Source organism: Nycticebus coucang, chromosome Y (assembly GCF_027406575.1).
Source record: "Nycticebus coucang isolate mNycCou1 chromosome Y, mNycCou1.pri, whole genome shotgun sequence".
In the NCBI taxonomy this organism is placed as follows: Eukaryota; Metazoa; Chordata; class Mammalia; order Primates; family Lorisidae; genus Nycticebus; species Nycticebus coucang.
Window position 1 is genome coordinate 15,008,702 of NC_069805.1, and position 72,089 is coordinate 15,080,790.

A 72,089-nucleotide genomic window follows, 5' to 3' on the forward strand; every position below is an offset into this window, starting at 1 on the left:
GCAGAATTGGTCCTCAGCTTTGGCTGCCTCTTAAGTCTGTCAAGTTATTGACAGATATGTCAAGTTTTTGACAGATATGCCTCAGATATGCCAACTAGAAAACGGACAAGAGGACCTGAGGGGTTAGTGTTCAGGTGTGAGGTAGTTATGACCTTTGGCAGCTCTAGCCAGCATCTTTCGTGGCCCCAAAGGCTCACACACGATATCCCTTGCCACTTATTCATTGAGCTCCCCACCCGACCTCACTTTTTAGGGAAAACTCTTTCCCTTTGTTCCTATGTTTTCTGCTCAGCCAAATAGAGAAACAATCTCACAGCCACCTTTCCAGTGTGGAAAGAAAGTGCAGGAGGGAGGCTTCCACCTCCGGGGCGACTTCTGGGATGGTGGTGGTTGAAGGGGCTGAGTCCCTTTGGGCCATCTTTCTCTATTGGGTGGAAGCAGTGTGCTAAAGTTCCCTGCTTATTTGTCCTTCCTGTTTCTTCTCTCTCTCTCTCTTCGACCTGCTTTTGGGGTTCCAGTCTCCATGCAGTAAATAGACCCATCATGACCTTCCCATGGTGGGCTCAGCCAGGACCCAGCTCTCCAAGTTCCAGTGTTTGTCTGTGACTGGGTGGTATGTTCACTGAGCTCCACCCAGAGGGCTATGCTGTCATCACTTCAGAGAGGAAGAAGGGAACCTCACTTGAGACTCACATCCCACTGTGTTCTCCAATACATTAATAAAGCTGATTTTAATCCTCTCCTGGCCACTGTGTTTGGTGTCTACTGGTAAAAGGTGTGGTGGTGGTGGGGAGGGGGGAGGATGGTGGTCAATGACAGGTCTCTGTAACCTCCAATGTTGCAAACTTGGAAGGAGTTGAGAAGGATGCTCCTGGCTGAACTTTGGGCATCAGAGGGTGATTACCCAATGACATTAGCCTTGATGGTCCTTACCATTGGGTGAGAGGATTTTGGAGTTGATATTAGTAAAGAATAGAGGTTTGGTTTGAGTCATACATACCTATTCCCTGATACTTACCCGAAATACCTCTTTGAAAATGGAACCAAAGGCCATTTTCCTTGGACTGTAAAGGAAAACATTTAACAGGACAAAGATATGCTTTCCTTGAGTACCAAGTACTGAAACATGACTTGAAAAATTCCAGCAGTGTCTCCCACCAGTATCCTTTGCCTCCATTCCTCCCATCCTACAAAATTATAATTATGATCATTGAATTTCCAAGGGGACCACTCTGCACGGGTGAGGACACACTAACAAACCTAAGTTACTTTCTCCTCTGCTTGGCAGCTACGGTCATCATAAGAAGTTAAAAACCGTAGTGTTCTGGTTGAAGCATCAGTCTCCTAGAATTTCCACCTAGGAGATGAATCACCTCCCTCCCTCCTTAATCAGCCAGAGTTTCCTGACACCCTTGAGCTTCTGGTTCTGCAAAGTTGCAAACCAGACCCCGAGCCCTCATGACCTAATCACCTCTTAAGTGTCCCACCTCTCAACATTGTTGCATTAGGGATTAAGAGAATAAAAAAACAACAGCTAAATTTTATAAACAAAAAGATTGTTCTTTTAAAAGTGCCAATGAAATTGAAAACATTTACTTAGATAGACCAAGATAAAAACAGAGCACTTAATCTGTTAAAACGGAAAACAGAGACTGTCATTATAGGCTTTATAGAAGTAAAAAGGAATGTAAGAAAATTCTATAAATAATTGTATATCTACAATTTAGCTAACCTAGACAAATAAAAGAATTTCTTAAAACACACTAAACAAACTTAAGAAGAAATGGAAAATTGAAAGATTTTCTGTAACATACACATGTAACATATTAAAAGATTGAATTTGTAATAAAAAATAGATCTATAACATAGATATATAACATATTAAAATATTAAATTTGTAATAAAAATGTGTAGGTCCTGATAGCCACACTGCTGAATTCTTCCAAACTTATAAAAAAAAAAAAAAACAAAAAAAAACTACTTTACAAATTCTTCAAAAAAAAAAAAAAAACAGAATGAAGAAAAGTCTCCATTTATTCCGAGGTCAGTATTCACTCTTATATAAAACTAAAGACATTACAAGAAAGATAAAGTGACAACATATTCTATGGGTACAGATGAAAAGATCCTCAAAAATATACAAGTGAACTGTATCCAGCAGCGTATGGAAAAGTATTATACACCAGGATCAGGTGGGATTTATCCCAGAAGTGAAAGGTTATATGAAAATCAATGAAATACACCATATTAGTAGAGTACAAGATAGAAATGGCATGGTCATTTCAATGGATGTAGAGAATGCATTTATCAAACATAAAACTCCTTTACAAAATAACAAAAACAAAACAAAACCCCCCAAAAAAGAGAGAAAGAAAGAAAGAAAGAAAAAGGCTCAGTGCCTGTAGCTCAAGTGGCTAAGGCACCAGCCACATCAACCAGAGCTGGCGGGTTTGAATCCAGCCTGGGCCTGCCAAACAACAATGCCAACTGCAACTAAAAAATAGCTGGGTGTTGTGGCGGGCACCTGTAGTGCAAGGTATTTGGGAGGTTGAGGCAAGAGAATCGCTTAGGCCCCGGAGTTGAAGGGTGCTGTGAACTGTGAAGCCATGGCAGTCTTAACAGGGTGACAGCCTGAGGCTCTGTCTCAAAAAAAAAAAAAAAAAAAAAAATGAAAAAGAGAGAAAAAAACACTTAGTGAACTTGGAATAAAAAAAAAGTTCTCAATCTGATAAAGGCTATGAAAATCCTACAGCTATCATACTTGTTAGGGCTGGAATAAGACAAGGATATCTCTCTTCACCATTTCTATTCAATATTGTACTGCAGGTTGCAGCTAGGGCAATTAAGGAAGAAAAGAAGATAACGGGAATCCAAATTGGAAAGGAATAAATAAAACAATGTCTATTTTCCCCAAAAATAAAATTGTATGTAGAAAACTCAAAGGTATCCACAAGAGTAATTTTAGAAAAAGAAAGAATGAAAATGAAAAAATGAAAAAATGAAAAAAAAAAAGAGAGTAATTTTAGAGCTAACAAACAAGTTTAATAGGGTTGCATGATACAAGATCATGATAGTAATTACATTTTTGTATGCCGGTATGGGACAATTAGAAACTGAAATTAATAATACAATTTCATTTACAACAGTATCAGAAATAATAAAATATTTAGCAATAAATTTAACAAAAGAAGTACAAGACATGTACATTATAAACAACAAAATTGAAAAAATAATTAAAGAAGATCTAAATAAATGGAATCATTCCCATGTTCATGGATTGAAGACATAACATGGAAGCACTCCTTAAATCGACTTGCAGATTCAAGGCAATCCCTATCAAAATCTCTGATTTCTGTTTTGTAGAAATTGCCAAGGTAATTATAAAATTCCTACGGAAATGCAAGAGACTCACAACAGTCAAAGCAGTCTTGAAACTAAAACGTGTGTATGCCAGTAATATTCTGGAACAAAAACCAAAGAACCAGAGAATACACACTTGGTAATTTCAAAACTGAATGCAAAGCTGTAGAAGTTAAGGTGGTGAGGTACAAGCTGGTGGATAGATATGTTGATCCATGGAATAGAATTGTGAGTTCAGAAATTTATGCATATGTGGACAATTGATTTTCAAAAAGGGTGCCAAGAGAAAGAGGGAAAAAACAGTCTTTGCAACAATGGATACATACCTACAAAATAACGAAATTGGATCCATTCCTCACGCCATATGCAAACATTAACTGAAAATGGATCATAGACATTGATTTAAGTGCTAAAATTACAAAATTCTTAGGAGAAACATGGGATTAGGTCTTTGTGACCTTTGATTAGGTAATGGACTCTTAGATATGACAGCAAGGCAAAAGCATTAGTGACAAAAGAAAAGCTGGATAAACTGGATAGTAATAGAGAAAATAAAATCTTTAGTGGTTCAGGGTGGCACCTGTGGCTCAAAGGAGTAGGGTGCCAGCCCCATATAGAGGTGGCAGGTGCAAACCCCACTCCGACCAAACCTCCCCCCAAAAAAAAGCAAAAACAAACAAACAAAAAAAACTTTGGTGGTTCAAAGCCGGTATACCATTCAGAAAGTGAAACAACAAACCACTTAAAGTGTGAAAATATTTGTAAATCATGTATCATCTCATAAGTGATCCATAGTCATATAAAGAATACTTACAACTCAGTAATAAAAAATGCAGATAGATCAATTTTAAAAATGGGCAGAGGATTGCAATAGATATTTCTCCAAAGAAAATATACAAATGGCAAGTGAGTAGGTGAAAAGATGCTCAATATGACTTGTCATTAAAGAAATGAAAATCAAAACCACAATAAGATACCACTTCACACCCATCAGAATGTCTATAATAAAAAAAGACAGATCAATCATAGAAAGTGTTGGTGAGGATGTGGAGAAATTGGAACCCTCACTGGTAGGACTGTGAGATTGTGCAGCTACTTTTGGAAAGCTGCAGTTTCTTAACAAGTTAAACACAAAAGCAACCATACGGGCTAGTAATTTCACTATTAGATGTACACTCACGAAAATAGACAACATGTTCACACAAAAACTGGTACATGATTTTTATAGCAGCACTTCTATAAAAGCATACCAGTGGGAAAAACCCAAATGTCTATCTACTTATAAATTGGACAAACAAATGTGATGTATCCATTCCATAAAAATGAATGAAATACTGAGAACATGATACATCGTGGAGAAACTTCAAAATTATCATGCTACGTGAAAGATATATAAGGCCATAAATGGTATGACTTCATCTGTCTGAAATGTCCAGAACATGCAAGTCTGTAGAGGAAGATAGCAGATTAGTGAAAAATGAGGAGAGACTGTTAATGATACATAGTTTCTTTTCTGGGTAATAAAAAAATTTCCTGGAATTACCTAGCATTGGTGGTTGCCTGACTGTAATTAGATAAAGGTCAGAGACTTGTGCACTTTACAATGAGTAAATGTTTTGGTATGTGAATTATAGCTCAGTCAAGTTATTATGAAACTTTTATTTGTTTATGGTCACTATGTTATTTTTGTAACATATGTTGTGGGAAGTACATGAGTCGAGTGGCTTTGTTATAACAAAAAGTCTTGGGTGGCGCCTGTGGCTCAAGGAGTGGGGTGTCGGTCCCATATGCCAGAGGTGGTGGGTTCAAACCCAGCCCCGGCCAAAAAAAAAAAAAAAAAAAAAAGTCTTTCCATGTCCAGCTGTTTGTTAGCAAGTTCTGTCACCATTTAATGGTAATGAAATGAAAAATTGGTGATACCAACTTAGCTTCAAAGCATAAACAATTCCATTCATTCCATGTGTATGTATTTCTAATTTTGTTTTATGATTAAAAGTTCAACAATCATAAAGTAACTACTACTTTTAATATTTAATAGCTTTTATGAAAGCTATTAAAAACAAAAATTGAATTTTTAAATAAAAGTTAACATCGTGCATCTTCCTTCTTATTAATTAGTGCTTCTGTAAAGATGACAAAAGGCAAGGGTTTGAAAATTTGGCCCAGAAGACACTGATCCAGGTGTCAAGGTGACTGCTGTTGCTGGGGCAGAAAATCAGGGCAGCATCATGGCTGTGCCTGAAGCCACCAGATGGCCCAGGCTCTAATTTCAGCTTCACTGTTCCTACGTGTGACTTTGGGTAGTTCATTTAATGTCTTGAATTCTTGATATTCTTATCTTTAAAATGATGTTTAATTTTAGCATTTACCTCAGAGACGTGGCAAGACTTAAATAAATTAATATTTGCAAATCTCTTAGCAGAGTCCTGGACACATAGTAACCTCTAGCATTGGGAGTTAAGATGCACAGGGTTGCAGCCAGGGCATTATAGACTCAAAGCAGTCATTTTACTTTTTTGATGATATCTTGTTCTACTAAAGTAATATCATCTTGGAGGCAATGATAACAAAACTAGATCTGGAAGTTTCAGAAGATATAAGAAGAACCAGAGTTTGCTTTCCAAATGGAACTGTTTTTCTTCTACATTCATTTATTAATAAAACATCTTATTGCCTACGTAGTGGATATACATCAAAATAGTAAAAAATCAGAAAATACAATATATTAAAACTTTTTAAAGGAGGAAACTGTGTTTGTAAGGAAGAAATACTTGGGTAAGTTCTTTGGGGAGTGCATCGCAATCATGTAGTCAAGTTACAAACGTGAGATCTGATTTCTTTCTCAGCGCAACTTCTTTACTTCTGTCCTGTGCTATTTGTCTTTTAATGAACGTTCCATGTGGAAGTTAATTTACAGAATCTCTGCCAAGAACTCTTGGCCTTTGGCACAACAGCCTCAACTACACACATTCACTTTAAAAGTGAGTTCATTAACAGTTCAGAATCATTGGATCTTGCTTTGAGTCTCCTCTGGTAAGACATATTCCTACGTCTTGGATTAGAAGTGAACAATGATAACATAATGATTGTAAAGATGAAAAAATGGAATTTGAGTTCATGTAATTTCAACATTCAAACTGACCCATTTGTGTTGAAAATTTAAAACATTTGAAAACTGTGAAGTGTAATTTTGTTTCATAAATACATATTTTATTTCATACAATGAAATATTTTAAATATGAATAACATTTTAGATTTACATGTATTGTTCTTGTTAATTACTTAAGACAGTATTTTTCTTAAAATAAGAAAATAAACTTTACATTAGTGAAGTGAAATAAACTTCAAATTGCCTAAACTCTATCTTTTGCAGAGATTTTAGTTTCATCAAAACCCAGGTATTGGGTTATTATTTACATAAATGTTTATATGTCAGACTGTAGCCAAAGTTCAGCTGTATAGGTATATATAAAACCACTAAAAAAAAAAAAAAAAAAATAAGGTTTTCTGTTCTTTAATCTTTTTTTTTTTTTTTGGGGGGGGGGACAGAGCCTGAAACTATCGGCTTGCCATGGTGTCAAAGCTCACAGTAACCTCAAACTCTTGAGCTTAAGCGATTCTCTTTCCTCAGCCTCCCAAGTAGCTGGGACTACAGGCGCCCACCACAATGCCTAGCAATGTTTCTTTCTTTTTTCTTTTTTTTTTTTGCACTTGTCATTGTTGCTTAGCAAGAACAGGACTGGCTCAAACCAGCCAGGCTTGGTGTATGTGGCCAGCATCCTGCTCACTGAGCTATGGGCACCGCCAGTTCTTTACATAATATTTAAAAACTTATATTTTTTATATATTATGTTTAAAATATATTCATTTCATAGAAAAAATTGTCACTACTTAGTTTTTTGATATTATATTTTAGTATATTTAGTAATATTATATTTTTGTGTAAATACGTATATTATACACAATTGTATATAAATATAATATATATAATTGTATATAAAATTTATATAAACATAAATATAATATAAATATATTATATTTTTGTATAAATATGTATATTATACACAATTGTATATAAATATGTATAATACACAATTATATGTTGTGCATTATATGCATCATAAGGATATAATGATCATCATATTCATGATCATTATTGAAATCATCGTATATCGAGGAGTGAAGGGATAAAAAAAAAAAAAAATTCGGTGGCGGGCGCCTGTAGTCCCAGCTACTCGGGAGGCTGAGGCAAGAGAATTGCTTAAGTCCAGGAGTTGGAGGTTGCTGTGAGCTGTGTGATGCCATGCCACTCTGCCGAGGGCCATAAAGTGAAACTCTGTCGCTACCAAAAAAAAAAAAAAAAAAAAAATCTGTGCAGAGTGTTACTTGTATTAAATACTCCACAGGAGCTAATCCTGACATCACAGTGGTTCCTGAAAAGATTTGGAAGCTTGAATTATGGTCAAATGGTGACTCAGTAATTGATAGAACTTGCTATGGGGAGTCAAGTTTGACTTTAAAATGGCTAGTTTAAGGCATCTCTCCAGAAGGAAAAAAAAAATCATTTTATTATAAGAACATTTATATTAGATTGTTTACAGCAGCTCAATTTACAGTCACAATGATGTGGAAACAACCTAAATGCCCATCAATCCAGGAATGGATTCATAAACTGTGGTATAATTATATCATGGATTACATTTTTTATATTAACCTGGATGGAGTTGAAACACATTCTTCTTAGTAAAAAGTATCAGAAGAATAGAAAAGGAAGTAACCAATGTATTCAAATATTAATATGAATCCAGTAGACAATCTAGTAGATGCCATATAAGAGAAAAACTCTATTCAATTTAAGTTGGGGAGAGGAGGAAGGAAGTTGTGCTCTGTTTTTCTGAGTACAGGACACAGCTACAACAGGGACTCAACCTAACAAATGCAAACATGGTAACCCAAATATATTTACCCTCACATAAATGTGAAATTTAAAAAGTATAAGAATGCACTTACTGTACTTTGAACTTCTTAAAAAATAAAATAAAATGCCTAGTTTGGGTGAGCAGGAAAACGTCGTGTCATTACTTAGGCTTGGTTCCAGGAGAACCTGAATTTTATTAATAATTTTTTAATTTTTATTTTTAAAATCTTTTATTTTGGTGAAACAATAATGATTTAGCCTTGGCTCCAGTGAAGCTGAGGTACCTGTGGGACATTTAGGTGGACCAAAACTCGGGTGTGAAGTTGGGGCTGAATTCTACATCTGGATTACAGGCAACTGACATCATTGGCATGGATAGTATCATCTATGGAGAGAATGATTGGGGGAGGAACAAGGACAGGTATTTAAGGATACCATAAGAGAAAGAGATTTCTTTTTTTATTTTATTTTATTTATTTATTAATTTTTTTATTATTATTATTATTTTTTATTTTTTTATTGTTGGGGATTCATTGAGGGTACAATAAGCCAGGTTACACTGATTGCAATTGTTAGGTAAAGTCCCTCCTGCAATCATGTCTTGCCCCCATAAAGTAAGATGACAGAGATGGTCCTTTGAACTCTTGAGTTTCCTGTCTTTATGGCATACTCTACACAAACACAAAGCAATAGTTATTCTGTCTGCAAAACACAGAATCAAGATGGAAGAAGAATAGAGAGATTTCCTTGTGCTGAGATTCTGTTTCCAGAAAGCATTATGACTTTTTAGAACCCCAAGAAAATTCTCTTATGTTTGGGTTTATAATCAAAGAAAGGCTGAATATCTAAAGAGAATGAATTAAATGTTAAGAAAAATGGTAATATAAAAAGTCTGTGCTTTGAGCTGCCTCTTAAGCATTTGCTTTTCTGTTTATTCTGGCTTGTGTGGAAGGCCTGTTTGAACACAACTAAGATGCTTTCTGGAATTTAGGGTGCAGTGAGGTCAGCTAGCCTGGTGTTCCTGCCACGGGGCTCTCCTTTAACTGACAGGCACATCTTTTAGTCTGTACAGCTGGCTCTGTAATAGACAGACTAAAAGTACACATGTCTCGAAAGAAGGAGTTACTGGGCCATCAGCACTGCTGTGTGCAATTGAGTGAGAAGTACAAAAAAATATGAGGATCAAAGATCAGACGCTGGGCAAGGCTCACCCTCTCAGCTGCTAGAAGAAATAGGCCTAGAGCCCGCTGCTTTCATGTGGCTTCAAGGATTAACAAGCAAGTGTTGGGAACTATCTGACACCTCTTAGACTTGAATAAAACTTTTGAATTGTAGGCAGAAACCCATGTTCAAAAAAGTTGATTCCAAAAGTCATTTGTAAGTCAGGCATTTGAACCTAGAAATGCTTTCATTCCTAGGAAAGGCCGTTCAAATCCATTTCCCTCTATGCACATTCATTCATTCTGCAGTCACCAGCATTTAATGAGCACCTACTTTGTGCCCAGGTGGGTGCAATACATATAGCAGTGAACATCCAGTCAAAAATCCTAGCTTTCATGGACCTTAAAAGCTTGGTGGGACAAGACAGATAATAACAGAATGAGAAATACATTGAGGACACATTACATAAGAAAAGTATTAGATAGGGATAAATGCAAAAGTGACAAAACGAGTAAGGGTTGTGAAGAGAGGTGTGGGGCCTGTGTTTGAGGAAAGCCTCACTGAAAAGGGGCCATTCAAGCAAGAACCTCAAGGGTTACAGGAGGTAACTCTGTGGGCACATGGAGGGCTGTCATCCCTCCATGATGGCGTTTTTGGAGAACAGAAGGGGATTGTGTGGCTGGCAGAGTGAGCAGGCAGGAAAGCCCTACTGAGTATAGAGAGATGAAGAGCAGGGTGGACCCAGCACAGAGGCAGGAGGGAGATGGGTGGTACTGGAGAAGCTGCAATAGCCAGATAGGCCTTCCATCCACAGAGGAAGGGACGGGTGGGCAGTGGAGTATGTGGGGGGATTAGAGTAGCCTCTGAGCTCTCCATTTTTCAGATCCATATCTGCTCACACCTTATCTGCTCCAGCCCTTGCACTAAGCGACAGAGCACAGGTAGAGTGAAGGCTACAGCATTTGAAGGAGGAAAGAAGGCCCAAACCAGAGCATCAAGAGAGGACATTCCAGTGGCCACCATTCTCTGGAGCATGTGGTCAGGACTGTTTCTGGAGGGTTGATGCTGGGTCCCAGAGGTTTAGTCATCCATGAGGCCTAGAAAGATCTCCCTGCCCTGAACAAGGAGCTTGGCAAAACAACCTTGGGAAGAAGAAGTGACTTTGAGTAGAAGGGACTATAGAGAAGGCTCTAGAAAGGGGGATGCACCAAAGTGGGGTGTTTTCTGAATATATATATATTATATAAAATATATGTATATTAATATATTATATTACATATAATAGCATATATTTAATTTATGTTTTATATATATATATGTATATATGTATATAATATATATGTAATAAAAAGAAACGAGGTCTGTAGCAGTGACCTTGAAAAAATTACCAAGAATATTGTAAAGATCACCCATAACCCTACAACCCAGAAATAACCAATGCTAACTTTGGATTTCCATTTTTTCATAATTGAACTAGTGCTAAATTCTTTAATGTGGGGCAAAGGGACTAAGCAGAAGGTCTCTCAGAGCATTCTGCTGTGTGAATTCTCACAATAAAAATACACCCATCTGTCTTTATTTTAGGCTTCTGTCTCTACTATCTGCCCACTCCTAACTTTCCCCATGACAGTGTGGGCCTCTTACTATGGGGAGACTCTATTTTCTCTGGCTACACAATTTTCCTCCTTCTACTCTCTTATGTATCCTAGTTGGCTGTGGGCCTTGGATTCTTCTGATGTGCAGCCTTGAAATTCTGCCACTTGTCAGCTGTTGGCCATCCCCAAGGTCCCTTGGCATGGTCCATTTCTTTGATCAGATGACATCAAAAGTCAATTTCTCTTTTCAACTGTTCATTTTTTTTGGCTTCTTTAACTAGCATGGCTATCAGATCTCCAAAACTACAGGGCCTGCCAAAGGATTAAGTTTCCAAAAATTTGGCCTGTCCTGTCCAGATCAAATTTAAGCTGGGTGCAAACTGCTCTCTGTGTGAGCATCCACATAAGCTGCCTCTCCTCTTTCCCAAGCGGCAGATAATCCAAACTTGGCTAAATCCTTTTGAAGGCATGATAATTGTAGCCTGAAGGAAAGATCCTGTTTCCTTCTAGTGGAGAATTCTTTAAACAGTGCCATCATCTGCCATTTTTCCAACAGCATGTGCTCACTCTGTGTCTCTGGTTACATTTTGGTAACTCTGACAATATTTCAAAGTTTTTCATTATTTTTATTTCATGTATACTATGGTGATCTGTGATTGGTGATCGTCAATGTTACTATTTTAATTGTTCTAGGCCGCCATGAACTGCACCTACATAAGATGTTGAACTTAATCCATAAATGTGGTATATTTTGCCGCTCCCGCAACCAGCCATTGCAACAGCTCTCTCCCTCTCCTTGGGCCTCCCTTGTGTCTCTCCTTAAACCCAACAATATCGAAATTAACATAGCTACACCTACAATGGCCTCTAAATGTTCAAGAAAAAGGACTAGCTGTATATCTCTCACTTTAAGCTAAAAGTTAGAAAGAACTCAACTTAGCATGGAGGGCATATGGAAAGATAAGCCAAAGCCAGACCTCTCACCAATTAGCCGAGTTTTAAATGCACAGGAAAGATCTTGAAATAAATTAAAAGTGCAATTCCAGTGAACACACAAGTGGTAAGATCAAAACAAGCTTATTGCTAATATGAGGGAAATTTGAGTGGACTTGATAGAAGATCAAATCAGACACAACATTCCCTTAAGCCAAAACCTAATCCAGAGAAGGCCTGAAGTCTCTCCCATTCTACGAAAGCTGAGAGGGGTGAGAAAACTGCAGAAGAAAAGTTTGAGGGTAGCTGAGGTTGGTTCACAAGGTTTAAGGAAAGAAGCCACCTCCATAACATGAAAGTGCAAGGTGAAGCAGCAAGTGCTGATGTAGAAGCTACAGCAAGTTATACAGAAAATCTAGCTTAGATCATTGATGAATGTGGCTACCTTCCCTACACTATACATTTCCAATGTTGACAGAATAGCCTTCTACTAGAAGCAGATGCCATCTAGGAGTTTCACTGCTAGTGAGGAGAATTCAATGCCTGGCTTCAGAGTTTCAACGGATAGACTGAATCTCTTGTCAGGGACTAATGAAGCTGGTGACTTTTAAGTTAAAGTCAATGCTCATTTACCAGTCTGAAAATCCTAGGGCCCTTAAAAATTATGTTAAATCTATTCTGCTTGTGCTCTATAATGGAATAACAGAGCCTAGATGACAGCATATCTGTTTACAGCATGGTTTTAATCCCCCTGTTGAGATCTACTGCTCAGAAAAAAAGGATTTCATTCAAAATATTATTGCTCATTGACAATGCTTTTGGTCATCCAAAAGCTCTGATGGAGATATACAAGATTAATGTTTTTAAACCTAACACAGTAACTATTTTACAGCCCATGAAACAAGGAGTAATTCTGCCTTGCAAGTCGTATTACTTAAAAAATATATTTTGTAAGGCTATAGCTGCCATATATAGTGATTCCTCTGATGGATCTGGGGAAAGCAAATTGAAAATGTCCTGGAAAGGATTCACTTGTCTAGATGCCATTAAAAATATTGGTGGTTCATGAGAAGGCATCGAAACAGAAATATAAGCAGGAGTTTGGAAGAAGTTGGTTTCCACCCTCATGGATGACTTTGAGAGGTTCAGGTTTTTAATGTAGTAAGAAACTGGAAATAGCAAGAAAATCAGAATTGAAACTGGAGCCTTAATATATGACTGAATAGCTGCAGTCTCATGTTAAAACGTGAACAGATGAGTAGGGGGCTTCTTAAGAATGAGCAAGGAAAGTACATCCTTGAGATAGAATCTGCTGGTGAAGGTGCAGTGAACATTGTTAAAAGGATTATATAAACTTAGTTGATAAAGCAGTGTCAGGATTTGAGAGAATTTTGAAAGAAATTCCACTGTGGGTAAAATACTATCAAGTGTTTTGTAAATGTTTTGTAAAGGGAAAAGTCAACAGATGCAGCAAAATTTATTGTTGTCTGTGGAATTGCCACAGCCACCCCAACCATCAGAAGCTACCACCCCGGTCAGTCAGTCAGTCAGCCATCAACATTGAAGCAGGACTCTCAATCAGCAAAAAGATTATGACCTGCTGAAGGCTCAGATGATTGTTAGTACTTTTCAACAATAAAGGATTTTTAATTAAGGTATGTATGTTGTTTTCTTGGACATAATGCTATTGCACACTGAATAGACTAAACATAGTGTAATATAAACATAGCTTTCATGTGCACTGGGAAACTCACACATTTGTGTGACTTGTTTTCTTGTGATTTGAATTACTGCAATCAGCTGGATCTGAGCCCATAATATGTTTGAGGTATAACCTGTATTTGTAACTCATCTCCTAGCAAAACAAATTTCCCAATTTTTCATGACCATGCATCTTTTGGAAGGATTATCTGCCACCCAACATCAAATCCCAACCCTGAGGGTTTTCTTCTGCTGACTGACTGAATATTAACTACCACCCTATCTTCCCAGTCTTCATTGTTCATTTCTCAGGTGATCACAAAAACAAAATCAATTCTTCTCCCCCAACCCCCACTGCAGTCTCTAATATTGGGCTTGGTTTCTGCAGGGTACTGCACTAAAGAAGATCTTGCTCCAAAAATCAGCTTCGTTACTTCTCAGCTATGAGAGCTTGGATGTGTTATTTGAGAAATTTGTAAGTGTCCATTTCTCTGTCTGTAAAATAGGAATAACCAATATCTGAGAGTGGTTGGGAAGGTGAAATAACTAAAAGAATGCCAAGTATCTGAAACACAAGCAGTGTGTCCTCCCTACTGAATAAATTCTCCTTTGTTTCTGAAGACCACTCCCATCCTCCTCTTGAAGAAGGCAGCCCAAATCTATGTTGTCACATTGAAAAACAAGAAGTGCCCAAAAGCTCTATACTATTGCAGCTTACAGAAACTTCTTGGAGAGGTTTCCGAAGCATGCTCTGCAGAATAGTTGCTCTACAAGTCACTGTAGATAAAAGGTCTCAGAAGAAATAAATGTGAGAATACTGTGCATTGGAGCTTTAACTTGGCGAGTCATCCCACATATTTACTCGCTAAGGTTTCGGAAAAAAAGTCCTGCATTAAAGAAATCCATTTAATGAAGTATTTTATACACTTATTTGATGGTGGGTCCCTTACTTATGTAAGACATTTATTATCTAAAAGACATGTTGTGGTCTGTTCACTTGGTCCCAGTCATCTCAGCTCCCTCCCTTTTAGCAATAATTTGTGATTCAGAAGTTTGAACTGGAGGAAGTATACTTTAGATTAATATAGAACAACCTGCACTTACTTATTACAAGCTGTTCATGAAACAACACAGAAGTCGGACCTATAAACAGGTTGTCAAAATAAGGCATGGTAAATGCAGAAGGCTCTAAAGCAGTGATTTTCAACTGCAAAAATGTTTGAAGATCATTACCTTATTTCCCAAAGAGTTCAAAACACGGTATTTTTTATTTTTTATTTTTTTTATAGACATACTTTAAGTGTGCCGTGGAAGTTGAACAACAGGTTCAAGCGTGCCATGAGATTAAATCAAGCGTGCCATGAGATTAAAAAGGTTGAAAAACATTGCTCTAGAAACTCATAGATTTTCTCATTCTATAGAGCTCAGCCTCCTCTAAACCTCTGAGAGAGGCTGTGCAAATAGCATCAGTCAGAAAGGGCGATACTATGGAACCCCCACTTGTGTAGAAACCAGTGGCATTCCCACTCGTTTGGTGGCACCAGACTGCTTCCAAAGGTATCAGGTGAGGTTTCAGGTTCCTCAGGTCCGGCAGAGCTCAGGTTCTCCGCATCAGTTCTGAAGTCCCGCCTGATTACCCAATCAAGGATGAGGCTCTGGGGGCTGGGAATTCTGTTCTCCAGTGCCTTCCTATTATCCTCAAGCAGCGTAGATTCTCGGTTCTGAGCCCGAAGTGTAAACAAGGAACTGGGGCAAGCAGCCTCTTCCATCTAAAGTCCCAGGCCCTGCTACTGCCCCATTCCTCCCAAGGAGCCATCTTTCTCTGCACCTAAGCTTCGCTTTCTACCCTGTTTCCCCGAAAATAAGACATCCTCCGAAAATAAGACCTACTTACAGGAAAGATAAGACGTACCCTGAAAATAAGACCAAGCACATCTTTGGGAGCACACCTTAAAATAAGACACTGTCTTATTTTCGGGGAAACAGGTAGACGTGCTGGTATAAACTAGGCTGCAGCTGGAATTAGCTAGAATCCACCCTGCTGGCTGCTGCTTTGTGGAAAGAACAGAGCAAAGGACTAGGCCGTCCCCTAGTGGGAAACCCTCAAAGAGCAGCGACGCTTCCAATCAGGGGCCTCCTTTGCAGGAGGGAGCATTTCAAGGAAGCTAAAAGGCTCCTGAGTTTTCTGCTCTGAGGACCCTCTTGAGAACAGCTGGGGAGAAAATTGGGGGTGTGGATTCTTTTACCATTGTGGGGCCGTGGAGGGAGGCGTGTTGAGGGAAAAATGGTCGAACCCAGTGTCTATCAATCTCCCAACCCTATAAATATCCCCGGGTTAAATTCAAATTCCAGGTCCTCTCTTGGAAGATTTTCTTTAGCAAAATTTTAGTGGTTTCTAACCAGCGTGAAGAAAGATCATCCAGAACAATCTGAACATTCTAGGGTGGGACTCGACCCCTGGCAGGGGCGGAGCCCTTGCGGATCCGGGGAACTCGGCAGTCGCTCTCCCGGACTCGCATTTGCTCAGCCCGCAGCCGCTCTCTGGAGCCTCCCGGCTGGTCTGACCCAAGCGGGTCCCCAGCCCCGCGGTTTCCATGGCGACCCAGCGGCAGGGCGTTAGCATCGTACCTGGGTGCCAAGGGCCACCTATATGCCCAGGTACTCACCTGGCCATCTGTAAGGGGGCAGTCTCCAGAAGGTCAGGCTAAGAAGTAACTCTCATTATTTTTATTGTTAGCATTGCTTATTAGTTTAAGTACGTTTTGTGTTGGTCATTAAAGCTAAGTTTTAAGAAGTGTTTTATATTTTGGAGGGGAGGAGAATTTATGTGACATGTCTTTATAGTACTGTTTCCTAATATTTTACTTTCAGATTCAAAGGCTCAGGACAGACTGCCTGAGCCCCCTGGCTGAAAGAGTCTGGAAAGTCTACCTGAGCAGCAGTTTGCCTTTGCACAGTTCTCCTGTGGGGAAGAGGGACCCCAGGCATGTGGCTGATATAAGATTTCCAGACCGTGGACATTCTGGTCCTTTCTTGACGGTCCTGATCTGTCTGCCTCTCCAAAGGCTGCTGCCTCAGCTGAATCCACATGTTGTAGGTTTCCAGGTGGCCCACTGGGAAAGCAAAGGCTGTATTCTCAGAAGCTCTGGGGGTGAGCTGCTGCTCAGGAGCTTAGGAACTATTCTAACCCAACTTCCCCGCGTGAGAGGTACATGGGCTGGCGGTGCTGGTTTTCTGCTTATCAATGTGGCCTGGGGATCCCTTACAAGGTATTTTAGGTAGCTGGGTCAGCATGCTTCAGTTAGTCAGGTTTTACCCTACAGGTCTTTATTTCTGGAATAGGCTGAAGGACTTTCAGGACCCTAGATGACCTCCAGTTCAGGGTGAGTTCTTTCCGGCAGTTTGCAGTTTGTCTATCCGAGCTGGCCAGAGGGTAAATGGAAATCTAGATATCTCATAAAGCCTGTGATGGGGGATGGGGGGGCGGTTCACACAGAGGAGATGAGGGGAATGCCAGGGAAGGGTGTTGCTCTACATTTCACAGTAACCCGAAAAAAAGTATGTCGTTTCCATGTTCTGGACCAGAAAAGGGAGGCACAGAGAATTTCAAAAACTTGCCCCGTTGTGAAGACCAGAGTCCAGTTCACCCAAGGGTCTGGCTTCTAAGGTCACACTTAGAACTTTAAATTTAACTTGACTTTCTTTTGCCCTAACAGGGTTTTTAATTCATCCTCCACCCCTCCCTGTGCCATTAACTTAACCAAATTCATCTATTCATTTATTGATAAGCTATTTCACTTCTGCCCTCTTTCCTTTGACTCTGGTTCCACGGGAACAGAGACAATCACATTTGATTTATGAAGTTCTGTTTCTGGCACATGGTAGCAGTTTGATGAATGAATAAAGAACTAAGAGTGAGTGCTTCTGAGGTTTTGCATTTGTTGTATAAATTAGAATGAGAAGGAAATGTAAGTGACATTTACAATTACCTTTTCTGGGTCAGGTAGCTAAGTATATTTTATCCCCATTTATTTTGTACTAGAAGATAGGAAAGTAATTTAAGTCTCATTCTCCCCACTTTTTTTTTTTTTTTTTTAATGAAGGAAGAAACAGAGATTGTTCCTTGCCTAAAGACACACTGACAGCAGACCTGGGATTTAAATCCAGGATCGTTTGCCTGACTGCAGAATCCATACATTTTCTATCTATCTATCGTTTTCATATTTACACAGAGCACACGCAAAAATACATGCACAAAGACCCCAAAGCATCATCGCAATATGTAACCAAGACAGTCTTCAAATTATTCTTCTCTCCTTACAATTATTAGTAACTGTTTGGCATGTTGATTTGTATTCTTAAAATTTTAATGGACTATTTCCTAGGTAAAGTCAGGTGCTCAGCAAAATTTAGCAGAAAGTATGGGGAGTTTCATATGGCACCTGTCCCCACTCCCTCAAAGCCTTCACACTACTAACATCCCCCACTGGAAAGGCACATCTGGAACAATTGAATACCATACATTGATATGCCATTGTTATCCAAAGTCATAGTTTACATTAAGGCAACAACTTGATGTTGCACATCCATCTGAGTTTGGACACATGTCGTGTATCCACCATTATAGTATCATACAGAGTAGTTTCACTGCTCTAAATATCCCTTGTGCCCTGCCTGTTCTTCCAGACCTTCTTCACAATCCCTGGCAACTACTAATCTTTTCACTGTCTCTAGTTTTATTTTTTCCAGAATATCATATTTTAGCTAGAATAGCATATAGCAATTTCATAGTGGCTTGTTTGTATTTTTAAAATGTTTTTTGCCTAAGCATACATGACTATTTGTTTATTATATATTATATATTCGTTTATAATATCAAACATAGTGTTTAGCAACTTTCCTCCAGTAAAAGTAAGTCTTGACCCTGTTTTCTCAACAGTATGACCAAAGATTAGGGTATCAACCACAATAATCACTAACCAACTTGAACATTTACTGTGCCATGTACTGTTCTACTGTAACTGTTTTCCACATGTAATATGGGCTGAACTGTGTCCTCGTGAAGAGCATATGTTGACGTGCTAACCCTCAGTATGTCAAACTATGACTGTATATAGACATAAGACCTTTAAAGAGGTATTGAAGTTACAATGAGGTCATTAGGGTGAATTCTAATCCAACATGACTGTTGTCCTTAAACAAGGTGGAGATTAGGACATGAACACGCAGACACACACAAAGGAATGATTATGTGAAGAGGGATGAAGAAGACAGCCATATACAAGGCATGCAGAGGGTTTCAGAGGAAGCCAACCCTGTGGTCATGATCTTGAACTTCCAGCCTCCAGAACTCCAGGAAAATACTTGTTCATGCCACGGTCTGTAGTACTTTCTTACGACTTTCTTACAACTAGCAAACTATTACTTTTTCTTTCTTTTTTTTTTTTATTAAATCATAGCTGTGTACATTGATATGATCATGGGGCATCATACACTAGCTTCATAACCTGTTTGACACATTTTTATCACACTGGTTGACATAGACTTCCTGGTGTTTTGTTTTGTTTTCCTTCTAATTCCATCATTTTATTAAAGAATTTACATCAATTTTTTTTTTCTTTTTTTTATTGTTGGGGATTCACGAGGGTACAATAAGCCAGGTTACACTGATTGCAATTGTTAGGTAAAGTCCCTCTTCAATCATGTCTTGCCCCCATAAAGTGCGATACACACCAAGGCCCCACACCCTCCCTCTGTCCCTCTTTCTGCTTCCCCCCCATAACCTTAATTGTCATTAATTGTCCTCATATCAAAATTGAGTACATAGGATTCATGCTTCTTCATTCTTGTGATGCTTTACCAAGAATAGTGTCTTCCACTTCCATCCAGGTTAATACGAAGTTTGTAAAGTCTCCATTTTTTTTTAATAGCTAAATAATATTCCGTGGTATACATATACCCACCGTGTTAATCCATTTCTGGGTTGGTGGGCATTTAGGCTGTTTCCACATTTTGGCGATTGTAAATTGAGCTGCAATAAACAGTCTAGTACAAATGTCCTTATGATAAAAGGATTTGTTTCCTTCTGGGTAGAAGCCTAGTAATGGGATTGCAGCATCAAATGGGAGGTCTAGCTTGAGTGCTTTGAGGTGTCTCCATACTTCCTTCCAGAAAGGTTGCACTAGTTTGCAGTCCCACCAGCAGTGTAAAGTGTTCTCTTCTCTCCACATCCACGCCAGCATCTGCAGTTTTGACATTTTGTGATGTGGGCCATTCTCACTGGAGTTAGATGATATCTCAGCGTGGTTTTGATTTGCATTTCTCTAATATATAGAGAAGATGAACATTTTTTCATGTGTTTGTTAGCCATTCGTCTGTCATCTTTAGAGAAAATTCTATTCATGTCTCTTGCCCATTGATGTATGGGATTATTGGCTTTTTTCATGTAGATTGATTTGAGTTCTCTATAGATCCTAGTTATCAAGCTTTTGTGTGATTCAAAATATGCAAATATCCTTTCCCATTGTGTAGGTTGTCTCTTTGCTTTGGTTATTGTCTTCTTTACTGTACAGAAGCTTTTCAGTTTAATGAAGTCCCATTTGTTTATTTTTGTTATTGTTGCAATTGCCATGGCAGTCTTCTTCATCCCCAGGCCAATAACTTCCAGTGTATTTCCTATGCTTTCTTTGAGTATTTTTATTGTTTCATGCCTTAAATTTAAGTCCTTTATCCATTTTGAATCAATTTTTATGAGTGGGGACAGGTGTGGGTCCATTTTCAGTCTTTTACATGTAGACATCCAGTTCTCCCAACACCATTTATTGAATAGGGAGTCTTTCCCCCAAGGTATGTTCTTGTTTGGTTTATCAAAGATTAGGTGGTTGTAAGATGTTAGTTTCATTTCTTGATTTTCAATTCGATTCCAAGTGTCTATGTCTCTGTTTTTGTTCCATGCTGTCTTGATCACTATGGCTTTGTAGTACAGACTAAAATCTGGTATGCTGATGCCCCCGGCTTCATTTTTATTTCTAAGAACTACCTTGGCTACACGGGGTTATTTTCTGGTTCCATACAAAATGCAGAATCATTTTCTTCAAATCGTGAAAGTACGATGTTGGTATTTTGATACGAATGGCATTGAATAGGTAGATTGCTTTGGGAAGTACAGACATTTTAACAATGTTGATTCTTCCCATCCCTGTGCATGGAATGTTCTTCCATTTGTTAATATCTTCTGCTATTTCCTTTCTGAGGATTTCATACTTTTCTTTATAGAGGTCCTTCACCTCCTTCATTAGGTGTATTCCTAGGTAATTCATTTTCTTTGAAACTATGGTGAAGTGAATTGTGTCTTTAATTAGCTTCTCATCTTGACTGTTATTGGTGGAATAGAAAGGCTACTGACTTGTGGACGTTGCTTTTATATCTTGAAATATTACTGTATTTTTTATAACCTCAAGGAGTCTTGTGTTTGAGTCTTTGGGGTTTTCTAAGTATAAGATCAGGTCATCAGCAAAGAGGGAGAATTTGCCCTCCTCTGCTCCCATTTGGATTCCCTTTATTTCCTCGCCTTGCCTAATTGTATAGGCTAGAACTTCTAGCACTATGTTGAATAGTAAAGGTGACAGAGGACAACCTTGTCTTGTTCCAATTCTAAGAGGAAAAGCTTTCAGTTTTACTCCATTCAGTAAAATATTAGCTGTGGGTTTGTCATACATAGCTTCAATCAGTTTTAGAAATGTGCCACCTATGCCTATACTCTTCAGTGTTCCAATTAGAAAAGGATGCTGGATTTCATCAAATGCTTTTTCTGCATCTATTGAGAGGATCATGTGACCTTTATTTTTGCCTCTGTTACTATGGTGGACAACTTTTATGTACTTGTGTATGTTAAACCAGCCCAGCCTTGCATCCCTAGGAAGAAGCCTACTTGATCATGATGAATGACTTTTTTGATGATAAGCTGTAATCTATTGGCTAGGATTTTGTTGAAAAATTTTGCATCTATATTCATGAGTGAGATTGGTCTGAAATTCTCCTTTTTGGTTTTGTCTTTCCTGGTTTTGGTATCAGGGTGATGTTTGTTCATAGACTGTGTTGGGGAAGATTCCCTCTTCCTCAATTTTTTGGAATAATTTCTGCAGTACAGGAATAAGCTCTTCCTTGAAGGTTTGATAGAATTCTGGTGTGAATCAATCTGGACCAGGGCAGTTTTTGGTTGGAAGATTCTTTATTGTTTCTTTGATCTCAGTGCTTGAAATTGGTCTGTTCAGGAGCTCTATTTCTTCCTGGCTAAGTCTAGGGAGAGGATGTGATTCCAAATATTGATCCATTTCCTTCACATTGTCAAATTTCTGGGCATAGAGTTTCTGGTAGTATTCAGAGATGATCTCTTGTATCTCTGTGGGATCAGTTGTTATTTCCCCTTTATCATTTCTGATTGAGGTTACTAGAGATTTTGTTTTTCTATTCCTCGTTATTGTGGCCAATGGTTTATCTATTTTATTTATTTTTTCAAAAAACCAACTTCTCGTTTCATTAATTTTCTGAATGATTCTTTTGTTTTCAATTTCATTGATCTCTGATTTGATTTTGGATATTTCTTTTCTTCTACTGAGTTTAGGCTTAGATTGTTGTCATTTTTCGAATTCCACAAGAAGACTTGTGAGATTGTTGATGCATGCTCTTTCTGTTTTTTGAATGTAGGCATCTAAAGTGATGAATTTTGCTCTCAAAACTGTTTTTGCATTATTCCACAGGTTTTGGTAGCTTGTGTCTTCATTGTTTTTATGCTAAAGGAAGTTAATGATTTCCTGTTTTATTTCTTCCTGCACCCATCTGTTATTCAACAGAAGACTGTTTAATTTCCATGCCTTTGTGTGGGGTCGAGCATTTTTGTTAGAGTTGAGTTCCAACTTTAGTGCCTTATGGTCTGAGAAGATACAAGGTAAAATTTCAATTCTTTTGATTCTGTTGATATTTGTTTTGTGTCCCAGGATCTGATCAATTTTGGAGAATGTTCCATGGGGTGATAATAAGAATGCATATTCTCTATCTTTGGGATGCAGTGTTCTGTGGTGTCTATGAAGCACAGTTGTTCTAGGGTCTCATTTAAATCTCTTATATCTTTGTTTAATTTCTGTTTAGAGAATCTGTCCAGCTCTGTAAGAGGAGTGTTAAAGTCCCCTGTTATGATGGTATTATCAGATATCATATGGCTCAGCCTGAGTAAGGTCTGTTTCAAGTATCTTGGAGCATTTAAATTGGGTGGATAAATATTTAGAATTAAAACATCTTCATGTTGTATTTTTCCCTTGACCAAAATAAAGTGATCATCTTTGTCTTTTTTGATTTTAGTTGCTTTAAATCCACATGAATCTGAAAATAAGATTGCAACTCCTCTTTTCTTCTGAATTCCATTTGCCTGAAAAATTGTCTTCCAACCCTTGAGTCGGAGCTTTAATTTGTCTTTTGAAGCCAGGTGTGTTTCTTGTAGACATCAAATAGATGGCTTGTGTTTTTTAATCCAGTCAGCCAATCTATGTCTCTTCAGTGGGGAATTCAAGCCATTAACATTTATTGAGATAATTGACAAGTGTGGTAGTATTCTATTTATCTTATTTTGTGAGAGTCCATTGCTTAGTTTTATCTTTTGCATCAGTGTGGAGGTTAGGTTCTGTCCTTTAATTTCTGAGTTCTTACTTTGCTTCTGATCCATTGTGGTGGTCAGTGTGCAGAACAGGTTACAGTATTTCCTGTAGAGCTTCTCTTGTTGTGGCGAATTTCCTCAATGTTTGTATGTCCGTAAATGGTTTGATTTCTCCATTAATTTTTAATCTTAGCTTAGCAGGGTACATAATTCTGGGCTGGAAATTGTTCTGTTTAAGTAGATTAAAGGTAGATGACCTTTGTCTTCTTGCTTGGAAAGTTTCATTAGAGAAGACTGCAGTCACTCTGATGGATTTGCCCCTGTAGGCCAACTGGCACTATCCTGGCACCTTGCAGAATCTTTTCTTTTGTCCTGGCTTGGGACAGGTTCATCACAAGGTGTCTTGGAGAAGCTCAGTTAGAGTTGAGGCGACCTGGTTTCCGATATTCCTCTGAAAGCAGTGTGTCAGAATCTTTGGTAATATTTGGGAAATTTTCTTTTATAATATTCTCTAGTATAGCTTCCATTCTTCTTGGGCATTCTTCTTCCCCTTCTGGGATTCCTATAACTTGTATGTTGGAAAGCTTCATAAAGTCCCATAATTCTGACAGTGAACGTTCGGCTTTCTCTCTCTTCTTTTCTGCCTCTTTTACTATCTGAGTTATCTCAAAAACTTTGTCTTCTACCTCTGAAATTCTTTCTTCTGCATGGTCTAACCTGTTGCTGATACTTTCCATTGCATCTTTACGTTCCCTAATTGACTGTTTCACTTCCTTCAGCTCTGCTATATCCTTTTTATATTCTTTGTATTGTTCATCTCTTATTTGATTCTGTTTTTGAATTTCCGTTTGGTAATTTTCAACTTTATTAGCAGTTCCTTCATTGTTTCCATCATTTCTTTAATTGTTTTCATCATGTGTATTATAAATTCCCTTTCTGTCATTCCTAACATTTCTTTATAGGTGGAATCCTCTGCAGTAGCTACCTTATGGTCCCTTGGTGGGTTGTTCTGGACTGGTTCTTCATGTTGCCTGGAGTTTTCTGCTGATTCTTCCTCATGAGTGATTTCTTTTATCTGTTTCCTTTCCCTTATTTTCCTTTCACTTTCTCTTGCTCTTTAAGTTCTTGTACCTGTGGAAGTTGCGGGCGGGTTTAGACCGATTGAACAAACGCGACCACTTGCGGGTTTTCCTCTGTTTTAGTCCTCCTTTTTGGGTCCACAAGCCTTTCACTGACTCCCTGTATTCTCACAGGAATGATGATAGGCAGATCCCACCAGGCAGAGATGCCTGGAGTCCTATCTCCCCAGACTCACGGAGCCCAGATGCAAGGAAGCTGTCCTTCCTTGTGTATTTTTAGTTATCGTGCTAAGACATTTACATTCTACATTTGCTAAGTTTCACATATATCCTTGTAAGATGCATCTGAGGTGTGATCCTGCCTTCTCCCTTTCTCTACCCACCTCTCCCCTCCCTCCCCTCTCTTTCCCCCTTCCCCCTATTCTTAGGTTGTAACTTTGTTATAGTTTTCATGTGAAAGCCCTAAATTAGTTTCAAAGTAGGGGTGAGTACATTGTGTACTTTTTTCTCCATTCTTATTTATTTATTTATTAAATCATAGCTGTGTACATCAATATGATCATGGGGCACCATACACTTGGTTCATAGATGATTTGACACATTTTCATCACATTAGTTGACATAGCCCTCCTGTCATTTTCTTAGTTACTTTGCTAAGATATTTACTTTCCACATTTACCAAGCCTCACATTTACCCTTGTAAGATGCACCACAGGTGTGATCCTTTCAATGCCCCTCCCTCTACCCACCTCCACCCTCCCTCCCCACCCATTCTTCCTTCCCCCTATTCTTAGGTTGTAACTGGGTTATAGCTTTCATGTAAAAGTTCTAAATTAGTTTCATAGTAGGGGTGACTACATTGGATACTTTTTGTTCCATTCTCGAGAAACTTTACTGAGAAGAATATGTTCCAGCTCCATTCATGTAAACATGAAAGACTTAAAGTCTCCATCTTTCTTTAAGGCTGCATAATATTCCATGGTGTAAATATACCACAATTTATTAATCCAATCATGGATCAATGGGCACCTGTGCTTTTTCCATGACTTAGCAATTATGAATAGGGCTGCAATAACATTCTGGTGCAAATATCTTGTTATGATGTGATTTTTGGTCTTTTGGGTATATGCCTAGTAGAGGAATTACAGGATAGAATGGCAGTTCTATTTTTAGATCTCTAAGTGTTCTCCACAGGCCTTTCTAAAATGAATGTAATAATCTGCATTCTTACCAGCAGTGCAAAAGTGTTCCCTTTTCTATGCATCCACGCCAACATCTCTGGTCTTGGGATTTTGTGATATAGGTTAGATGATATCTCAAAGTAGTTTTGATTTGCATATTTTTTCATATGTCTGAAGGCCGTGCACCTGTCTTCTTCAGAGAAGTTTCTCTTCAAATCCCTTGCCAAGCATGGGATGGGATCCCTGTTCTTTTCTTGCTAATGCATTTTAGTACTCTGTGGATTCTGGTTATTAAAACTTTGTCAGAGACATAACCTGCAAATACCTTCTCCAATTCTGTGGACTGTTTGCTTGCTTTACTTACTGTGTTCTTGGCTGTGCAGAAGCTTTTTAGTTTGATCAAGTCCCAGTAGTGTATTTTTGAAGCTGCTTCAATTGCCCCTGGGGTTCCTGCTCATAAAATTCTCGCCCAGGCCGATGTCTTCAAGGGTTTTCCCTGCACTCTCCTCTAGTATTTTTATTATTTTCCTGTCTTAGGTTTAAATCTTTAATTCAGTGAGAGTCTATCTTAGTTAATGGTGAAAGGTGTGGGTCCACTATTAGTCTTCTCCAGGTTGCCAGCCAGTCCACCAAGCACAATTTGTTAAATAGGGAATCTTTTCCCCACTGAATGTTTTTAATTGGCTTGTCAAAAATTAAATAACCGTAAGTAGTTGGATTCATCTCTTGGTTCTTTATTCTGTTCCAGCCATCTACTTCTCTATTTTTGTGCCAATACCATGCTGTTTTGATCCCTATCGATTTGTAGTATAGTCTGAGGTTGGTAGCGTGATTCCTCCACCTTTGTTTTTATTTCTGAGTAATGTCATGGCTATACGAGGTATTTTCTGATTCCATATCAAACGAAGTATTGTTTTCTCGAGATCATTAAAGTATGACAGTGAAGCTTTAATAGGGATTGCATTGAAATTTTATCTTGCTTTGCGTAGTATGGACATTTACACAATGTTGATTCTTCCCAGACATGAGCATGGTATGTTTTTCCATTTGTTAACATTTTCAGCTATTTCTATTTTTACAGCTTCATAGTTCTCTATTTAGAGATATTTCACGTCCTTTGTTAGATAAATTCCCAAATAGTTCATCTTTTTTGGCACAACTGTGAATGGGATAGAGTCCTTAACTGTTTTTTCAACATGACTATTGTTGGTATACATAAAGGCTAACGATTTATGAATGTCGATTTTGAAACCTAAGACCCTGCTATATTTCTTGATCACTTCTAAGTGTTTTGTAGTAGAGTCCCTAGTGTTTTCCAGATATACAATCATATCATCTGCGAAGAGTGAAAGTTTGATCTCTTCTGACCCTATGTGGATGCTGTTGATCCCCTTTCATTCCCTAATTGCAGTGGCTAAAACTTCCATTACAATGTTAAAAAGCAATGGAGACAATGGGCAGCCTTGTCTGGTTCCTGATCTGAGTGGAAATGATTCTAATTTAACACCATTCAATATGATGTTGGCTGTGGGTTTGCTGTAAATGACATCTATCAGATTAAGAAATGTCCCTTCTATTTTAATTTTCTTAAGTGTTCTGATCATGAAGGGATGCTGGATATTATCAAATGCTTTTTCTGAATTGATTGAGAGAATCATATGGTCTTTGTTTTTTTAATTCGTTTATGTGCTGAATTATATTTGTAGATTTACATATATTGAACCAGCCTTGACACCCTGGTATAGAACCCACTTGGTCATGATGAATAATTTGTTTGATGTGTTCCTGGATTCTGTTTGTTAGGATCTTGTTGAATATTTTTGCAACTATATTTATTAGTGATATTGGTGTATAGTTTTCTTTTCTTGTTGGGTATTTTCCTGGTTTGAGGACCAGGGTGTTGTTTCCTTCACAGAAAATGTTGGGTAGTCTTCTTTCTTTTCCTACCTTTTGGAATAGGTTGAGTAATATAGGTACTAATTCCTCTTTAAAGGTTTGGTAGCATTCTGATCTGAAACCATCTGGTCCCAGGCTTTTCTTTGGAGGAGGTTTTGTATGGTTGATGATATTTCCGAACTTGATATGGGCCTGTTCAATTTTTCCACTTGATTCTGGCTAAGTCTTGGAAGGTGATGTGCTTCTACGTATTGGTCAAATTACTTCAGATTTTCATATTTCTGAGAATAAAGTTTCTTGTAATATTCATTAAGGATTTTTTGGATTTCTGAGGAGTCTGTTGTTATTTAGTCTTTGTCATTTCTGATTGATGAGATTAGAGATTTTACTCTTTTTTTCCTGATTAGGTTGGCCAACAGTTAATCTATTTTATTGACCTTTTCAAAAAGCCAGCTTTTTGATTTATTGATCTGTTGTATTATTCTTCTGTTTTCAATTTCATTTAATTCTGCTCTAATTTTGTTTATTTCTTTTCTTCCACCTGGTTTGGGGTTGGAAAGTTCTTTCTTTTCCAGTTGCTTGAGATGTCCCATTAAGTTGTTAACTTCTTCTCTTTCTGTTCTCTTGAGGAAGGCTTGCAGTGCTATAAGTGTTCCTCTTGGAACTGCCTTTGCAGTGTCCCTGAGGTTCTGATAGTTCATGTGTTCATTGTCGTTTTGTTCCAAAAAATTGGTAATTTCTTTCCTAATCTCATCTCTGACCCAGCAATCATTCAACATAAGGTTATTTAACTTCCATGTTTTTGTGTGAGTTTGCAGATTCCTGTTGTTACTCAGCTCGAGTTTTATTCCATGGTGGTCTGAGAAGATCATGGAATAATTTCTATTCCTTTAAATTTACTGAGGTTAGACTTGTGACTTAACATGTGATCAATTTTGGAGTAATTCCGTGGGTATATGAGAAGTAATGTGTATTCACTTTTGTTGGGATGAAATGTTCTGTAGATATCTGCTAAATCCAAATGTTGGATGGTTAGGTTTAAATCTAAAATTTCTTTGCTCAGCCTTTGTTGGATCGATCCAATACTGCCAAAGGATTGTTGAAATCTCCTACTATTATGGAGCTGGAGGATATCAAGTTCCTCATGTCTGTTAGAGTTTCTCTTATTAATTGAGGTGCATTCTGGTTGGGTGCATAGATATTAATAATTGAAATCTCATCATATTGAGTATTACCCTTAACAAATATAAAGTGAAAATTCTTGTTCTTCTTTACTTTTGTTGGTTTATAGCCTATTGTATCTGCAAATAAGATTGTAGCACCTGCTTTTTTCTGATTACCATTTGCCTGAAATAGGGATGACCATCCTTTCACCTTGAGTCTGTATTTGTCTTTTAAGTTAAGATGTGACTCTTGTATCCAGGAAATATCTGGCCTGAGTTTTTGTATCCAGTCAGCTAACCTACGCCTCTTCAGAGGACAGTTTAAACCATTCACATTAATGGAGAATATTGATAAGTCTGGTGAATTTTTGGGTATCGAGTTTCTTAAAAGTCCAGTCTGCATTTTGAATCCTTTTGCCAGTGTGGAATTTGGAGTTTGATCAGAAGTTTCTGAGTGAGTTTACTTTTGTGATATAGGATTGGGTTGGTCATTATGGAGGTTAGGTCTGAGAATATCCTGAAGAGCTGGTTTGGTTATGGCAAATTTGTTGAACATATGAATGTCATAAAGTTTTTACTTTCTCCATCATAGATGAAACTCAGTTTAGCTGGATACAAGTTCCAAGGTTGGAAGTTATTTTTCTTTAGGAGACTAAAAGTCCATGTCCACTCACTTCTGGCTTGAAAAGGTTCAGCAGAGAAGTCTGCAGTCATTGTAATATTCTTTCCTTTGTGCGTAATAACTTTCTTTCGCCTGGCAGCTTTGAGAACTTTCTCCTTCATATTAAAATTAGTGAAGCTAATTATGATATTCCTGGGGGATGTCTTATTCAGATTGAGTCATTCTGGGGTTCTGAAGCTGTCTGATATCTGTATTTCAGAGTCTCTAGGCATGTTTGGAAAATTCTCTTTCATAATTTCATGCAGAAGGGCCTCTGTGCCAAGCGAGGCCATTACATCGGTTTCAGAAATTTCAATGATTCGAATATTTGCCTTCTCTAAATAATCCCAGAGCTCTCTGAAAGAATGATCCGGTTTTGCTCTCCATTTATCTTCCTCTTTGAGAGTTTGGGAGCATTCATAGGCTTTATCTTCAATGTTGGAAATCCTTTCTTCTGGTTGCTCCATTCTGTTGCTGAGAGATTCTACTGTATTTTTCAGATCTTTGAGGGCTGCAAATTCTTGCTTCAGTGTGTCTAAGTCTTTGGTGGTTTTGTCTTTAAATTTGTTAAATTCTTGAGACAACTTTTGAATTTCTCCTCAAATTCCTAGTGCCATTTTTTAATCTTGTTTTCCATCTAAATTCTGAATTTGATTTCTGACATCTCAGCCAGTTGTTTGTGAATGGGATCTTCAACTACATCTGCCGTATCTTTCCTTGGGTGGGTTGATCTATTCTGGTTATTCACGTTACCAGTGTTTTTCCACTGATTCCACCCCATGATTGTTTTACTCCTTTTGATTTCTCCCCTGGTGCTTTGTCGAGGACCCTTACAGTGCTTTGGCCTGAGAAACTGGGGTCCTGTTGGTGTAGAGGGGCTAAGTTGTTCTGTATTGTTTTCAGCTGGTTCCTATTTGACCATAGTGAAAGTTACTCTGGTTTGAAGTCTCAGCTGTGGAGAAATATTAGCAATTAAGTCACCCCACAAATCACAGGCAGCAAATTGAAAAGGAAAATCAAACTTTCCAACAACCACACACCCATGGCACCACCTAGATAGTACCCAGGTGAGTGGCTGAGTTCAAAAGGTCCAAGTCAATTGTCTCAGTTAGCAGCTGTATTGGGTGGGAGAGTTCAAGAGGTCCCTGGGAACTGGATCGCAGGGGTCTGGTGAGTGCTCTAATATGGCTTGCTCCAGTGCTGTGTTTAGTCAGGAGGAGCCACCCTGTAAATAGATCAGTCTGGGAAAATTGATGCCTCCTTCCCCACCTTGCAGCTCTGTCACACCCAGTCACTGCTACCCCCACAGGGCTGTGACCCAGTCAGTTGTCTGCAGTAAGCAGATACTCCAGAGGTTTGTACCTGCCTAAGTCACAGGGTAGTCTGTGTCTGCTCATCTAGGTCGCTGCGTAGTCTCATCTGGTTGCCCAGGGAGAAAGGAGTAGCGTCTTTGGGATATCTGGGGGTGGGCCTTGTTATTGCTGAAGATGGCCGTTGCTCTGCACCTTCAGGCACCACCGCTACAGTGTGATTTCCTCTTAGCTGACCATCGTCTTCTCGCTCCTGTGCTGCATAATCAGCACTTGCCAGCTGCAGTCCAGGTTCTGTGTACACCTCTCAAGAGTTCACCGAGTATTCTGGACTCCTCGGGGGGCAGGTCTCCAGATCACCGAGTTAGAGTTGAGTAGAGTGCTGGGAGCTCAGAATTGCAGGTCGTAACACCAAGGTCATTGTGACCAAATGAACAAATAAACAGATACAAAGGTTACCACGCACACGGGCCCATAGATAAAGAGACAGACGGAAACACATAGACATACAGACAACACCCATGACAACAGCAATATAAAAACTACTGTAATAAAAATACTGGTAATCGTAAAATAATTGAAAGAAAGAAAAAAAAGAGAGAAAAAAGTGGTGTTAGTAGAAATGTTAAAAGAGAATAAAGAAGAAATCAAAATTAGAAAACATAGAAATAAAAAATATATCTATATAAAAAGTAATAATAAAAAATCATCGAAAGCTGCTCCAAGAAAATAGTGAGGAAAAAACAGAACAAAACAAAACAAGAAAGGCAACAACTACAAAAATATTCTTGCTTGTAGAAATATACCTGTATACATCCATATGTCTGCTGTAGAGATCAACTTTCGTAGGAATATATTCATATTGCAATATACTTTCTGGACACCAGGTGGCACTGTGAGTGGTTCTGAGGCTTATACCTGATTTACAGTTTATAGTGTTACCATGGTAAACACCTTCTATGGCCAATCACCATTTTGGAATTTCTGTAAAAGTTTGTTGCCTAAGAATTGAGTAACCTTGGCTGTTCTTTTCCAGACAGCACTTGCAACCAACCTTCCCACTCAGGGCAGGTGTCCACGCTTCTTAAGTCTTTCCACTCTGTTCCCAGGTTCTCCTGCAAACTGGAAACTACAATTGGCTGTGAGGAGAATGGTGCTGGGTTTGCGCAGTCGCTGGTGGGTTTGTGGCTTTAACGGCTGTAGCTGGTCCCCGTGGCTTTAGCGGCTGAAGCCAGGTCTGTGGCTTCAGCGGCTGTACCGGTTCCTGTGGTTGGATCACTCGGGGACCTTATTCTGAGTTTTATGGTTCAAAGCTTCCCTTTTGGATCAGCACCTGCAAGTTCGCCGTGCAGCCTGAACCACCAGCCCCCTCCAACACCTGAGGGAAAGGTGCCTGCCTTTTGGGTAGTTCAAAATGTCTGTTTCCCGGGCAGGATCCCTTCCCTGCAATTGTCCAACAGGTGGCCCAGCTCCCATGGTTTTAAGTGGCTCTCCTTTTGGATGCCTTCCTCAGTTCAGGAATAAATATTTGTCAATTGTGTTTTGTCAGCATTTACAAGCTGCTGACCTCCATAGTTGAGGGGCATGCTGGCCAGCATGGCCGAACAGGGAAGAATCTCTACAAGAGTCTGTGGTTTTAAATTATCCCTCATATATAGTGATCCACCAGTTTGCTGAGCATCTCCAGCTGTCTGTCCACTCCAATAATCCACACATGAGGAAGGTCCAGACCCCCTTTCCTCTCAACTGATGGCTTGGGAGAGGTGGGCTACATGTCCGTCCTGTCTGCCATCATGCTCCACCTCCAGCAAACTACTACTATGTGTAACATTTATTCTTGCCATAGCCTCAAAAGGTAAGTACTACTGTCTGCTTTTTATAAGAAGAAACCTGAGGCAGAGGGAAGATAAATAACTTGCTCATGATCCACCACAGTGTAATATCTGGCTACCAGTATATGCTCTGCTACCATAAAAATCCCCAAATCTTAGATGGTTAACACAACAAAGGGTTACCGCTCACTGACGTGGACAGGGTATCAAAGGTTGGTGAGAGGTATTTATTCCTAGTTTCTCAGGGACCCAGGCTCATGGGCCCTTCATCCCAACCTTTTCCCCACGTTCCTGAGATCAAGGAAGGGAACGTGGTGAACCTTTGTTGACTCTGAACGTTCTGCCTTCTCATCACTTCCTCTTACATTTCCTATACTAAGGCAAGTCATTAGGGCACATCTGTATTCAAAGGGCTTAAGGAAGGAAGCATAATCTCACCACATGCCCAGAAGGAGTGGAAAACCAGGATGTTTATGGATAGTGTCATGGTAACTACACAGGGCAAGCAAGAGTTAGGGAAGTGAGTGAACTGAATGTACAGAATGTTCTGCAGCCTTGCCAGTGAGATTGTCTAAGTAAAGGTCCCTGGCTTTGCCTTGGTGTAATCAGCCTTTCCTTCCCCCAAGGCAGGTACTTCCCCTAAGAGAAGGCAAAGGGCACCAGGGATGCCACTGCGCTGCTGGTGGTGAATCCAAAGATCTGAAGCGGACTTTCTTCATGTAAATAGAAGGGTAAAAGGCTCTTTCTATTAGGTGCCATGGTCCAGATTTGGAAAAGGTGCTGGGAGACCAGAGTCAAGGGACAAAGGCAACTTGATAGAGGTGAGCCTCCTTCTGACCTGCAGTTGAGGATGAGTACCTGGATTCTTGGATCCTGCATTAATGAGCAATGCAGGGGCTGGAGACACGACAAGCTGTTGAGATGCTCTAACGAAGACACTGCTGCCTGATGGCCCACTCCAGTGGTGGTGGTGTTCTGATGGAAGGTGGCTCCATGTGCAGGTTTCTTGACAGGTGGGCTGGGCACCTTGAAGACCTCACTTGTTGGGATGGGTGTACCCAGCCTTTTCTGACATAGGCTTCCCCCATACCTGGTGGTAGTGCTCGTGGTCCCATTCTGTGCTGCTTTGACGCCAAACTCTTCTGATGTGGATCTAGAGTGTAGGGTAGACATACTGATTCGCAAGGCCCTTCTGCCAACTGGAACTTCTGAGGCCACTAATGTGTAGGAGCAAAGTACTGAGCCACTGGTCCCACTACCGGTGGTTTGGGTTGAAGCTGTCAAGCCAGAGGTGGTGGCTGTGTAGTCTGGCGTACCCTCACTCATCTCAATGTCTTCAATGGCAGATGGGACTGCCAATATCCCCGAGGAGAAAGGACGTGACACTGATCTATGGGGCCCACTACTGGTGGTTTCATTTGTAGCTGCAGAGGCAGGGATGGTGGCTGCAGCAAAGCTGTCACCTGAGGTATCCTCACTCATCTCAACGTCTTCACTGGAAAGTGGGGCTGCTGATGTCCCCAGTGGGAAGAGACTAGACATTGAACTAATGGGGCCTCTGCTGCTGGTTTGGGTTCTGGCTCTAAAGCTGGGAGTGGTGGCTCTAGCAAGAAGGAAAACAGCCACAGTGGTAGCAAAGGCTGGCTGAGTGCCAGCAGGTGTGCCCAAGGCAGAGGCTATGGTTACCAAACCTCCAAAAGCTGAATGTGCAGCAGTGCCAAAATCTGGCTGGTATGGGTTTGGTTTTGGCTTTTTAGCTGGGACCAGCGCTGCAGAGTTTCCATATGCCAGAGTGCTGCCACAGCTTTTGGTAAGGCCTGGCTTGGTAGCCCGGTGTCGTGGCCCATCAGTGGTCTTATATGTGGGCTGGGGACTTGCTCCTGGATATGATGGAAAAGGAGGTTTCTTGATTGAGGCAAAGGGAATTGTCAATGCTGGGATCATTGTATTACTGATGGTCAGTGCTGGCTGGCTTGTGGGGGCTGGGCGTGAGGTAGTCAGGGTGCTGCCCAATCTATGGAAGTTGATGGAGCTGCTGCTGCTGGTTATCTGAACATCATTGGGAGGGGGCTGGCAGAATCCAGAGGTGGTGACTGTGGCTGATGCATGCTTGGGAGTAAACTTGGTAACCTGGACGATGGAGATCTTGGCTGGGATAAAGCTGTCACTGGAGGCAGGGAGTGCCCCAGAGAGAAAGGGCTGTGCAGTGTAAGGGGTGGAGCTCCTCATGCTGCTCCTGGTGCTGCTCACACTGCTCAGGGGAGATGAGTAAGACACAGCAGGTGCTGAAGAAGATGGAGGGTTAGAAAGTTGGGTGCTCAGCATTCCAAACAGAAATCCTTGCATGGCGGTGGCAAATGGGGCAGATAGGGCTTGGGATTTGGTAAACGTCTCTGCTGGAAGAGCTACAGGTGACCTGGTGTCAGTGTCTGGTGGGTCCACCTCCATCATCTTGACTGTGTAATTTGAGTTTGTATTGATGTTTGCAAGGGGCCCTGACTGTAAAAAGCCGGTGCGAGCCAGAAGGCTGAGTGTCATTGCAGACAGATGGTCTTCAGTGGTTCCCAATCTAGCAGATTCTGGGAAGGGTGGGAGGCCTTGGGGATTCTGTCTTTCATTCCAGCTCTCCAACAGTGGGTTAGTGCTTGGGGCTGGGAGGGAGGCCGTGGAGGGCGCAGTCTCTGCAGGACATGAAGTAAAAGGAAATGCAGGCTACATGGTGGCTGGGGTTTCAGGGAGGCAGGTGGAGGCAGCTTCCGTCGTGTCTGCCAAAAGCTTGTTAAACCAATCGAATGAAGGTTTCTTTTCTAAGTCCAGGTCTTCAGCCATGACTGAATAGCCAAGCTCAGGAGGTGGAGGCAAAGTCAGAGGTTCCCCTCGCCTACAACGCAGCAGCTGAAACTTCCGTTTTCGCAGCCAAGAGTTGTGGGATGTAGATGGGGAACTCCAGTTTTGTTCCTTCCGCGTGGTCATTTCTGCCGCCTTATATCACCACCTTGTCTGTGATAGGTGGAGTTGAGGAACTGGAATGATGACCCAGCTCCTCTCCTCTTATCTTATTTGCTGACCGCTGTTGCGTCAGGGAGCAGACAAGTGGGGTGAGCAACTGTGCCCGCTTCTCTTCTGGAGCTCTGAGAAGCCTTGGGTAGAACTGTAGGAACTGGTAATGACATAGCATATGGGGACGGGGATGCCACATGTGTACCTGCTGGCTAAAGAGCTCACAGAAGATGTGCATGATCTCTTATTCAAGGGGTCCTCTGAGCTCTGGGAATTGGGACCTTTCTTTGGAGACTCAGGCTTAGGCACCAAAGGAGCCAAGACTCTTTTGACCACCAGGGACTCAAGGGCTGAATGTCCATCCCCACTGCTGTCATGGCAACTTCTTTTATTTTTCTGGCCAACAGCAAATATTTGGTCTTCTCCCCTCACTGTCTTTTTCATTCTGTCTTTGAGGGCACTCGGGACAGTCTCCTTGGCACTTTGGTTTGGGAAGTCAGGTGATGGTGAGGACAGTGCTGAGCTGATCACCTGCTCTGGTCCTGCAGAAGGAGTCCATTTTCTATTGCTGCTCTTCTTTCTCTGGTTAAGTATTTCTTTCTTTTCTTTCTTTCTTTCTTTCTTTCTTTCTTTCTTTCTTTCTTTCTTTCTTTCTTTCTTTCTTTCTTTCTTTCTTTCTTTCTTTCTTTCTTTCTTTCTTTCTTTCTTTTTTAGACGATGTCTCACTATATTTCTAACTTTACCACTCATTTGCCTGGTAGATGTGCTAAGGGATATGGCTCCTTAGAGAGTTGGTTGGATTTTCTGGTGGTTTGTGAGTACAGGAGTGACTTATTAATACCACTAGAGGCCTGGCTTTAAAAATATATCCAAAGGCTGGTAATTTCTTACTGGCTGTGCTGTTAGTGCTCCTGAGAACTAAGGCTGCAACAACTCTCAGTCCCACCTTTAGGCTGCTCAGTCACTAGATTACTATCTCCCACCTGATCTTTGCTCTGCGACCCTGTGGGCTGAACTTGATGGGGTACTTCTCTCACAATGGCTCCATGTGGCCCATGGATGAACACCATTAGCTCAGTCTGGGGCCCTAGACAATGCTCAAAGTCCTCCACACTCTTTTTCTTTCTTTCTTTCTTTCTTTCTTTCTTTCTTTCTTTCTTTCTTTCTTTCTTTCTTTCTTTCTTTCTTTCTTTCTTTCTTTCTTTCTTTCGAAAAAGTCTCTCTTCCTAGACCTAGGAGAGTGAGGTCAATAATGATCATTGCTGTGTCCTCAGACAAGAAGAAGCACTCAGCTCAAACTAAACACTTGGTTTCTCACTAGATCTCTCTTTCTCTTTCCCACACCCATACTCCTCATGAACAATTAAAATATAAATTGCACAAAACTCATACTCACTTTCATCTTTTCTAAAACATAGCCTATGATGTAGTACTGTTATTCAGAAAAACAAGTACAACTGAGTGAGTGACTGTATAGGTCGGAATAAAGAGTAGAAATTTTTGATGCCCTGGAATTTTCTCAAATAGCCACTTTAAAGGAACTGGGGTTATCTTAGGGATATAGCCTTGAGTTATTAGAAACTATGTTCGCATTTGTTTAAGCCTTTGCAGGCCAAGATTGAGGCCTTGTTAAGACCAAGCTCAGAAGAGCTGGCTAGAGTTAGATCAAGGAGAGAATGTTTGTAAAAAAGTAGGAAAAGCACTTGCCTCTGTCTGCCTTATTTTCCTTATCTATAAAATGGGCATAATAATAATTCTTAAGAAGTTTTGTAGACTTGAAATGCATTCATTTATGTAAAGTGCTTTGAAGAGCTCCTAGCACTCAAAATGTGTGCTGTTATTTTTATTACTGTCGTTATATCTGGGCCATACACTGTGCTGCAGTTTTTAAAATTGCTTTTATAATATGGTTTGTCCTCATTTTTTGTGGACTCTGTATTTGCTACTGTATTAATATACTCCTTAAAATTATTTGTAACCCATAAATATCATCCATGTGGGGCTTTCCTGGTCTGTTGCACATTTGCACAGAGTGGCAAGAAATCCGAGTCACTCCCTGTGCAAAGTCCCTAGGGGAGGTTGCACAGGACCAAGCTCGGCCTCCTGATTTAAGCTCTTGTGCTATAAACAAATGTACTTTTTGTGGGTCTATTTTGTGCCATGTTTCTCACATGTTTTGAGCTTTCTCTTGGTAATTCCACTGTTTGAAATGGCCACTAAACATAGGCTCCCATGCTGTGTGGTTTCCTAAGTACAAGATACCTGCAATGTATTTTCTGGAGAAAACACATGTCAGATCACCTTCTTTCAGCCGTGAGTGACAGTACTGTTGGCAATCTCATCACCATGAGTCTGTTAACGCTATGTACTAAATCAGATATCTTTCAGCAGGAACATAAATTTTAAAAAGATTATATGCATAGGATCAGTTGACACAGATGTGACCAGGGCCTAGCACGATTCTAACTGTGTGTCTTTTTTCTAGAACTAATGGTTTGATATTCACTAAAGCAATTGTTCACATTGACTCTCTAGAACAAAACTATTGTGGATAGTAGAAATTGACTCCATCTTATTTAATCTTGCAACACTGTTTTGCTGAAGGCAGGGTTGGGTAATATATCCCAATTTTACAGGCCATTGAAGATTCAAGTGGAGAAATGTAAAATGTCTTATACTTAGAAGTTAGGAGCCACGAGTTTTTGAGCAGAGAAGTGCCATGAGGAGACAAGGTTTAGGGAATCATTACCTAACTTTGAGCTTTCCCTGGCAATTCCGGGGGAGGGTTGAAGGGCTAAAGTTTAAATTGATCGTCAATAGCCTATGATTTAACCAACCATGCCTAGATAATGAAGACTCCATAAAAACTCAACAGGATGGGTTCCAGAGAGCTTTCAGGTAGCCAAACATGTGGCGGTTCCTGGGGGGTAGCTCCCCCTCCCCCACCCAGTGCAGGGAAGTTCTGTACCCCTCTCCCCAATACCTTGCCATGTCCAACTCTTTGTTTGTAGTCTTTGTGATATCCTTTATCCATAAACGTGTTTTCTTGAGTTCTATGAATTGCTGTTACAAATTAATGATAATTAATGTTATCCAGGAAGGGAATGGTGGGAACCCCAATTTATTGACAGTTGTTCAGCAGTTTTAGAGGCCTGGATTTGGAACTAATATATGAAGCAAAAGTAGTCTTAGGGACAGGACCATTAACCTGTAGGATCTGATGCTATAGCCAGGTAGATGGTGTCAGAATTGATTTGAATTAGGGGATATCCAGCTAGTGGCTGCTGTGGCATTAGTTGACTGGTTGCTGGTAGGAAGAAATCCCCACATAGTTTGGTGACTATAGTCACAGAAGTCTTCACTATTGATTGTTGAATGAAAGAATAGCAAAAGTACTTTGGTTTGGTTTTTCCTTATACCTTCTGATGCATTTTATTTATTTTTTTTTTGAGACAGAGACTCAAGCTGTCACCCTGGGTAGAGTGCCATGGCATCATAATTCACAGCAACCTCCAACTTCAGGTTCAAGTGATCCTCTTGCCTCAGTTTTTCTATTTTTTAGTAGAGACAGATTCTTGCTTTTTCTCAGGCTGGTCTCAAACTCATGAGTGCAAGCAATCTACCTGCCTCCACCTCCCAGAATGCATGTCACAAATGTGAGCCACCACCTCAAACTTCTGATGCATTTTAAAACTAGGGCAAAAATAGGACAATCAAATAGTAGTGATAGCTAAGTAGTCAGAGTATGGAAGGGACGCACTGATGAGAGAGAAAAACTTGTAATTATCAGTATAAAAATGAGAGACTGAAATGTAAAAATTGAGAGCTCTCCTAGTACATAGAAGATTCTGGGCCTAGAACAAAGTCTCCACTCCAAAAGAATCCACTGGAGGGAACAGAGAAAAAGAAATGAAGAGGAAAAGTATAAAATGATAGAAGCAAAGAGAAGAGAGGGTTTTTAAGAAGGAAGGGAAGTGCCTGGGTCTATAATCCCAGCAGTCTGGTAGGCTGAGATGGGAGGATCCTTTGACAAGCCTGAGCAAGTGTGAGTTGAGATCTTGTCTCTACTAAAAACAGAAAAGGTTAGCTGGGGGAAGCACCTGTGGCTCAAAGGAGTAGGCTGCTGGCCCCATATGCTGGAGGTGGCAGGTTCAAACCTAGCCCCGGCCAAAACTGCAAACAAACAAACAAACAAAAACCTTAGCTGGGTATTGTAGTCTGAGCTACTTGGGAGGCTAAAGCAGGAGGGTGACTTGAACTCAGAAATTTGAGGGTACTGTGAGCTAGACTCTGAGCCTAGACAACAGAGTAAGACTTTGTCTTAAAAAAAAAAAAAAAAAAAAAAAGAAGAGGAAGAAGTAGTAAGGGGAGTGGTTAATAGTATTAGATTCTTTGTAAAGGCCAGAGGTAATGCTATAGTATTTGGCAATAGTAGAGCATCAGTAGTACTAAAAAAAGTAATTTTATGGGAACAGAAGGGTCAAAAGGCAGCTGTACCATTCAGGTTAATATTCATTTTCTACTCCATTTGATTTTCTTCAAGATTTATTCTTCAGTAACATTGCTTTTTTTTTTTTTCTTGATTCTTTCTTTTCCTTTTCTTTTTGTGACATTTGAGAATAGTTCGGTGTTAATCTAAGGAAGGTAGTTAGGAAGTGAAAAGCTGGATATGTACTTTACATCCATAGATCATTAAAGGAAAGTAAAACTATACTAGTGTTTTACTTCCTTGCACTATTTGAGTCAATTAAGGGATAGATTGCTTTACAGTATGGTTCAGAACCTTGCCATGAATCTGGCTCAAATAACTGGAGAGAAAATTCCAAACACATGAGAAAGAACAAAAATGGCAGCTTCCCTTGGCTGTTTATTTTCCTATTTTTTAAATTCCTTTTCCCAAATGTTTATTACTTCCCCTATGATTATTCACCAAAGATGATTACTTTAGCCTTCCCATCAACATAGCAGCTACTATGTTAAAGAGTTGGTAAAAGAAGTACAGCCAATCTGTGATTTCACATATCTCTTTTAATCAATGAGGGAATTAGAAGATATTTCTCCTATCCATTCCAAGTCCAAAATATTGAAATTTCTGTAAGTCATTATCTGTTTCATTATTGAAGAAGATCTTATGGTAGATCTGGAATGTCATTGGTTTGTGCCAAAACTTTAGAATGAGAATTTAGAACATGACAAGCAGAGAATCCATAAGCTTTTGTGAAGAGGAGAATTCCTACTTTACATATGTCTAGAGATGTCCAAACTTGTTAGTAATGTCGTCTTAGAATGTAGCAGAACTTGAAACTCTGTGTATACTAGAAAATGAATTACATATCTCTTATTAAAATTCACAAATAAGTTATTACAGTGTTAACATACTTAAGTAGTTTTTTATACTCTAGGCCATGAAAGTATCCTGCTTACATAATAAAAGTTTCATGGATGAGCAAATTAACTTTTCAGCAAGAGCGTTACTTGAGTGTATCTTGGCTTCCTTTTTGACGGTCGTAAACCTACTTGTACAGTATTTTTTTATTTTTCTGGGAATCAGATAATCTTGTGTTTGGAAAACATTTCATTTTTTAATGGAAACTTGTATTTTGTGATATGAAAATGTTCCAACAATTTATAAGAACTAACCATCACCACCCACATATAAGATTATACATGAATGAAAGAATTTTGTCTGCCTTATTGTTGATAATTGTTGAGCCAAAGTGGATGGCAGCCTCTATTACTGATAATGATTTAGGGGCATTTTGAAACAATATTTTAAATACATAATACCTCAGTATTTTGGATACATGAAGAATATATGTTATTTATTGTCAAACTAACTGAAAATAGATCTATTGTCTCTCCATTTATAAGGATGCACCCATTCTATAGGTTCCATACACAATTGTCAAAATAAATGTTTTCTTTTTCTCCTTTTAAAAAGTATTTATCTAAATTTTTAATACAAAAAGTCCTATTGGCCTTTGGGTAAACTGTTGTACAATTACTGAAATGCTGAGAGTCTTTTGGAAAAGTGTAGAAATGTAAAGATAATGAAAAGTGCATTTCTCCATTGTCAAGTCCTTTGAGAATCTGATAAGCCTCCCTCTAGCAGTACCCTGAAGAGATGGAAGATTAAGTTCCAGGCACTGGACACAGGGGAACAGACTCCTAATTTGAGGGCTTTCTGTGGACAACAGAGCACCTGGCAGTCTCCTTGAGATTAAGTCTGCGTTTTGTCAGTGGGTGGGCCCTGCAGATCTTCATTCCACTCAGCCCGGGTTCTGAGAGTAGGATGTTTGCTTAAATGGCTGGAGAATATACTACCTTTTTTTTTTTTTTTCTCTTGATAATGGCTAATATTTATGATGTTAATTTTTTTACAAATCCCAGAACAAAAAGAATATAATCCATATTAGGAATCAGCCCTTACTGAGAAGCAGTGCTCTACAGCACTGACTAGAGAGCTCTACAGAAAACATCTGGGCTGACTTTATGAATTGGAACTCACTGCGAGCCAGCTAGCCCTTGACTGATAGCCAGTCTGAACGATAGCCTGGGTAAGGAAGGTTAGATAAGATTCTTTGAAAACTCTTAACTAAATTCAGAACCCCAAATCCTACACACATTTGGCTACTCTGTAAGAGTGGATGGCCGGCCTTATTTTATAGACCAGTCAGTTAAGGTTTTAGATGAGCTTAATTGCTCCGCTTCCCTGGAATGGAAAGAAAAAGACGATTGTAATTGATTCAGAGCCAGGATTTTATGGTGCAGGTCAAAATAAGCCATAGAGGTAATGAAGATTCTAGCCATTGTTTTATTTTTTCTCTCTGTAGTGGGTGTGTAATGTAAGAAGCAGATAGTTTCTCACCCTTTTCTTCTATGTTCCCTCTAAAAATTATCTGTATTAAAAAGTTCCTTCCATAAAAATTCAGACTTCTGTCTTTGCAGTCTGTTTTATTATCATCTTCATGAATTCTTTGCCTCTGCCACTTTCCTGGCATCCAAGGCTAGCCTTGCTGTATTTATTAAAATTAAAATTTCATTAAATTTTATTAAAATTAAAATTTAAATATTCAGCTCTCAATTTTGTCAGAAGACAAAATTGTCTTCTTATCACTATTTTCTCTGCCATTTCTTACTTCTAGCTCTTATTGTATTTGATATTTGAGAACCTTTGAAACTTATGAAGTATGTCCCTTCCTGGTTTTCTCAACTTTTCTCAAAAATAAATAAAGTATACAACAAATACACACTAAGAAATTGATGGCTTATAAAACCAGATCCAACCCCAAATCCCTCCCCTCTGAACTCATCATGCTTTTGTTTTGGCAGAGTCAGTTTATTAATGATTTTTGGATATTTTAGACCACACAATGCTACTACAAGGCAAGGTGAAATTGTTAATCTTGCAGAAGTTGTAGGATTTCTTCAAGTCAGGGAAGGTGATGGTAGAAAACTTGCATCACATAAATAGTAATTGATTACAACAAAGAACCACCTTTTCATAAAAGATGCCATGATGTTACATATGGCACTGTGTACTTTTGTTAGAAAATTAACACTGAATGTAATTTCAATTCTAAGAATTTGTGTATGCTTGCTATATCTGATAAAATTTGTTTTAAGAAAAAAGAGGAACGTTTTTCCTGTAATTTATTCTGAAATACTAGTATCTGGTATATATGTCAGTCAGGATTTTTTTCAGGAATCAGAAACTATGCTAAGTATATTAAACCAAAGGGTTAATTATGATACATAAAATTAGGCATTTTAAAGGAAAGTTTAAAAAGTTTAAAGGATCTGTTTTTAAGCTAAAGTTTTGCAAAGGAGTCATATATAACTGATCTACCAGGAGAGATTAAAATCTTTGAAGCCACCCTTGGAAATGGAGTGTGGCTATTGGAATGTTACTCAAGAGAATCTCTAAGTTTCAAAAAAATATATATATTTTAATTTTGATAGTTTAGGAGTGCAAAGAGATTTTGTGTACATAGGTGAATTGTATCGAAGTAATGCCTGGATTTTTAGTGTACCCATCACCTGAATAGTGTACATTTTACCAAATAGGTAGTTTTATTTTTTCTATCACCCCTTCACAGCACCCCCCTTTCTAGGTTCCCAGTGTTTATCGTACCACTGTGTATACCCCTGTTAACCTGTAGCTAGCTCCTACTTATGAGTAAAAACATGCAGTGTTTGGTTTTCCATTCCTACATTGCTTCACTTAGGATAACCATCTCCAATTCCATCCAAGTTGCTGCAGAAGGCATTATTTCATACTTTTTGTGGCTCAGTAGTGTTCCATGGTATAGATGTTCTTTATCCACTCGTTGGTTGCTAGGCCCCTAGACTGATTCTGTATCTTTGCAATTGTGAACTATGCTGCCATAAACACATAAAGACAGATACCTTTTTGATATAATTCTTTTTCTATGAGTACATACCTAGCAGTAGGATTGCTGGATTGAATGGTGGATCTACTTTAATTCTTTGAGAAATTTTCATACTGTCTTCCATAGAGGTTGTACTAATTTACATTTTCACCAATATTGTCAAAATGTTCCCTGTTCACTACCTCTGCACCCATCTATTGTTTTTTGACTTTTTTTAAAGAGACAGAGTCTCACTTTGTCACCTTTGGTTGAGGGCTGTGGTGTCACAGCTCACAGCAACCTCCAGCTCTTGGGCTTAGGCTTCTCTTGCCTCAGCCTCCCAAGTAGCTGGGACTATAGGCGCCCACCACAACGCCTGGCTATTTTTTGTTGTTGCAGTTTGGCCGGGGTTGGGTTTGAACCCACCACCCTTGGTATATGGGGCCGGCCGGCACCCTACTCACTGAGCCACAGGTGCTACCCTGTTTTCTGACTTTTAAATAATGATCACCATGACTGGGATAAGGTGGTATCTCATTTTGGTTTTAATTTGCATTTGCCTGATGATTAGTGATGTTTCAGAACCTCTAAGTTTTCATATCTTAATTGGTAACACAGGAACATGGTTATCAAACTTCATTCCACTTACTAAATCTTACATGTGGCTATGTTAATTGGATAGACCTAGCTGCAAGGGAGTCTGTAAATGTAGTTTTCCTTTCTACTTCTATAAATAGGAGCAGGGGTGGGTGGAGGTTGGGAGTGCAAATCCAAAGTAAATGACAAAAAATTCTTAAGTGAATTCCCCTTAGATATTTTTCTGGTACCAATTGTCATGTGTAAGAGAGTCTCCTTTTACCTTTGTCTTCCTGGCTATGTAAATTAGGAAGGTTAAAAACATCCCAGGCATCTTCACAGTCTGTTATCACTAGCTTTAGGTGCTGTGTTGGACTAGCTAATCTATAAATGTGGGGCTGTAAATCCACGTAGGAAGAGGTATAATAGTTGCTACTATTCTAGGCCATATGAATTAAATTCACTTTGTGTGTGTGTGTGTGTGTGTGTGTGTGTGTGTGTCTTGCTAAGTGTCCTTTCATTTTTATGCTGTTTTCATTATATTCAAATCTATGTGGAAAAGGAACTGGCCTAGGTAATAATATTTACAACCTAAGTTTTGAAAAACTCTTCCAGAGTCTACTTCTTACAAGTTGTTCATCAGCTAACCTTTTAATATGATCATCAGTGGAAAATGAAAACTCTAGTTAGGTACTAGGTAGGATAATGTAAAAAAATACTCTTTAATGAATCAACATCACTTTTAAGAGTATGTTGGAAAAATGAAAATAATCTATATATTTTACTAATCTACTATAACATAAGTATTGAATAATTTGTACTTTTATTAGGATAAATTAGGGTGCTGGTTTTTTGCATTTGTTTTTTTCTTGTACTTACTAGTATCATAACTGAGGAGTGAAACGAAGTGGAATGGCTGAATAGCATATTAAAATTGTTTATTATTATTTTTTACCATGGACTACATATATATATATATATATATATATATATATATATTTGACATGATTTTCTAAATTGTGCAATTACAATACTTGAGTCTCTTGTGTAGTTATTGATGAAAAATAGTGATTTAAATGGTGTGTGTATACATATAAATAGATAGATTCTTATATATAAAGTACCTCTCAAAAGTTTGCTTAATAATTTGAAGTATGTTACGTTTCTTTATTATTTGAAAAGTAAATTAGTTTCTTTTTCAGTTTCCTTTCACAGTAGGGTCTACTTGATTTCGTTTTCTTCAGCTCTCGACAAATATCACTTGGTCTTTGGCAAGTGTCATAAAGTGTAAAATAAAGTTTACAGGAGGGAGGAAAAACATGAGTTAGAATTAAAACCATTAAATTTATGTCACCTCTTCCTCCATGGAGTGGAGGGAACTAACTCTGAAGATTTTTTTTTTTTTTTGCAGTTTTTGGCCGGGGCTGGGTTTGAACTCACCGCCTCTGTCATATGGGGCCAGCACCCTACTCCTTAGAGCCACATACACTGCCCCAAATCTGAAGATTTTTATCAAATATATCATGGCATCAAAAATACTTCACTTATAGTAAGTACCTATTTCTGTATTGTCCATCTGCATTTTTTCCACTGTAAATGGGTTGGATGTCTGTTTTACATTTAATAAAGAATAAATAAAATGCTTATTTTTTACTTTGCTAAGACTTTTCTTGGATCCAGAGTTTAATCTTAGCAAGCAGGATAAGAGTTTATTTTTGTATATAGAATCATTTTATATTATCTCTTCATTATTATTTCACAATATGAAAAGTCAGGTTTAGAGTACAAGCTCCTGCCTCCAGGTTGTGAAGATGTGTGTGCACATGGACCTGTGGTTCTTCACTGTGCTGTTTGCTGGGATCATCTTTGAAAAGCCCTTAAGTGCTGTGAAGAAATAATTCTCATCATGAGAACTGTCTGTCTCTCTCTTTGTCTTTCTTTCCAGCCTTGAGTGAGCAAATCTACATCCATGCAGCAATTATCTGACATTGTAGTTTTCACATGGCTGGGGATGGTGATCCCTTCTCTTCTCCCTTTACGTATTCCTGTTCTTCTTCCTTTTTATTTACCCCTTCCTCCTTCTTCTCCTTTTTTATCTTTTATTTGTATATAATTTGCCGATAGGGCTTTCCCCATCTTTCTTTCCAAAACACTTTTTTAAATGATTTCCTAGTTGATTATGTGTCTTGGAAAAGGAAGACACAACTTAGATGTTAGAGTGACCAGTACATTGACACAATTGTCATCAGCTGTCTTTATAAGTCATAGAGGACATCCACTTATTGAATGCCTTGGGTAATATATTAAAATTTTAGGAAACATGACATATATAAATGGTATGGCAAGTGCTTGTAAGTCACAGGCCTGTGTAGATGCCAAAAATATTTCACATATTCTTATTGGAGACTGGGTTCAGTGGTTGGGAACGTCCTAATAGCAAATGTCACTAGGCAGGAAAGAGAGGTGCTTGTCTTATAAATAAACTTGTTCATCACCAAGAATTTTCTTCCCTATTCTCAGTGGTCTACTTGTCCTCAATGAAGTCATTGAAATCCAGGGGAAAGGATGGGACACATGGAAACATTAATAGTGTATTTCTGTGGAGGTATCTTTCTGGAAGTATTGCAACAAACAAATAGGATTTTGCTTAATTTTTTGATATTTGGATATGTCCTTATTGCATGTTTCACTGAGCCTATTTTTGGCTCACCCCCGCCCCCCCAGGAAGTTTCTGATGGGAAGTCTGAGGGGCAGGCAACTGTAATTCAGCAGCTGGAGCAGACCAAATTCAGGACCTGCGGACCAAAATAGCTCAACTAGAGAAGCAGTACCCTGCCACGGACATGGAGGTGGCCAGTGGCCATCAAGATGTTGAGAATGGAGTGACACATTCAGAAGATGTCCATCCTGAAGCTCTCAGGTTAGGAGAAAATGATGTTCAGCATCACAGGATTTTACAGGCAAAATCAATATAGAATTCCCCAATGGAAGAGGGTGGGATATTGACACTACCTTCTGTGAGTGCACTGTGGGATGGTGCTCCCTGCCCACCTAGGGCTGAAAATGGAGAGTCAGCTGTTCTGTCCTCACCTTCTGGACCTCAGACAAAGTTCTGTTCAGAGATTTGATTGTGTCTCCAAGGAGAGTATCAGTCCAGCTCGATGCCCATCAGTCCATACAGAGAATCTCACAGCCTCCAGCACCTTCATCCCTTCTGTTTTCTGATGGTCAAGGACAGCCTGGGTCACAGCCATACCATCCGTCTCTTTGTACTGAGTTTGAAACCAGCCATGAACACTCTGTTTTCTCTTCCTCTGAAAATGGCTGTGACATCCTGTCCGCACCACCACTGCCTTGCAAAGAGTCCTCCAGCTACATGCCTCGCCTGAGTATGGTGACTCCCCCACCTACCCCTCTCCCTGGCATGACTGTGCCTATTCTGCTCAGGGCAGCCATCCCCCCTCCTCCTTGGCTGGTCATAGACATGCTGCCAACCCCCTTCACCTCCCCTTCCTGGAGAAGGAATACCCCCTGCCCCTCCTCTTCCCTGTGTGAGAATATCTCCTCCTTCCTCCTCTTCCTGGAACTGGAATACCTCCTCCATGTTGCGTGAACCCAGACGCGAACGAGCAGCAGCTTTGCTGTAGGTGTAAACTCGCTCCTGTAATTATTAAGTCAAGAAAAAGACTATACACCGTTTGATGGCATATAGCAAAGTTCTTTATTCCACGTTTAAGTTTTATGCTCTTCCAGTCACGTACACACCTAATCCATTATCTATTAGCTGAATTTGAACTTGAAAGGAAATTTATCATATCAATGTGACCACTTGTGTAGTAAATCTCTTCCTCTAAACAGTGACTAGTTTTCCGAGCAGGACACAAAGATGAAAACAGCTATAGGGGGACAGAGTTAATCTTCAAGCATTCACTCAGTTTACTCAGTATGAAGTAACGACTGTGACCTTCCTTCAGGGCAGAGCACCTATAGACCTCTGACAATATGTTCTTAACATATGTCAACCTTCTGGCCCATATCTCTGAGGAAGGGCGGCATGCCCTTGGATCTCAGGCTTCACGGGGTGTACTGCTTCAGAGAAAAGGCCTAAGGAATTTTCCAAAGAGCCTAACTCTGTGAGTAACCCAGGGGGGTCCAAGTGTCTTAAGCCTCTGGAAGAAAAGCATGTCATTTTAAACTCACACTGAATTTACTTTGTGTGCTTGATGTAGGATAAGTTTATTTCTAAATATTATCCTACATTTCCCCCTTTTGTTTTTGACGAATATTATTGATATCTGTCATCATTAAAGCAAACACTTGCGCATAACGTTCATTTTCTCTTTGTGCATGCTTCACTCGTTTACAAATCAAATATAAAATGAATCCAATAATTAAAAATAATGCTAATGATCCTACAGAACTTCCTATAAGTCCTTGTATTTTTGGAGTAGGATTCATTTGTTCAATTCCATCAGCTATGCCTTGTAAAATCTGATCTCCATCTATTCCTTGTAACTTATTTTCAAAAGTAGAATATATCTCATGTTGTAAATTTACAATTTCCTTAGTCAAATTATCATGGTTTAACAAAATGCTTTTTAACATTCTCCCAAGGAAATTTACTCTCATTATATTTAACAGGGGTTATGCAAAAAGCAGTTATATTCCAATCACATTTCAACTTCATTTGTTTCTTTAAGCTAACTAATTCATCCCCTAACATAACAACAGCTTGTTCTAAGTCAGCAATTTCATTATATAACTCCGTGTCAATTTGTTTTTGAGCAGTCCATAATTGTTCAGAGTCTTTATGCCAATTAGCCACAAAATTATGTGTTTTAATCCCTTGAGTTAAAGCCACGCCAGAGACAGCAGCAGAAGCTGTCACAGCGATAATTCCTAGAATAATAGCAAATAAAAATCCAGTAAATCTCTTCGTTCTTCTCAAAACTCGATCAGCCAGAAGTTGAAGAACTGTCAGGGCAGGAGATTCTTGCCACGGTCTGGTCAAATTCACTGGCATCCACACACCTGTCCTGGCTCTCAACAAATATAGCTGTTCCTTTTGAGGATTAAAACTTAGAGAACTATTAATACAAGTAAACAGTTGACACACAGGACAAAATAATTCTCCTGTTTTTTCATTCCACTTTATGTTGCCTTTAAGCCACACAAAGGGTAATTGAACACAAGCTTGAATGTATCTTTCATCATGAACAGTAAATTTCATACCATAAGTATGAGATGTGGTGGTTTGATGATAAAACAATCCACCAGTCCAGCCCTTCATAGGTTTTAGAGCTGCTGCTACTTTCCACAAATGATTTTGTTTAGGAAAGCCATAAATTCCAGGTGCGGGGGGTGAAAACCCAACATCTGTCCAACTCATAGGTGTTGTCATATTAATACTGATTTTATTTTTATTTATAAGATAGGTAAACTCATCTCTTGGCAACTCAATGTTAATAGGTCTCTTATTGCTGTCCAGTAAAGTTGCCTTTGGACTCCGGTCCATTATAGGACCTTTAGAAGTATTAGTTAAGAAAAAAGTTTGATTTCCTTTACATCAAGTCCAATGCACCCATTCCCTTTGTAAGGTAAAACTGTGCTCCTTACAAGGAGGAGCTTCCACATCTATAGGAGTAAAACCTGGGATAAAACGAGAGATGGAATTAGCACTTAGCATAAACATCTCACGTTTGACATCATTCCCAGAAGCTGGCCGGTCATAATGACTTAGCCAGTACTGTACAGATATATTTAAACACTGGTATTGTTGACCAAAGCAAATAGGAGGGCCGGTGACCCCTGAAGTATAATTAACAAGCTTCATTCCCTCTTCTTCAGGTTTAAATGGTCCTCGGGTATTAAAAGGTCCTGGAAGCCAGACAGATTCATTTGTAAATACGGGGACTGTGGGTTCTGTCCAACTAACCCCTCGCAGCAGCGGTGGATTAGGGACATATGTCCAATAATGAAATTCCTTTCCTTCTACAGTTGACATAAGGAAAGCAAACATTGCTAAAAAAATATTTGCAGGTGTTAACTTACGCTTTTGTTTGCGTATAATTGTCACAGCGGCTTTCCCCAGTTTCCGCATTTGTTGCATGGTCACCATTTCTGGGTGTCCTGATGTCTTCTTTTTCTTCTTTCCATTCTTGTGGGTCAAGGTTAGACGCTGGAATCTCGTGGCTAATTTGTTCACTCGGATTTTCATCCGATTTCTCTGTCGTTGTTTCTTCATGGGTAACTCTTCTGAGTTTAATATTTTTATCTGGAACCCAAAAGTTATGGTCTCCAGTGGAAATATAAGCAAATCCCCTTCCCCATTTTGCCACAGTGGCAGGGATCCACAGATTATTGATGTTGTCCTTGTAATATACTGGTTGGTCAGTAGATGAGGGTGTGACCACACTCCAGTGCTTAAATGCTGGAGTTTCATTTTCATCATTCAAATTTAAAAAATTTAAAGTAAATAGTGCTGAAGATAATCTGTTTTGGGGGGTGGTATATTGCCCTTCCCCCTTCTGTCTTTTGAGCATATCTTTTAATGTTCTATTCTGTCTTTCAATTATAGCCTGACCCTGGCTATTTTGAGGAATACCTGTTAAATGATTTATTTGATGGACATTAAAAAATTCTCTGCATTTATTGGAAATATATGCTGATCCATTATCTGTTTTTATAGTTTCAGGTTTGCCCATAATAGCAAAGCATTCTAATAGATGTGTAATAACAGCATCTGCTTTTTCCGATGATAATGCTGTTGCCCATGAAAAATGAGAATAAGTATCTACAGTATGATGTATATATTTTGTCTTACCAAATTCTGGAAATTGAGTCACATCCATTTGCCATAGTTGATTAGATTTCAATCCTCTAGGATTAACTCCCTTGGGTAAAGGAGGTGATACTAAAGGTTGGCAAGTGGGGCAAGATCGGACTATGGCTCTGGCAGAGTGCCAAGTGATGCCATGTCTCTGTTTTAATGATCTTGCATTAGAATGATGAATGTTATGTTCTTGTTGGGCAGTAAGCACTGACCCTATTAATTGATCTACCTTATGATTGCCTTCTGATAAAGGTCCGGGTAATCCTGTTTGGGCTCTAATTTGTGTAATATAAATACCTTTTACTCTTCTTCTGACTAAATTTTGTAGTTTGTGAAACAACAAATTTAATTCTGAATTATTTTCAGTTAAAGTAACAGAATCAATATTTTGTACTACAATTGTACAAAAGATTGAGTCAGTAATAATATTTATCTCTTGATCTGGATAATCACTTAGTAGCATTAGTATAGCAAATAATTCAGCTTTCTGAACAGATTGATAAGGAGACTGTTCAACCTTTTGTATTTTTTCTCCTATATATCCTGCAATTCCTTTCTTGTTAGCATCAGTATAAAAGGTGAGAGCATTATCTAACGGATGTTCTTTAATAACTTTTGATAATATCCAATTGTTTTTTTTAAGAAATTGAATTTCTTTATCCTTAGTATAATGGTTATCTATAATTCCTAGGTAATCTGAAAGAGCGATTTGCCATTCAATGTTGAAGAAAATAAATTATTAATTTGAGAATTAGTAAGAGGCACAGATATTTTTTCTGGGTCTTTACCAATTAATTGTCTAAATCTTTGACGTCCTTTTAAAATTATTGCGGCTATTTTGTATATATATGTCTCCATTTTCTTAACTGTCTTGTTAGGTAGAAAACACCATTCTATAAAATTATTTTCTTCTGTTAACAGTCCAGTAGGAGAATGATTGGAAGGAAACACATATAAATAAAAATGACCGACTTCATCAATTCTATCTATCTGAGATTGCTGGATATGCTGTTCTATCCACTGTAATTCTTTTTCTGCCTCAGCAGTTAATACTCTAGGGCTTTTTAAATCAGCTGGTCCTTCTAAGGTTGCAAACAAATTTTTTAGAGCATATGTGGGAATTCCTAAACTAGGTCTAATCCAATTTATATCTCCTAATAGTTTTTGAAAATCATTCAGAGTTTTTAAAGTATCTCTTCTAATAGTTACTTTTTGTGGAATTATTTTTTGTCTAGTTATTTTATATCCTAAATACTCCCATGCATCTGTACACTGTATTTTGTCCTCAGAAATTGCAAGTCCAAACTGCTGGCAGTTTTCCTTTACAGCTTCAAACATCTGTTGTAACTTTTCCTTATCAGGGTGTGCTATTAAGATATCATCCATATAATGTAAGCACATACCCTCCGGGAAAAGTGTTCTTACTATCTCTAAAGGCTGATTTACAAAAAGTTGACATAAGGTGGGGCTATTCAACATGCCTTGAGGAAGGACCTTCCAATGGAAGCGTCTTGCAGGTTTTTCTGAGTTCAAGGCAGGAATAGTGAAAGCAAATCTTTCGGCATCTTCAGGATGAAGGGGAATGGTAAAGAAACAGTCTTTTAAATCAATTATGATGATAGAATAAGTTTTAGGAATTAGAGATGGGTTAGGTATTCCAGATTGGGAGTTTCCCATCGGAGAAATAATTGCATTGATTCGTCTTAAATCAGTCACCATTCTCCATTTCCCAGATCTCTTTTTTACTAGAAATACAGGGCTATTCCATTGACTGGTACTGCACATTATATGGCCTGCTTTTAACTGGTCTTGAACTATATTATGAAGCGCTTCTAATTTTTCATAAGGGAGCGGCCACTGTTCAACCCATATCTGTTTATCTGTTAACCATTTTAACGGCAGGATGAAGCGCTGCACAGGAGCCTCTATATAAAACCCTCATGAAGAGCAGGCAAGCCTAGTCCAGTTTTGTCATTTCCCATTCTTACAATTTCAGGTTTTAAAGTAGGAGTGGGGTCAATGGGATTATAACCCATGTTCATCATTATAGTCTTGGCTGGTTCGGAAATAGTTGGAATAGTAATCATAGCTCCCCACTGTTGTAAAAGATCTCTGCCCCAAATAGATAATGCAATAGGAGCCACATAAGGTCGTAGTTGAGCTTTCTGACCCTCAGGGCCAGAGCAGTTTAAAATATTTGTACTTTGTTCGATATCCGTTAAAGTTCCTATACCAACAAAAGTAGCCTCGATTTTCTTTTTTGGCCAGCCCTTAGGCCACATGTAGGAAGCAATTATCGAAACATCAGCTCCTGAATCTTCTAGTCCAGTAATTGTTATTTTATTAGCAAAAGTTACTGTACACTGAGGTCTAGAGTCATTAAGGAAAGTGTGCCAAAAAACCTGTTTTCCTGTGCTGCCAAAGCCACCTTCCCGCTTTACGGGAGCGGCCTGTCCTTTATGGTAGGGCAGTATTAAAATTTGTGCAATTCTTTGACCAGCTTTTAATTTTATATTTTGAGTAGAAGAAGCCATAAGCATAATTTCCCCTTGAAAATCAGAATCAATAACTCCAGGATGTATGTTCAAACCTTCCATTGTTAAACTGCTTCTACCTAAAATAAGTCCCACAGAGGCTGGTGGAATAGGGCCATATATTCCAGTCTGAAGTTTTCTAGGTTTTTGTCCAGCTAAGATTTCTTCCTCATATAGTATTGGTATGTCTAATGCTGCACTTCCTTGAGGTGCATGAAAGAGATCTTGAACATGTAATTTTACAGGCTCTATTTCAATTAATTGTTCTGATTTGCCTGTGCATGTGTTACCCCATTGTCCACTGGAAATGGACCTTAATTGCTCGAATTTGTTTTCAGGCCCCGAGCTGGGCCTGATATCCCGTTTTTTGATTCCTGAGCCGGAATAAATTCTACTTTGGGCGGCAGGAGTTTGCCGTCTTTATCTCTAACAGATCTACATTCATTAGTCCAATGTTTACCTTTTCCACAGCGGCGGCATAGGCCAGGTGCTTGCAGCTTAACATTCTGAGTTACCACAGCTGTAGTACTCTCAATTTTAGCCTTGCGACATTCAGAACGCAGATGCCCTGTTTTCCCACAATTAAAACATTTTGCCTTCCTTTTAGACCCATTAAGTGCCTCCGCCAAGGCAGCAGCATTAAGCTTTGCCTGAAATGCTCCAGAACCAATATCCCTACAAGTGCGGAGATATTGTTCAATGGAAACATTGTCCTGATTCTTGACGGGGGTCAGGGCTAACTTACAATCTGAATCGGCATTCTCAAATGCTAATTGTAATAGAAGCATCTGTCTGGCCTGTAATCCAGGAACAGACCTTTCAATTGCTGTCTGAAGTCTAGCTACAAATTCAGAGTATGGTTCATTGTTTGCTTGCATGATTTTTGTAAAAAATTGTTTAACCCCATCTTTTTCCTCTAGTCTTTGCCAAGCTCTAATACAAACATCTTTAACTTGCATTAATAAATCTTGTGTTAATTGCAGCTGTTGGTGAATGTCAGCCGCAGGGCCAGTACCCATTAAAGAGTTAACTGGAGTTCCCTGAGCTCGGGTTTGCAAAGTTGCCTCTTCCAGCCACCAAGACTTGAATTGTAAAAACTGACCAGGGCTCAAGGTAGTACGAGCTAAAGTTTCCCAGTCAGCAGGAATAAAAATATGATTTGTGCAATATGAATTTAAAATGCCAATTACGAAGGGTGACGTGGGTCCATAGGCGAAAACGGCATCTTTCATTATTCTTAAAAATTTTATTTGTATAGGAGCATGCTGAGCAATTCCTGATTGACCATTCTCTTGAATTTCCCTGAAAACAGGATATGCTTGTACAAAAGGCTCCTTATTATAACCCGATTCTGAAATTTGAACTGAGTTTTCATTAGATATAGCCAATTCAGAAATATCTACAGGAAAGTGATGCCGTACTGTGAAGCGTGTATCTGGAGGATTAGGCCACACAGGATAGAAGGGGCCTTCCGTCCAGCCTATAGGACCTGCTGGTGCAGAAGGAGTTAGAGGCTTGTAAGGTGGAAGCACATCTTTACAAGAACCTGCTTTAGAGCTTGCTCTAGAGGAGAGTATTTCAGCTCCCTTCTTTTCTAAGAAGGCAATTCTTTGATTCATGGTATGAAAATTTTCAGCCATAACCTTTTTAAGGTGTTCAAACTCAGACTCTTTTTGAGCTGATTCATCAGCCATTTCCACTAATTCTGGACAGGTCTCTGCATCACTTTTAAGACTAATTAGGTCACCCACATATTTCTTTTGAGGCTTACCAGATTGGGATTCAGAATGGGAACCTGGCAAATCATACTCATGTTCAGAATTTCCGAGAATTTCCGCAATCTGCTCTGGCTGGTGTAACTTATCCAGCTCGGGCAAAGAAGGCGGGGGCGGCAACTCGTCAGCGCCAATGTCCTCAGTCTCAGAATCTTGTTCTGAGCACGGTTGAAATGGTTCCAACCTAATTTGAACCAGTTTAAAAGTTGCCCAAATTTCCCTGCTTATAAAATTGCCTTTTTGGTGGGCACGACGCAGAGCCTGACCCACTTTCTTCCATACTTTTAAATTAAGCTGGACTTTCCGGTCAGGTGTAAACCAGCAGCAATGCTTAACAACCACACGGAAAAGTTCCCTCAGGTTACTGGTTTTTACCAGAATTTTAGTGGCAGAAATCAGAGTTTTTAAAATGGCAATATATTGGTCCTCCAAAGAAGAAGAGAGCTGAAGACTCATATTATTCCCTCTCATGTTTCTTGATATGCTGGAGACATCCCACGTACTCTGCGTGGCAATTGCACCGTCCCAGTTACAGGGTTCTCAAGTTTACCTCAAACGGCTTCAGCAAAGATCTCTCCGAGGCGTCCTGGTGGAGGCGGCCATCCTCCAGCCCGGTGTCCAGAAAGTCTTACTGCTCCTTCGTGATCCCCTGGTCCTGCCGACTACACCAATATGTTGCATGAACAGAGACGCGAACGAGCAGCAGCTTTGCTGTAGCTGTAAACTCGCTCCTGTAATTATTGAGTCAAGAAAAAGACTATACACCGTTTGATGGCATATAGCAAAGTTCTTTATTTCACGTTTAAGTTTTATACTCTTCCAGTCACGTACACACCTAATCCATTATCTATTAGCTGAATTTGAACTTGAAAGGAAATTTATCATATCAATGTGACCACTTGTGTAGTAAATCTCTTCCTCTAAACAGTGACTAGTTTTCCGAGCAGGGCACAAAGACGAAAACAGCTATAGGGGAACAGAGTTAATCTTCAAGCATTCACTCAGTTTACTCAGTATGAAGTAACGACTGTGACCTTCCTTCAGGGCAGAGCACCTATAGACCTCTGACAATATGTTCTTAACATGTCAACCCTCTGGCCCGTATCTCTGAGGAAGGGTGGCATGCCCTTGGATCTCAGGCTTCACGGGGTGTACTGCCTCACAGAAAAGGCCTAAGGAATTTTCCAAAGAGCCTAACTCTGTGAGTAACCCAGGGGGGTCCAAGCGTCTTAAGCCTCTGGAAGAAAAGCATGTCATTTTAAACTCACACTGAATTTACTTTGTGTGCTTGATGTAGGATAAGTTTATTTCTAAATATTATCCTACACTCCACCTCTTCCCCTCCCAGGAACAGGAATACCTCCTCCCCCACCTCTTCCTGGTATGGGGATACTCCCTCTACCTCCTCTTCCTAGTATGGGGATACCCCTTCCAACTCCTCTTCCTGGCATGGGAATACCTCCTTCCCCCCCTCCCAGGAACAGGAATACCTCCTCCCCCACCTCCACCCACAGTGGGTATACCTCCTCCCCCTCCTCTGCCAGGTGTGAGGATTCCGCCTGCTCCAGGTTCCCTTCTCCCTCCTCTTCCACCTGAGGAAGGAGTCCCCGCACCCCCAGCATCCCCTCTGCTTCCTGGATCAGGTCCTCCATTCCCCCCACAAGTTGGCAGTAGCACTTTATTGACACCACAGGTGTGTGGATTTCTTCCTCCTCCATTGACATCTGGCTTGTTTGAACTAGCGATGAATCAGGACAAAAGGACTCGAAAGAAGCCAATAGAGCCTTGATGCCCAAAGAAACCCCTTTATTGGATGAGAATTCAACTGCATAGTAAAAGGTAACATAAGAATGAGCTTGTCTTTGCATGGTTTGTCAGTACGAGGGGAGAATTTTACCTTAAAACTCTTGGGAAAATGACAGTGTATTCTTTTAAGCACAGGTCTAAAACTTGTCTGTAGACTTTTTTACATCAATGTGAAGCAATTTGCTATTTAAGGTTTTGGGCTTTTCTTCAAATGGGTAAAGCAAATGGCACATGTATCAATGTATAAGATATGCATATACCCATCTGTAAAGTTATTGACATATATCTTAAAGATAGGTGGATTATTTTCCCTAGCATGCATGCTATGTTACCTAGTTGTAAGAGTTTACTCACATCCAAATCTAATTGATAGTGTGTTTATATTCTCACAGAACACAGGTGCAGAGAGACAGCTTTAGCTAGATTATTTTCCATATGAGAATCTCCTCTTTGCTTTCACTACTTAAATTCCTGTTTCTGACAAACAGCTTAAAAATATAAAACTTTGTAGGAGATTGACTGCTGACAATGCTGTGTACATCCTTTAAAGAAGTGGTTCTCAATTTTCCTAATGCTGCCATGTATTTTCATTGTTACAAAGGGGTCACAACCCATAGGTTGAGAACCGCTCCTCTAAAGGCATAGCTTTGCCTCGCTGTTCCATCTTGTGGTATTCAGAAGCAGGCTGTCTACATGAAAATATACATCCATACCCCAGGAGTGAGACAATTTAGTTCTGAGAATTTCATGGTACTTCTGTAGATGACTTTGGACATAATGCAAAGTCATAAAAGCATACTGTGGAATGATCCCCATAGAAGAATACTTTTTAGGGGGTAATGGTACATGCCTATAGTTCCAGCTTACTTGGGAGGCTGAGACAAGAGGATCACTTGAGCCCAGGAGTTGGCGGCTGCATTGAGCTACGGTAGTGTCCAGGCGCTCTAGCCAGGCAACAGAACGAGACTGTCTGAACAAAACAAAAACATTTAACCAGTCACTCTAGTGGCATATTATTTCTCCACACCTAGTCCAACTAGTCCATAGACTGCATTCCCCACACTGAGACAGTGTTGTGGGATGTACTGGTGGGAGGGAAAAATGTACTTGAAACCTCATTGGCCTTTGTTGTTCTAAGTTTTCATGATTCCTTGAATTTTCTTTGTGTGATGTGGCATGCATTTAGAAACAAGGTGTTTCCCATGCTAATTTTATTTCGTGTATTAATTTTATCTTCAGTAATTCACATCAGGGGACAAGAATCTACATACCCTGACTACTTTGAAGTTTGCATTTCATACTTTGTATTATTTCCATCTCACTTACATGCTTATAAATGATTTTAAACTGTGCCCTGAAATCATTTTCTCCAGCTACATAATGGGAAGTTCATTATTGTTTCCTTGATTTTCTAAAAATACCTTTACCCTTTGTAGGTGGTATTACATGAATCTGTACTCATAGATGGTGATGGATGGGAGGGAGAGGATTCTATCATGAAAATGGGTATTTTTTTTAACCCACGAATAAGCTACCAGGTTAATAAAGCAAGTTGGGATTTTGTGATATCAAGCATTTCTTGCCTTCACAGTCAATCCTGAGGTAGGGTTTCTTTTTATGTTTTTGTACATTGACTTGATAACTAAGAATTCCTGAAAATTATTTCCAGGCAAAGGTTTCACCGTCCATATACAGATGGCATTTTAATGTTCTCGTTAGGTTAATAAAACAAATGTTCATTTAAAGAGAAAAGGTATTTTTCCTCTTTATCTGTCTCCCCTTTTCCTCCCCTCATTCCGCCCTCCTTTATGTTTATGCTTGCCATAATGGAGTTTAGTTGGATGGCCATTTCATGGTTCTTTTGCTTAATTTTAGAGACTCCAGTAGTTCACCTATTTGAGAAAAAATTGAAGAGCCATCCATAGATTGTCATGAATTGGAGAAATTATTTTCTAAAACTGATGTAAAGGAGAGAAAGAAACCCATTTCTGATACTATCTCAAAAACAAAGGCTAAGCAAGTGAGTATTCTTGTGCTTTCTGCATTTGGACAGTATTTCTTGCATTAGTGTAAACTTTCATTAGAGCAAACCTCTGAAAGAGGTTCTGGGCTGCTTAAACCTCTGTGGACCACGCACCAGTAGCACAGGTTAGAATTTTAGAGCACAGCTCAACATGGCTCAGTGGCACAGTGGTTATGGCACCAACCACATACACTGAAGGTGGCAGGTTCGAGCCCAGTCTGGGCCAGCTAACCAACAATGACAGCTACAACAAAAAATAGCTGGGCGTTGTGGTGGGCACCTGTGGTCCCAACTGCTTGGGAGTCTGAGACAAGAGAATCACTTGAGCCCAAGCGTTTGAGGTTGCTGTGAACTGTGATGCCATGGCACTCTCCCAAGTGTGACATGGTGAGACTCTTTCTCAAAAAAAAAAAAAAATTTAGAACACATGGTTAAGTAAGTCAAGTTCATGTAGAAAAGCTTGTAATCATCTCCCTCAAGTGATAATGCTCTCTTTTATTTGTAACTTCATCATACATACATCCAAAATCTCAATCATTGTTTCTTTTCATAGCTAGTTGTCTGAAAATAAATTTTCACTTGATTCAAGTCCATCTGAGTGCAAGTATGATGGGAAGAAAGGAAGGAGAGAGCAAAGAAATATAAGCAAGAATTTCCACTCAGTAGCTGATAATACGTTTGGTATTTTGTTGCATTATAACTGAAGTGAATGCTGGTAGAATCCAGCTAAATATTCACTCTGTCCTTGACATGTGGAAGGAAATCTCATATCCATTTCTAACTTGTCCATTCCATGTTAGATCTTTGATTTAATATGTAACACTTAATTCAGAAAAAGTAAGCCTGAGGCATTTCAAGAGAAAACATTTCCAAGCAACATTTTTCAACTGATGTATCCATTGGACTTGATCATAAAAGGATGTTGTTAATAATTGTTCAAGGATATTTTTCAGGAAGGTATAATAAAATCCCACTAATGAGCTCCACATAAACAAAATTACTATTGGTGCCCATCTTTTACCCTGAAATGGAGAGTGGCTACACTTACTTTTACAAGGGGATAGGGAAGAGTCCATGGAGGCAGAGGAAAGGCAAACAGCTGGGTCTTGGGAGGAGAGGAGGGGAAAATGAAGCTAGTGTCTCCAGTGTTCTCCTGGCCCAGTCTGCTCAGATAAGTGCCAAGTAATGGGGTGATTTCTTGAATTTTTGCCTGTGACCTCAATGCTAAAGCTAGGCACATAATGCAGAGTTGTTTCCTTTGATACTTACTTCAAAGCAGACAACTCCCACAGGATGGACATTACCAAATATGGCCAGGAAAAGATGGATTAGAATGTGACAGTAGACCCCTGGAACCCATAGTGGGCTGGGTGGGCTGGCTGAGCTGGCCCAACCTAGGCATTTCATCAATCTCAGAATAATGCAAACCTAAACTTCATGCAGTTGAATTTTTTTTTTAATTTTTTTATTAAATCATAACTGTATACAATGATATGATTATGGGGCATCATACACTCACTTCATAAACCATTTGACACATTTTTATCACAGTGGTTAACATAGCCTTTCCGGCGTTATCTCAGTTACTGTGCCAAAACATTTACATTCTACATTTACCAAGTTTCGCAAATACCCCTGTAATATGCACCACAGGTGTGATCCCACAGTTGAATTTTTTAGAACCATTTTTCACATTGCAGTGGTTGCTGGTGAACGTAGATCAGTAACTATAGTAAATGAGACGGCCTGGCCCATGGTGGGCACTGAATAAATATTCATTAACTTAACAATCCAGATGGCTGAGGGAGGAGGCCTTTTTCAATATCAGTCAATAGGCCCAGCAGTGATTAAACAGCAGCAAATCATTTGTGTAATAATAATTAGTTAGTCCCAGGTAACAATTGTTAAGAGGATTGAAAGTAGACAGGGAACCACATTTTCTATGGCAGAGATAAATATGGCAGAGATAAATATATATATATATATAAATATATCTTTATATATTTATATATATATATATATTAATTGAAGAGATAAATATTTTAAAAACCTTTTCCATGGTATATTTGAGTTATAATACCCTGAGGCTGAGTCATCATATCTCTTCTTATAGATTGTATAAGGGATGGAACAGCTGTCTGGGCAAGGTATATGCATGGAGAGTACAGACATCAAGGAGGGTCAGGCAGCCAGATTTGTCACTTGAAAAACAGGCATGGGACATCACTTGTCCAGAGACTACATATTCTGGAAATCAATCCATGCCTTTCCCAGCTCCCAGCAACCCGAGTGACTACAAATAAAGCAGATGTCTACCAGTTGCCCAAAACTGAGAATTCTATGTTCTGTTTGACATAATATTCAGCTTGTAGCTTACTGAAAGATGATTTGTGTCTAAATCCTCAAAATTCTGAATGAAATGAGTTGGCATGTGGTGGCGTGTTTGCATATCAACAGAGCATCTGTGTGGAGCATCACCTCAACATAATCCACTCCCTCTGTCCTTCTGTCATTAAGGCTAGAGATTTTACCCATGTGGTCATTTGCACTTATTGATGGTGACACTACCATGGACCTTCAACTTCAAACAGGGTTTATGTAACAGACCCCATCACGACTTCTGATCAGCTTGTTCAGTAACTGTTCTACCTGGGGTTTGATACCTGCACTTCAGTTTGTTTTTGGAGAGATTAAAGGTGTTTGTTTGTTTTTTTCCTCTGCTAGAGAAATTGTCGCAGAGTGATATATTATAAACGTTTTATTTAACTTCATTATATTTGGAAGGAAAATCTATCTGTTCCATTTACTTGAGACATTAAACATTTTATTTAAGGAAAGTATCTTTTCAGGATGCATGCAGATAGTTCTTCTTCTTATAGGGAATGTATCCTGATTATATGTGCAGACATTTTGGTAGCTCATAATTCATTTCATGTAAAATTAATAGACTTTAATGCTGTGGCATATGTTTATGGAGGTAGTTTAAGCAATTCTTCTTATATACAATGGAAGCTGGAAGTTCTGCTTTTCTTTAAATATTTAAAAATAGCTAAATAATTTTTCTGTGGTCTGTCTTCTCGAAAGTAGGACTGTTGTTGACTGCACTGGCATTTAGCGATGTGCCTGGGTTGTTTTCACTGTCATGGCAGAGACATTTTCAGTGTGATAAGAGAAGATTCTTTAACTAGGCACATTGCCATTTGGCATGAGGAGAAAGAAGGTTATTTTCTCTGGACACTCAGACAAATAATAATGTTGAAAATCTTGTATTTCTAAATCTCTTTCTGTACTAGGAACTTAAGACAAAGCATTTTATCTATTTTGTTTATGGAACATGTATTTAAGTTTGTTTTGTAATGATATCTTCATTTATGTTCCATGGTTTTAAAATATTAAATGTAAGATCAGCTGAGAAGGTTTTTGAAATTTTATCAGACAAATGAGTATGACCCTTCTACATCAGAATTGTTTACTAACCTGCAAACTTAAAATAATGACAATACCAAGTCTGTCTCTTAAGGAAAAAAGAGGGAAAAGAAGAAAAAGCAACCCTCACTTCAAGCCCGTTTTGAAGCATTGACACACATCCACACTTCCACACTTGTCAGATTCTAAGTAAGTCTCTAGAGCCAGTAAACACTTGGTTCACTCTCTTCTCTATTTTCAGGGTAATTCGTTATTATTAATGTTGATAATGGTCATAAGTCACCTCAGGATCTTTGGTGATCAAATAATACTGAATTAAATTTAACCCAAGTTTATGAGCATGAAAATGAGAGGATTCACTTTGAAATGATTTTTGATAATAAGGATTGTCCCCAAAAGTTTCTAGACTGGGTATAATCCTAGCTCACATCTGTAATCCTAGCTCTTTGGGAGACTGAGGCAGGAAGATTATATGAAGCCATAGTTTGCAAACATTTGAGCTCCAGCAAGACCCCCTATCACTGCAAAAAATATAAAACATTAGTCAGGTATGGTGGTGAGCACCTGTAGCCTCAGCTACTCAGGAGGCTGGGGCAGGAGAATCACTTGAGCTTAGAAATTTGAGGTTGCTTTGAGCTATGATGATGTCATGGAAATCTAGCTCAGGTGGCAGAATGAGACCTTGTCCCCCCTCTTTTTTTGTCCCCCCAAAAAAGAGCCTGGTTAATCCTGTGTCAGATGGAATAATAAGGAAATATGGTTTGGTAAACATGATAGTAGAAGTAATTATGACAACAGCAATAATAATAATCATAGGAACCACAAATTATATTGAACCAGTGCAGTTACTTCTCATGGATCAGTTGCTGTTTTTAGTATCTATATCAAGTCATTTAGTCCTCTTACTCCCATCAGATTGGCACCATAATTCTCAATTCATAGTACAGAAGACTGAGGTGTAAAGGAATTCAACAATGTTCCCAAGCTGGTAAGAGGATGTTCCCAAGCTCTGGTTTAGACTCCAGCCATCTGGCTCTAGAGCCTCTGTTCTCCTTATTAAATCATAGTAATGGATGTAAAATATTTTATATGAGTCTATATACAGTATTTTTTTTATATGGAGACCAAAATAATGTACTTTAAAAAAAGAATTTGAGGCTCAGCACCCATAGCTCAGTGCTTAGGGTGCCTCCATGTGCACGGGGGCAGGCGAGTTTGAGCCCAGCCTGGGCCTGCTGAAAACAATGACAACTACAACAAAAAAATAGCCGGGCATTCTGGTGGGTGCCTGTAGTCCTAGCTACTCAGGAGGCAAGAGAATTGCTTGAGCCTAAGAGTTTGAGGTTGCTGTGAGCTGTGACACCACAGCACTCTACCCAGGGTGACATATTAAAAAATAATAATAATAATTTGAACTTGTATTGGTTTTCATATCCGATAAATGTTTATATGACTTCAGTTACTCTTAGATCATATGTGAAGACACTTTTAAAACCTCTTCAACCTTTTCACAGTTCTGACAAACCTATAAACTATGATGCCACTGAACATGACATTTACTCAATTAAATAAAAGTTTATCTGTCTGATGTGAACTTTAGACAAGAAAGCTTCTGTAAGCAGTAAAAAGGAGGACAACTTGCTTGTGTGACATGTAAATATTGGTTAGAAACAGACAACCACTGTGGTGAAACCTCACCAAATGTCAAGTGATGATACTTTTTATTCACCCTATGACACAAAAAGAATTATCTTTGTAAAATATCCCTTAAGTAAATAATGTCTCATCATGCTTGAAGGAACATGTTACCTACAGTGTAAATTTGCACACAGAAGTTAACAAGGAGTAAGAATCTGTGTGATTTTTTAAAAATACATTAACTGTTATTTGCCTAACCATTTAATGTAACACAAAAGAATCTCTTCCTGGGTTTCTTCTGTTTATAAGGTTTGAATGCTTTGCCCAAAGAATGGGAGACAGACACTATTTATGATGGTTAAATGCTTGTTAGGATTCTTCCTCTGGAAAGATGATTAAAAAAATAGATAGCTAAATATGCTACTTATTATATATCATTTATAAGGATAAAAAAGTCTTTTGTGTGTGTGTTGTAAAAATGTGTAATAACCGTGGGAAAAGAAGCATCCATCATTCAGCTGCTCTTATTTGGGAGTACATAGTGCAATATTCTAAATGTTCTTACACGAGACAGTCATTGCCTTAAAAGGATTCTTATCGTGTTGGAAAATTTGGGAGAATGTGTGTGCTGTACTTCAGATATTGACTGGCCCTGGATTATTCACTGCTATGAAAAGGAGAAAGAGGTTATACTATATATACTATCTGTGAATATTTGTGTCAGATTTATTCATTTACTGAACATATTTATTTTTAGATTATGTTTAAATTTTATGTTTTTTCATAGTCAGTAGAAATTCAGTGTCCACAATCTGGTAAGCTAATCTGAGTAATACAAGTCTGGTTTCTTGAAATGTTGTTAATTTTTCCAGTGTAGCTGGCAAGGGTATGTTTTGGTTGATTTTAACAGTTATGTTAGTCTTCCAGACCAAAGACCTAAAATATCTAAAACACCAAATATCTTATAATAAGATAATTTAGATTTGTTTTGGGGACACACAATAAACATTTGATACTTTGTAGATTTTAACATCTGCTTTTAATGGAATACATTCCTTTTGCAAGCCTTAAAAATGTATTTACATAGAAAACCACATCAAAATACAAAGCTATAATTAGACAAATATAGGTTTTGTGGAATCTGGCATTTTAGATGTTGAAGGATTTATTTTTTGAAGATGCTATTTCTATAACTATTTGTAGAATATAGTCAATCAATTCAAAGAATGAGACCTCTATTTTAAAATTTTCTTTGCTCCTAAAAAATCATTTTTTATACTTCTAAGTAAATGGCTAGCAACAACAAAAAAACATAAATTTACCGACATAGTAAAAATAAAATATAATTAAGCTAATGATCCTTGACCATCCTAGATTATGTATTAGAAAAATTCGATGTGATTAGTTGTACCATGGAAGTGAATAAAATTTAATAACGCTGAAGGTTAATTATTTTGGATTTTATATTCATATACTATGATGGTATTAAGATTTTCTTGGACTAGATGGGATGGCTGGGATTTTGTGTTTGTTAATTTGTTATGTTTATTTTGATATATCAGAATTAAAAAGAGAGCATTAGAAGAAAATATAAATTCTATTTGGAACACCAGGCATGGTGGCAAGTGCTTGTAGTCCCAGCTACATAGAAGGTTGAAGATAAGGGTAACTTGAAACTGGCAGTTTGAGGCTCTGGGCACTGTTACCCCACCCGTGAATAGCCATTGCACTCCAGCACCAGCCTACCCAGGCTGAAGTGCAAGACCCTATCTCTAAAAACAAATTTTTTAAATTCTGTTTGAAGCAGATGATGGGAAAACATTTTCTCACTACTGCTAATTTTGAGTGGAGCTGCTATTGCAGAAAACCCTAGAATGCTACAAAGAGTTAAGTGTCTTTAGTTTCACTGTAGAAGCCTCACAGTGGAAGTACTGCCCACACTGGGGCACCTTTCTTGCCTTGATGGCAGCAGAACTCCACAAATTCAGCAGAGATTCAGTGGAAGAAAAGAGCAAAATACACTAGCAAGGGCACAGAGGTTCTCAAGAGGGCTAATTTACTACTGAACAGCCCAAGAGAAATAAGAGTAATTCGAGGTACTCTACTCGTATAATCCTTAGGTTCCTCACTGTATACCAGAGACATTAAGAACTGTGGGTGGTCAGGAGTTGAACAGAGTGTGTAGGCTGGACTTGGGATAAAGCCTGGGTGGAGGAGATGTGATTTGAAGTGGGCCTTGAAGAATTTATTTGGTTTAGCTAGGTAGAAAGGATTAAGGGGTGATTTTTGAGAATAGCTCTGTAAACAAAAATTTCCTTACAGTTTATTTAAAACCGTAGTAAATCAGTCATCTTTTGTAGCTGGCTTTCCCTGGGAGCTCTTGTCTGACAGTCTCAGAAATGTGAATGCAGATCATTTATATTCATTTCTCTTAGCTGAGGCTGTTTCTTTCTCATCTTGCCATATTAGAAGTAAGTGTGAGAATTGAATTTAGATCATTGGACCCCATGTTTATTTTGTTAGCATGGCATGAAAGAGCTGAATATATGGTTATTTACCATGGACAGTGAGTAAACTTTGGATAACCCCAGAGCCAAGGAGGATTTTATTCCTTATTTGACTTATATAGTCATAATTATGACAGCTTCTGGGATACTGGGAACATTGGTCTGATTATTCACATCCTAATTCATCCTACACTGAAAAATAGCTGTGATTATTTGAGACCACAAGTTTGAGATGTAGAAAAAAATGTTATTTGTGCCTGTAGTGTTATTTTAATTGAAAACTTTGTTTAAATTGGATTATAAGCTGTTTCTTTTTCAAAAATATGTCTATAATGGAAGATTTTGAACCTTTCTGTGAAATGTTAATATACGAATCTTTAAAATCACTTGATTTATAACTTGAAACTATCTGAAGTATTACTTTTGTTTGGAAGTGGGCCTTCTAGAATGACAGAATGAGAAACTTAGTATTTTTCTTTCTAGCAAAATGACAATTTAACTGGTGAAAATTATAACAAAAAAACAACATCATTTTCAGTTTCTGGAAATTGTCCTAAGAGCATATTGGAATTGGAGAAATGGTCATTTGAGAAAATCTTCTAAGAACTCAGTAAGAATAGTAGAAATCTATGATAATTGAGCCACAGACTACTTCCCCTCCAGCCTCTGCCAACTCTGGTCTATGGTGGACATGTGCAGCTAAAAAGATATCTCTCTCTGCAGCTCTGCCTGCAGCTGTGGTTTCACCCCAGGATAGGCAGAATAATAGATTTTAAAAAGAATAGCTTTAAACAGCTACTAAAGAGCTGGAGTAGCTATACCAGTGTCAGACAAAATAAACTTTAAAGAATGTTACTAGGGATAAAGAAAGATATTTCCTATTGAAAGGAGGACAGATCTAATGTAGTGCCGTCAGTTATTGGCATACCTGACAACAGAGTCCCAAAGTGCATGAAGCAAAACTGACACAATTGAAGAGAGGAGTCAATAGTAATATTCAGAGGCTTCAATAGTGCCTTGAACGGTTAGGCAGAAGATCAACAAGGAAATGGAAAAATGGAACATCAGTGGAATAAAATAAACCAAAACTACCAATAAAACGTTCTGCTCAATCGCAGAAGAATATAAGTACTTCTTAAACATAAATGGAACATTCTCAAAATAAGACAATAAATTTAAAGGGATAGAAGTGTAAATAAATTTATTACTATTTTTATTTTAAAATTTAAGGGACTATAAATATTTTTGTACATGGATACCATTTATGATGCTTCCTTCAAGGCTGTTAGTGTGGCCATTGCCCAGCTAAAGTTCATTGTAACTGATAAATAAGTTCTCCCGCCTTCCTTTCTCATCACCATGCCCTTCTTGATTTCCAGTGACTTCAACGTTTCTTTGTGGCCATGTGTGCCTGTCAATTATCTTCTAGTTATTAGAGGCTACATGTGGTATTTGTTTTCCCATTCCTGAGATACTTCCCTTAGGGTAATGGTCTCCAGTTCCTTCCAAGTTGCTGTTATTTTGTTATTTTTTACCTTGCTGATTTGGTTACTATAGGCTTGTAGTATAATTTGAAATCTGGTTATGTGATGCCTCCAGATTCATTCTTTTTGCTTAAGATAGCTTTGGCTATTCAAGCTCCTTTTTTGGTTCTACATGAAGTGTGGAATAATTTTTTCTATATTTCTGAAATATGACATTAGTATATTGATGGGGATTGCTTTGACTCAGTAAATCACTTTGGGCAGAATGATATGGGCAACTTTGGGCAACTCTGATAATGTTAATCTACCTTTACATGAGAATGAGATGTTTATTTGTTTGTATCTACAATTTCTTTCATCAGTGTCTTATAGTTCTTCTTGTGGAGATCTTTCATTTCCTTGGTTGAGTATATTCCTAAGTATTGTATTTTCTTTGTAGCTATTGTGAATGGTGTAGAGTCTTTGATTTGTATCTCAGCTTGCCTATTACTGAATAGAAATGCTGTTGATTTATGTACATTGAACTGGTAACCCGAGACTATTGGTTCTAGGAGTCCTTTGGTGACATCTTTGGTATTTTCTACATACAAGATCGTTGTCTTTAGCAAGCAGCAGTCGTTTGATGCCTCCTATTCCAATTTGGATGCCTGATTGCTCCCAAATTATTCTTTCATTTGCCTGACTGTTCTGGCTAGGACTTTTGTACTATGTTGGATAGAAGTTGGTTTCAGTGGGCCATCTTGTCCCAATTCTTGGGGGAATGCTTTCAACTTTTCCACATTGAGTATAAAGTTACCTGTACGTTTGTCATATGTGTCCTTTATAATTTTGAGGTATGTTCCTTTTATATCTAATATGTTGAGGGTTTTTATTATGAAATGGTGCTGGACTTACTGTATATATTTTTTCTGCATCTATGAAGATGATCATATGGGCTTTGTTTTTGCTTCTGTTGATGTGATGGATCATATTTTGTTCATTTGCACATATTTTTCTCTCTTGCGAAAGGGTCTTACTCTGTGGCCCAGGATAGAGTGAAATGGTGTCATCATAGTTCACAGAAACCTCAGTTCACAGAAACTGCTGGGCTCCAGCAATTGTCTTGCCACAGCCTCCTGAGTATCCAGGACTACAGGTGTATGACACCAGGCTTCGCTAATTTTTCTATATTTTTATAGGATCTTGCTCTTGCTCAGGATGGTCTCCAACTCCTGGCCTTAAGCAATCCTACTACCTTGGCTTCCTGAACTGCTAGGATTACAGAAGTGAGCCATAATGCCAAGTTAGTTGATTTCCATATGTTGAACCATACTTTGTACTTAGAATAAACCCTCTTTGATCATGGTAAATTATTACTTTGCTGTGTTGTTGATTTTGGTTTACCAGTATTTTGATAAGGATTTCTGCTTTGATATTCATAAACAACATTTTTTTCCATATTTTTCTTTTTTTTTTCTTGTGTACTTTTCTTGCTTTAGTGTAAGGGTGACTGATACCCAACACAGAATGGGTTAGAGAGCATTCCCTCCTTCTTGGTGCTATGATTTAATCTATCTAAAATAGGTGTCATTTTTCTCTTTGTAGATCTGGTAGAATTTGGCTGTGAATTCACTGGGGTTGGGCCTTCTGTATATATATTATTATTTATAAATACTTCAATCATTCTTCAATTTTGGTCTGTTTAGGGTTTCTTTTTCTTCTTGATTAAGTCTTAGTAGACTGTGTGTTTCCATTTCCACTCCATTTTCTAGTTTATGTGCACTGAAATTTCCATAGTATTCATGGATGATGTTGTGTATTTCTCTGGCATCAATTGTAATATCTGCTTTTTATTTCCTGATTGAACTTCTATGAGTCCTTTCTCTTCTATTTCTGATTAGTCCAGGTAGAGGTCTTTTGATTTGGTTTATCTTTTCTACTTTTTTTTTTTTGTTTGTTTTTGGCCGGGGCTGGGTTTGAACCCTCCACCTCCGGCATATGGGACCGGCGCCCTACTCCTTGAGCCACAGGTGCCGCCCATATCTTTTCAAAACTAAATTTTTATCTTTTAAATGAAAGATAAATGTTTATCTTTTCTTTTTTTTTATTGTTGGGGATTCATTGAGGGTACAAGAAAACAGGTTACACTGATTGCATTTGTTAGGTAAAGTCCCTCGCACAATTGTGTCTTGCCCCCAAAAGCTGTGGCACACACCAAGGTCTCACCCTCCCTTCCCTCCCTTCCCTCTTCTCTCTCTCTATTCCTTTCCTCACTCTTCCTTCCTTCTTTCACTCTCTGCTCTCCCCTTCCCCTATGTCCCACAATGTCCTTAATTGTTCTTATATTAAAATTGAGTACATAGGATTCATGCTTCTCAATTCTTCTGAAGCTTTACTAAAAATAATGTGTTCCACTTCCATCAAGGTTAATACAAAGGATGTTAAGTCTCTATTTTTTTTTTAATGGCTGAATAGTATTTCATGGTGTACATATACCACAGCTTGTTAATCCATTCCCGGGTTGGTGGGCATGTAGGCTATTTCCACATTTTGGTGATTGTAAATTGAGCTGCAATAAACAGTCTAGTGCAAGTGTCCTTATGATAAAAGGATTTTTGTTTTTGTTCCTGCTGGGTAGATGACCAGTAATGGGATTGCAGGATCACATGGGAAGTCTGGCTTGAGTTCTTTGAGATTTCTCCATACTTCCTTTTTAAAAGGTTGTATTAATTTGCAGTCCCACCAGCAGTGTAAAAGTGTTCCCTTCTCTCCACATCCACACCAGCATCAACAGTTTTGAGATTTTGTTTAAAATTTTTTGTTTTGTTGAGTCTTTGTATTGGTGTCTGCTTTCCATTTCCATGTTCTTCTCTGAGCTTTGTTATTTCTTTTCCTTGCTGGCTTTAGGTTTGGTTTGTTCTACCTTTTCTAGTTTCTTGAGATGTGACTTACTTATGTTGCTAATTTGTGATCTTTCTGTCTTTATATGTAGGCTTATGAGTCTATAAATTTTTTCCCATTAGGACTGTTTTTACTGTATCCCATAGATTTTGATAGCATGTATCCCATTTGTCATACAGTTTGAGGAATCTTTTTATTTACATCTTAATTTCATCATTGACCTAGATATAGTTTAGCAGCCTGTTGTTTAATTTCCATGATCTGTGCAGATTTGAGTGTTTCTCTTAGAATTGATTTCTAGTTTTGTTCCACTGTAGGCTGAAGTGGTACATAGCATGATTTTCTTTTGTTTTGTTTTTAATTTTATAAAACATGCTTTGTGTCCTAAGATATGCTCAGTCTTGGAAAATGACCCATGTGCTGAAGAAAACAATATATTCAGTAGTTTTTGTATAAAATATTCTATAACATCTATCAGGTCCACTTTTTCTAGAGTCCTTTTTAAGTCCAGTAGTTCTTTATTGATTCTTTTGCTTTGATGATGTGTCTAGCACTGTCAGTGGCATGTTGAAGTTCCTGGCTATTATTGTGCTACTATTTATCTCCTTTCTGGATCTCTGGCAATACCAGGGAAGTTTTCGGGAATAATTTACTCTAATAGATTTGCCATGCTTTTTCATTTTTCTTCTTCTACTTCAGGGATACTTATGATTCCTGTATTAGTTCAATTCATATAGTCCCATATTTCTCTGAACAATTGTTTTTCCTTTTTTATTCTCTTTTCTGCATCTTTGAGT